Source organism: Chenopodium quinoa, unplaced genomic scaffold (assembly GCF_001683475.1).
Source record: "Chenopodium quinoa cultivar QQ74 unplaced genomic scaffold, ASM168347v1, whole genome shotgun sequence".
Classification (NCBI taxonomy): domain Eukaryota; kingdom Viridiplantae; phylum Streptophyta; class Magnoliopsida; order Caryophyllales; family Amaranthaceae; genus Chenopodium; species Chenopodium quinoa.
The window spans coordinates 3,874,811-3,945,305 of record NW_018745024.1 but is presented as its reverse complement, the minus strand read 5'-3'; the positions used below and the strand labels follow the sequence as shown (position 1 = coordinate 3,945,305).

The 70,495-nt window shown below is 34.7% G+C and overlaps 5 protein-coding genes and 1 long non-coding RNA gene across 9 annotated transcripts; 4 read left to right on the top strand and 2 right to left on the bottom strand.

Annotated features, from left to right (window-relative positions):
- The first annotated feature begins 12,748 nt into the window (after nucleotides 1-12,748).
- Nucleotides 12,749-19,729, top strand: LOC110708330. Of its 2 annotated transcripts, none has more exons than XM_021886436.1 (8): nucleotides 12,749-12,856; nucleotides 13,668-15,347; nucleotides 15,519-15,669; nucleotides 15,755-15,902; nucleotides 15,986-16,234; nucleotides 16,562-16,822; nucleotides 17,881-18,584; nucleotides 18,791-19,729. In XM_021886436.1, exons 2-6 carry the CDS (start codon nucleotides 13,679-13,681, stop codon nucleotides 16,811-16,813), a joined length of 2,469 nt encoding a protein of 822 aa, XP_021742128.1. In that variant the 5' UTR covers nucleotides 12,749-12,856; nucleotides 13,668-13,678; the 3' UTR covers nucleotides 16,814-16,822; nucleotides 17,881-18,584; nucleotides 18,791-19,729. The 2 variants fall into 2 exon arrangements, with proteins under 2 accessions (XP_021742128.1, XP_021742129.1); XM_021886437.1 differs by having other exon boundaries at nucleotides 12,753-12,856; nucleotides 13,629-15,347.
- Nucleotides 19,730-20,979: 1,250 nt separating this feature from the next.
- LOC110708837 (protein MAIN-LIKE 1-like) lies at nucleotides 20,980-23,349 on the top strand. Its single transcript, XM_021887060.1, has 2 exons — nucleotides 20,980-21,066; nucleotides 22,228-23,349. Exons 1-2 carry the CDS (start codon nucleotides 20,980-20,982, stop codon nucleotides 23,347-23,349), a joined length of 1,209 nt encoding a protein of 402 aa, XP_021742752.1.
- A 17,167-nt stretch (nucleotides 23,350-40,516) lies between these two features.
- Nucleotides 40,517-43,461, bottom strand: LOC110708329. The gene is made up of 2 exons (XR_002508706.1): nucleotides 43,162-43,461; nucleotides 40,517-41,833 (listed from the first exon to the last, which is right to left on the bottom strand). It is a non-coding gene; the product is annotated as an uncharacterized LOC110708329 (long non-coding RNA).
- Nucleotides 43,462-47,123: 3,662 nt separating this feature from the next.
- On the top strand, nucleotides 47,124-56,811 carry LOC110708328 (putative lysine-specific demethylase JMJ16). 3 transcript variants are annotated; one of them, XM_021886435.1, is made up of 13 exons: nucleotides 47,124-47,558; nucleotides 48,416-48,496; nucleotides 49,348-49,652; nucleotides 49,762-49,833; nucleotides 50,036-50,113; nucleotides 50,227-50,733; nucleotides 50,855-51,076; nucleotides 51,527-51,688; nucleotides 52,469-52,837; nucleotides 53,781-55,095; nucleotides 55,179-55,282; nucleotides 55,572-55,772; nucleotides 56,193-56,811. In XM_021886435.1, the coding sequence occupies exons 3-13, from the start codon at nucleotides 49,353-49,355 to the stop codon at nucleotides 56,466-56,468; spliced, it is 3,606 nt and encodes a 1,201-aa protein (XP_021742127.1). In that variant the 5' UTR covers nucleotides 47,124-47,558; nucleotides 48,416-48,496; nucleotides 49,348-49,352; the 3' UTR covers nucleotides 56,469-56,811. The 3 variants fall into 3 exon arrangements, with proteins under 3 accessions (XP_021742127.1, XP_021742126.1, XP_021742125.1); XM_021886434.1 differs by having other exon boundaries at nucleotides 48,398-48,496; XM_021886433.1 differs by lacking the exon at nucleotides 47,124-47,558 and having other exon boundaries at nucleotides 47,578-48,496.
- Nucleotides 56,812-61,005: 4,194 nt separating this feature from the next.
- Nucleotides 61,006-65,389, bottom strand: LOC110708327 (probable arabinose 5-phosphate isomerase). Its single transcript, XM_021886432.1, has 3 exons — nucleotides 64,350-65,389; nucleotides 62,776-62,999; nucleotides 61,006-61,544 (listed from the first exon to the last, which is right to left on the bottom strand). The coding sequence occupies exons 1-3, from the start codon at nucleotides 64,989-64,991 to the stop codon at nucleotides 61,388-61,390; spliced, it is 1,023 nt and encodes a 340-aa protein (XP_021742124.1). The 5' UTR covers nucleotides 64,992-65,389; the 3' UTR covers nucleotides 61,006-61,387.
- A 2,533-nt stretch (nucleotides 65,390-67,922) lies between these two features.
- On the top strand, nucleotides 67,923-69,020 carry LOC110708836. The gene has a single exon (XM_021887059.1). It carries the CDS (start codon nucleotides 67,923-67,925, stop codon nucleotides 69,018-69,020), a length of 1,098 nt encoding a protein of 365 aa, XP_021742751.1.
- The last annotated feature ends 1,475 nt before the right edge of the window (nucleotides 69,021-70,495 follow it).

The window sequence follows — 70,495 nt, the reverse complement described above, 5'->3', positions numbered from 1 at the left end:
CATTACTTATCAAATGAACTATTTCTTTCTCATAACATGTAAATGTTGGGTAGTTGTATGTGTGTAAGCCCTAAAATTGTATAGGAGATCATTTTGTTAAGGTTTATGACGCTTTTTACTCAAAATGGCCCGAATATGGCCTATATGACCTTACTTTGCCCATTTCCTACATTTCTTATTAAATGAACTTTATTTATCTCATAACATGTCAATATTATCTAGTTATAGGTGTATAAGGAAAGAAATCACATCAAAAGAGCATATTAACACAAAATGGCCCTAATATGGCCCATATGACTTCTATTCAGCCCATTTTCTACTTTTCTTGTAAAATAGCCTTTTTGTTTCTCATAACATGTCATCGTTGGATAATATTAGGTGTCTAAGGCTATAAATCACATCAATATAGCATTTCAAGAAGTTTAACAACGCATTTTACTCAACATGGCCCAAATAGGGCTTATATGACTTCTATGTAGCCCATTTTCTACATTACTTATCAAATGAACTATTTCTTTCTCATAACATGTCAATGTTGGGTAGTTGTATGTGTTTAAGACCTAAAATTTTATAGGAGAGCATTTTATTAAGGTTTATGACGCTTTTTACTCAAAATGGCCCGAATATGGCCTATATGACCTTACTTTGCTCATTTCCTACATTTCTTATTAAATGAACTTTATTTATCTCATAACATGTCAATATTATCTAGTTATATGTGTATAAGGAAAAAAATCACATCAAAAGAGCATATTAACACAAAATGGCCCTAACATGGCCCATATGACTTCTATTCAGCCCATTGTCTACCTTTCTTGTGAAATAGCTTTTTTATTTCTCATAACATGCCATTGTTGGGTAATATTAGGTGTCTAAGGCGTGAAATCACATTAATATAGCATTTCAAGAAGTTTTAGGACTTACCTTATCAAGATGTTGAGTGTCCGTACAATGAGTCACAATGTCAAGCATGAATCTCATCACATACAAAGCACAATCAAGTCCATTCTCTTGTTGTGCGCACTAGCATATGACAAACAAATCACATCAGTGAAACATGCAAAGGAAATGAGCAAATATTTACTACCATAGATTTTCAAGATAATCACAATATCATGTAAATTACCAACGGTGTCTTCCATGTTGGACCCTTTGGAGCACGACAATGTAGCTTCTTCATAACACTGTAGTATAAAAAAGTACATTCAAATTTGATTAGTCGTATGATTACTAAATTATTTATTATTAGCAATAATCATCACTAGGTTGCTATATATATTTACTTTTGCAATATAGACTTCACGAGCCACTTCTCCGATGATCGAGCTGAATCAAGGTGATAAATTGTGTTAGTGGAATTACAAATCACCATGAGGCTCCAATGCTCCCTACATAAGTTCACAATAGACAAGGTAATTAATATTTAGGACTCAACATATAATGAGGCCAAATCGATTGAATTTGACATGGTTAGACATACTCTCTATAACATGGGGCGAATATGAACTTGTCTCCCGCACGCGCTGATTCCCTTGTACTCTGTTCAACATAGTACAACACGTCATGGGGGTTGCCTATGATTTTAGTAGTGGATAACTGCTCGGGGCATAACCACCCAACTTTACAAGGAGAATCAGTGTCAGTTAAGTGCTCCTGTAGTGCTCTGCGTGCATGAACATTGAATAATTTATCAGATGTAGGATAATCACCACCAATTTGAATAACTTGAAAAAAGTATAGATTATGTGGGCATTGAAGTACCTCATGACTGTTTGAATGAGGGAAATGTTAAACTTTGCACCACGTAGAAATTCCTTCACATCTTCTTTGCTGATCTATGCAATTGCATCCTCATCATAGTGGAACATTGCCTTAGGAAGTGCAACTTCCATGGGATCGACCAAATGACAAGCACGGTTGTGAAGAAAGGTCATGTCAGTAGAGAGAGATTGAAGAACAATGTCTTCAACAAGTGGAGTAGGTGGCATGGGTGAACCTTTCGAAGAGTGCAACTTCGACGCTTGTTCACTCTTGGACCGTTGTTCACTTAGCTTCTTCTTAGGTTGATCAATTCTTTTAGGCTTCTCCACCCTCTTTCTCTTTGAAGTTTTGCTTCCATTGGAAATCTGAAATAGTTGAGAAATGAATAAAATAGGCAAGTGAGTAGCCATTTCGGCTCAAAATGGCTTTATTTTGATGAATTAGACCCAAAAACTTAGAACTTGGCGATTTTTATGTAATTTCAAATTACAAACACTTATAAATATGTGATTATGAGTTGTTTTGAGATGCAAGGAGTTTATAAGTTGAGAAATGAAGAAAATAGTCAAGTAAGTAGCCATTTCGGCTCAAAATGGCTTTATTATGATGAATTGGACCCAAAAACTTAGAACTTGGAGATTTTTATGTAATTTCAAATGACAAACACTTATAAATATGTGATTATGAGTTGTTTTGAGATGAAAGGATTTTATAAGTTGAGAAATGAAGAAAATAGTCAAGTGAGTAGCCATTTCGGCTCAAAATGGCTTTATTATGATGAATTGGACCCAAAAACTTAGAACTTGGAGATTTTTATGTAATTTCAAATGAAAAACACTTATAAATATGTGATTATGAGTTGTTTTGAGATGCAAGGAGTTTATAAGTTGAGAAATGAAGAAAATAGTCAACTGAGTAGCCATTTCGGCTCAAAATGGCTTTATTTTGATGAATTGGACCCAAAAACTTAGAACTTGGCGATTTTTATGTAATTTCAAATGACAAACACTTATAAATATGTGATTATGAGTTGTTTTGAGATGCAAGGAGTTTATAAGTTGAGAAATGAAGAAAATAGTCAACTGAGTAGCCATTTCGGCTCAAAATGGCTTTATTTTGATGAATTGGACTCAAAAACTTAGAACTTGGCGATTTTTATGTAATTTCAAATTAAAAACACTTATAAATATGTGATTATGAGTTGTTTTGAGATGCAAGGAGTTTATAAGTTGAGAAATGAAGAAAATAGTCAAGTGAGTAGCCATTTCGGCTCAAAATGGCTTTATTTTGATGAAATGCGCCAAAAAAATTATAAATTTGCTTCTTTTATGCAATTTCAACTCACAATCACTAATAAATATGTAATTATGATATGGTTTGAGAATGTATAAGTTTATAAGTTGAGAAATGAATAAAATAGGCAAGTGAGTAGCCATTTCGGCTCAAAATGGCTTTATTTTGATGAATTGGACCCAAAAACTTAGAACTTGGCGATTTTTATGTAATTTCAAATGACAAACACTTATAAATATGTGATTATGAGTTTTTTTGAGATGCAAGGAGTTTATAAGTTGAGAAATGAAGAAAATAGGCAAGTAAGTAGCCATTTCGGCTCGAATTGGCTTTATTTTGATGAATTGGACCCAAAAACTTAGAACTTGGAGATTTTTATGTAATTTCAAATGAAAAACACTTATAAATATGTGATTATGAGTTGTTTTGAGATTCAAGGAGTTTATAAGTTGAGAAATGAAGAAAATAGTCAAGTGAGTAGCCATTTCGGCTCAAAATGGCTTTATTATGATGAATTGGACCCAAAAACTTAGAACTTGGAGATTTTTATGTAATTTCAAATGACAAACACTTATAAATATTTTATTATGAGTTGTTTTGAGATGCAAGGAGTTTATAAGTTGAGAAATGAAGAAAATAGTCAACTGAGTAGCCATTTCGGCTCAAAATGGCTTTATTTTGATGAATGGACTCAAAAACTTAGAACTTGGCGATTTTTATGTAATTTCAAATGAAAAACACTTATAAATATGTGATTATGAGTTGTTTTGAGATGCAAGGAGTTTATAAGTTGAGAAATGAAGAAAATAGTCAAGTGAGTAGCCATTTCGACTCAAAATGGCTTTATTTTGATGAATTGGACCCAAAAACTTAGAAATTGGCGATTTTTATGTAATTTCAAATGACAAACACTTATAAATATGTGATTATGAGTTGTTTTGAGATGCAAGGAGTTTATAAGTTGAGAAATGAAGAAAATAGGCAAGTAAGTAGCCATTTCGGCTCAAATTGGCTTTATTTTGAAGAATTGGACCCAAAAACTTAGAACTTGGCGATTTTTATGTAATTTCAAATGACAAACATTTATAAATATGTGATTATGAGTTGTTTTGAGATGCAAGGAGTTTATAAGTTGAGAAATGAAGAAAATAGGCAAGTAAGTAGCCATTTCGGCTCGAATTGGCTTTATTTTGATGAAATTCGCCAAAAAAATTAGAACTTTGCTTCTTTTATGCAATTTCAACTCACAATCACTAATATATATGTAATTATGATATGCTTTGAGAATGTATAAGCTTATTAGGTCAGAAATGAATAAAATTGGCAAGTGAGGAGCCATTTCGGCTCAAAATGGCTTTATTTTGATAAAATGATGAAAATTGCTTAAATTTTTTTTAAAAAAAAATATGCAACGACAGCCGCACCGGGACACCCGAGGGAGCCGCCCCCGCTGCCGGAACAGCGAAGGCAGCCCGTGCTAAAGAGTTTAGAACCTTGAAGCTAAGGGTAATAATTAAACATGTGATGGATAATTATTCAACCAAGAATTACAAAGAGTTGTAATCAATAAAGAGTTTACTCACCTTGAAAATGTAATAGTTGATGGTAGGGCCAAAGTCCGGTCAATTATTGCACAAATAAAGGATCTTGGAATCATTCTATTCAATAGGGATCAATTAAATTGAATGAATGTTTTAAAGTTACCAGTTTTATAATCGCTTATGGTACTTTAAATTTTTATTAAACATAATTGAATTTTGTGTTTACTTATAAGTAACATGTCGTTCTAATTTTATTATTATATATAATCTCCTCGATTAAAAATAAAGTTGAGAAACGTTCTCAAAAAGTTAAAAGATAATCCAGAAATCTATATTCCAATTTTGCTAAGATCGCTTTAAAAGACAAGTTTTAGAAACCCATGTCACATGTCTAAGGTTGGTTTTATTTAAAATGTTTGAATAAAATGTCAACACATCTTCATTTTGAAAAGTATTTCAAGGGATATAATGAGATGAGAGGTACAAATCCTCCAAAAGACACATATAGAAGTCCAATTTAATCTCTTATCTTCAATATGATTGAATATAAGAAAGTGATTGGAAATATCTATGATCAAAAGTTGATCAAATGACGTTATTCTTCATCCATTTTATATAAGAGTTAAATAGTTGATTAAACTCTAATATGAATGATGATTGAATAGACTTAGCAAAATAATGAAAAGTGCTTAAAGCAGTTAAGAAAAGCATCATTTTGAACCTAAGAAATTTTTTCTAAATGGCTCAAATGGGAAAGGTTTAGGAATATATGAGGATTGCATTAAGAAGTTATAGGCCAAGAAATGCAAATAAGTTGCTACTTCTCAAACCTAGAACTACTTACATGCTAAAAGTTGTTATGAACAACAAATGTTTCAAATTAAATGGAGCAATTTCAATTGATTAGAAACTACCTCATATATATAGTTGGAAGGTAAAAGAATGGAAATTTTCCAATTTAAGAAGTATATTATAGAAATTGATTTAGCACATTGCTACTTCTTGGACATATGATGTCTTGTTTAGTTCTCTCTCATTGACAATGAGGTTGAACTAAATGAAAAAGTATGGCTAAAGGATAAATAAATCTACAAGTTTAAAAGCAAATGTTGCTACTTCACAAGTAGAATCTACGAGTCTGGAAGCAAAACTTGCAACTTTACAAGTAGAACCTATATTTCACCTTACCTTGTTATTGGCTAGAATTAAATAAATGTTATTCATTTTCGCCATTATCAAAACACCATTCAATGTTAGTAATGACTAAGCATCAAAGATTAAAAAACGTGGAATAAATGTTATTCTATGCTTCATTGAGTCATAATGTGTTTTGAATTGCTAAAAGGTTCAAAGTTCTATATGATAGAAATAATTAAACCATTTCTATATATAAATTGTCTCTAAAATGTCAAATAATTCAAACGAAAATGAACATTGCATGCGAAAGATCCAAAGGGATGGACTTTCAATATCATAAGATTGTGAATCTATTGATATATGTAATTATCATTCTAATTTAAAAGTATTGACAAAGTCATCATTTAGAGTAATGATGAAAGTTCATTTGTGATGAAAGCTCGAGGTCTAATACATATCGATGTAAGAAAACCAAAGGTTCATAGGCTAGAGACGAACAATGAAACTTCATTTGTGATGCGATCACTACTTGTGCTTAGTTGAAGCATAAGAGTGAAAGTTTTGAAAAGTTCAAAGCGTCCAGTATGAAGTTCATAATCAACTTGACAAGATAATAAATACTCTACAATATGATTGTAATGATGAAAGTTTGATTCAAGGCATTTACTTGGCAACACATTCAAAATATTGCAATATAATCGTAATAATGAGAATTAAGCCAAGATCTTGATGAACATCCAAGTGTTGTGAAATCGTTTTATGACAAACTCCGAAAGAAAACCTTATGAAGTTTTTATGAAGGGAGCTATCAATCTATATGAGATATATTTTGATAATGGATGAAAATTACCTATCATCCAACCATTGTTCAAGGGATACACTTTTAAGATAAGCTACAAAACTAAACAAACTATATATGTCGAATCAAATGTAGCAAAGACTCCATATATGACATGGATAAGAAGAGTTCTTATAAAGTCTTTCTACAAAGCAAGGAATAAAAGTTGTATTAAATCGTTTAATGCACGATCAATTCCTATACAGAGCACGGGGTACTACTACACAAATCATACTTAGCATAAAGTGTTTGTTGCTCAAGCAGGTGCCCTTATGGAATTTGTTCCAAAAGGTCAAGTGGGATTAGTATAAATGTCGAAAGAGTTCAAGAAAAGCAACAAATAAACGTGGACATAAATGATTTTAATAAATGGACTAGCATGTAAGATTGATTGGATAGCGCAGTTTCATGGGCTATAGGAGCGTAGTGAAGCTCGGTCAATCACATGGATATGCATGAATGATGCATGATCGAACTATAGACCTACTTTGAAGTTCAAGTATAGAGCTTCCGGATATATTAGTGGATTCCTTTGACATGAGTGGAACATTGATTTCATTCAATGATTGATTTAGCTGTGGTAAACTCAAACGTCTAGCCGTAACTGGAGATTATAAAGGGTGTTTCCTGGTTACTTCATGAGTTGAGTGGGAGCCTTGGTTGCCACAAGATTGGATTGAGTCTACCTATTTAAATAGGAATGTGTCTTGGCCCCTTGAAGAGGGAGAATTCAGAAAATGCATGGCCGTGCTCAAATGGATTACATAGTGACCATTTGTTTTGTAATTCTAACTCAGATTTCAAGAAAAGATTTGTAGATTAATATGATCACGACATGAGATGCAATCATATTATCAAATCGACACACATTGACTTAAGGAATTTGAATATTGCGCACTTGTCTCAAACAAGTGGGAGATTGAAGGAATTGTGTCTTCGATAAGTGCAATTACTAGATATATCAAGGATCACTATTATGGAGATAATAAGTTCGTTCTTTTGGGTCGTCATTGTTTGTTTCTAGATATGACAAATGATCTTTGGGCTAGTTAAATAGTCCAAAGCCCAATAGAATGGATCATATGAGGTCACACAACAAGGGTATTGGGTTAAACAAGTAAGAGGCCCATTAATGGGCCTCCTGAGATTATGACATACCATGTAGAGTGTTGGGCTAGAGTAGTGTAGTGTTTAGGATAAGGTGTTTGGGCTTGACATGGACTCTTATTTAGAGATGTGATCTATAAATAAGATCCATGCCTAGGGTTGAAGATAACAATCAACATTCAGTGGATTGTGAAACAAGCAACCAAGTCCCAAAACCTTAAACACTTTCCTCACCTCACGGCCCTCCCCTCTCCCTTCACGTCCGTGCGTCCGGCGCCCCCTCGTGGTGGCTCGTGGTGCTCTTCGTGGTGGTTCGTGGTTAGCTCGTGTCTCTCTTCTCCGTTGAAGGTTGATTGAAGCGTTCAATCACGACTAACTAGCATTAGTGGAGGTTTAACTTGTGCCTGTGGACCAAGTAGAGGAATCACCCTTGGGGTTCTTTATCTCCCATTGTCCTTTCTCGATCGCACGTGGAATCACGCTTCAAAGGTACAATTATATGTCCTTTATGTGTTATGCAATGATACTTGGTTTAGGTGCTTTATGAATATGATTCATGTTTATTCCGCAATTAGTACCTATAATCTCCTACAGGGTAAGCAATGAATGAAAACCCATTTGGTTAAATTGGAATAACAACGATTAAAATTTCACATTCTAGCATTAGAATTAGAAAACAGATATTCAAAAGGATAAAATTTAGCAGCAAAAAGGAAAGAGAATTGGAAAAATTGAAGATTGACAATGCAAGAAAAAGCCTTGAGAATGAAAGGATGATGTTTCTAGCTGTTCGCGCGTCAGTGAAGGGGGGTGAGGCTGCTCCGACAAGGGTAGTCATGGGTGGGCTGACTCCGTTCTGGTGGGGATCGGGAAGAGAGAAAGGGAACAGGTTGGGAGGGGTCTGCGTTTTTTTTTCAATTGTTTTTTTTTTATTATTATTATACAAAATGTTAAAATTCAATCAATAAAATAGTGACACATAGCAAATCACCTGCTTTAACACGTTAGCAAATTAATGTGAGATTATTTTCAAATTATTCAAAGGTGGGATTATTTTGAGCAGAAGTGACAAAGGTGAGATTATTCTTTTCAATTTTTCCTTTTTTCTAAAGGATGTTTTTTTATAATAAAAATAGAAAAAAATGAGAGGGGTATTTTGGGAAATAGGATTATTATAGCTGAAAAGTTGTTTACCAAACATGTTATTTTTTTATTGTTTGACCAAAAGAAAAGACCAAAAGCCAATAAAAAATTACCAAACATAGCCCAATTTGACAGCAGCGTTTAGCGTTTAGACCAAGTAGGGATGACAATGGGACGGGTTGGATGCGAAGGATGGTACCTCCATACTCATCCCCGCCTAAAAATCTTATACCCATCCTGGCCCACCACCCATGATGGGTACAATACCTACATCCATACCCGCCCCACCCGGTACAAGCTAATATCCATCCCCGCCCACCATCCATTTGCATATCCATACCCACCTCAAACCCGCCCCACACCCACCCTAAATCCGCTATCATAATGTCATATTATATCACAATAATATGAAGGATTATCATTTTTAACAAATCTTTATTTTCATCCACTTGGTAGAATTCATACGACACTATTGTTATTAATTTACTTTATTTTTAGGAAAATTTTTAAATTACAACCCACGCACAAATCACATTTTTTTTAAATAACCACCCTTAAATTTTTATTATTATTTTACCACCCCTTAAAATTAAAATAGTACTTAGATCCCCACCTTTTTCAAATTTTCGATGGCTTTTCCGTAAGTGGGTCCCACCTAACTTATTTCCCTTTTTTTCCTTCTTATTTTCTCTCGATTTCACCTGTCACTGTTATATTAAACTCAACTAAACTCTTCCCTCTTTCAATTTCTTCATTAAATTTCTGAAAAAATCATCTATCTTCTCCCTATGTCTTCATAAATTCTCCATAAAATGTTCAATTGTGAAGAATCCTAATTCATGAAATTCCCCAATTTGTGCGAAGAACACGTACTAATTCATGAAAACCCCCAATTTTTACCCAATTAATTTGTGCGAAGAACCCTAATTCATGACACCCCCAATTTCCCTCAAATAATTTGTGCGAGAAACCCTAATTCATGAAATCCTCCAATTCCCCCAATTAATTTGTGCGAAGAACCCTAATTCATGAATTCCCCAAATTTTCTAAGGTCACAAGAACAGTTTTTTTTAGACAACCTTTATCACTATTTTCAACTGTTACATATTTTGGGAGGACATTAAACATGCTTTGGATTGATGGCATAGTCAGATTTGAGAAGGGTTTTAGAGCTAGAATGAAGCACATACTCTCAGTCAGAACAATTCATGGGTTGTGTTGATGATTTTGATATAGTAAGTGTATAGAGAGAAAGTAGTGAGAGAAAGAAGATGGAGATTGAATCGAAATGTAAAGATTTCATCTTTTTTGTGAGTTTCGATTTGTGGGTTGATTGTGATTAAATTTGTGAGATGGGGAGGATGAAATTTGAGAGAAAATGAGTTTGAGAAAATGTTTTATAGAAAAAATCAGGGGAAAAACAGTAATGAAGGCTCAATATAGTCATTAATAGTCGTTATGTGCGTCCTATGACGGAAAAGCCACCAAAAATTTAAAAAGGTGGGAATGTGAGTACTTTTTTAATTTAAGGATGGTAAAATTAAATAAAAAAATTAATGGGTGGTTATTATTAAATAGGTGTGATTTGTGGGTGGTTATTTTAAAATTTTCCTTAGTTTTATTATATTATTATATATCATCTAAATTCTAGACTTACCTAAGCTTGTTTCATCTTTACAAAAATTAGTATAAACGTATATTTGGCGGAGGATGGGGCAGGGCGGATCGGGTTTCCTCTAAAATCCATTCCTAGGACCAAGTCAAAACACTATAGAACAAATAATCGTGTTTGGTAATGTAGCTATTCATGTAGCGGTTAGCGGTAGAGGTAGCGTTTAGGTGGCTTTTGTCAAAGGTTAACAATATTAGCATTTGAAAGGCAACATATAGCTTTTGACAAATTTTGTTTACTTTATAAATATTACTCCCTCCGTTCTATAATACTTGGGACGTTAGGGTGGACACGTGATTTAAGAAAAATACAAGTGGGTCCATTTAATTTTTTTTTTATTGTATAAAAGACTCTCTTTTGTATTTTTATATTGTAAGAAAAAACAAAGCGAGGTGGGAGTGGGGTAGGTGAGGAAAGAGAAAATGTGAAAAATATATTTTTTTAATTAGAAGTCTCATTCCTTTTTAGCAACGTGTCAAGTATTGTGGGACGGATGAATGTGGAAATTGTGTCAAGTTTTATGGGACGGAGGGAGTATGTATATATTTTAACATTTTAACCGGTAGTTTTACCAAACACTTATACTATAAAACCGCTACATTGACAGCTAACTAACCTCAACCCACTACTAATTGACCGCTACTCGCCACTCTAACAGTTACCCGCTACTCGGTTGCTAAAAGCTACATACCCGCTACCACTAGTTTTGCCAAACAGGACCTAGAACTAAGGAAAATATATTATACGAAGTATATACTCCCTCCGTTTTTAAAAACTTGGTGCATTTTTCATTTGCGACCGTTTTTAAATACTTGCTCCACTTTTCATTTGCGGTAGTTTTAAATACTTGCTCTATTTCCTTATTTGGAAAACCTTTTAAAATATTTAATTAATTTCTCTCACCCAGTGGACTAAACATAAATTAAATTTTATTAATTTCATATTCTCTCTCCTATTCTCTCCACTACTTTTGCTTTTTACAATTTTTTATTCTTCCACCAACCTCATCACCTCCATATTTTATAAAAAAAGAATTCTTTGCAGGTGGATGCATAGAGCATCGTGCATACGTTTTTTTTTTAAAAAAAAAATAGGCGGAATGAACATTAAGTTGTTTTGTAATGAACATATAATTGTTTTGTAAAGAATATATAGCTATTTTATAAAGAATATCCAGTTTTATTGTGTAAATGTACATTTGGTATAAAGGATCATGTAAGTATATGAAAAAAAAAACATTTCAGTGTATTATAATGTACATTGTATTATATTGTAATGAACACATATGTTACAATAATGTTGCTTAGAGGTTTGATGTACATTGTATTATTTGGATCATGCAAGTATATGAAAAAAAAACTTTAATTTTATTACATTTTAATATACATTGTATTATTTGGATCTACAACTTATTCTGAATTTGTCTATTTGCTTGCTTTGTTCTTCCAAAATGTATTAATTGGTCGATCTTCTTCAAGAACTTCATTTTATTTTCATTGCAACAATAAAACCACATAAATTGCAAATTAATTCCCAATAAAACCAAAAATTACAAATTTCAACCAAATTTATAAAAAACAAACACTAAAACTCAAAATAAACAAGTATGAATGTCGAATCTGGTCTTACCTTTCGTTTTTATATGTCATCTTGAACAATTTTGGACTCTAAATTTCAAATTTCTTGAAATTTTGCTCGAGGTTTAAGAAATTTAAATGGGTTTGAAGTTTTGTTTGGAGAGAGAAAGTGAATTTTTGGTAAAAAAAAAAAAATGATTTGTAATTAATGTATGGTAGATAAATAATTACAGTACTATTTATCTATTTCCTTATATACAATATTTCTTTAAAAAAAAAATATACAAAATTCTTGCACAAAAATCTCGTGTACATTATAAATGAACACTATGTTCTTTTATATATGTCCATGTACATTATAAGTGAATTTTATATGCTCATATACATTAGAACATACTTGCATGTACATTCTGATTTTTTGTAGTTTTAGAGAGGATTGTGCATCCGCTTGCACAAACTACACTTTGTTTTTTTTTTATTACCTTCTAAAAAAAAAAAACCAAGATTAGAATTGAGCTTAATATGTTTCCAAAAAAAAAAAAAAAAAAAAAAAAGGAATTGAGCTAATGAGCTTATTATTATTATTATTATTATTATTATTATTATTATTATTATTATTATTATTTTTTACAAAAGTTTAATATTTTTTCCTTTTTTTTATTGTAGTAATAAATAAATAAAAAATGGATAAACGCAGATCACCACCTCCTCTCTGTCTCTCATTACACAACTTTCTCTATTGAGGCCAAAACTAAAATTTCTATCCTCCATTGAAGCAGCTTCTGTGGTAAGTTGTTTCATTTTGTAATCAATTTCACAATCTATGGTTTATCGTTGTTTTAATTGTCAGTATAGCTAATTTAGGGTTCGGATTATTAAACTATTGGTTCTAATTACTGTTATAAAAGATCATAACGGCTGATTTTGTTGCTAGGGAAGAAAATTATGAGCTTAATTTGTTAATTGAATCAAATGTGCTTTTTCTCCCTAAAATTATTTGTGATTTTTGGAGCTTAATTTGATAATTGAATCAATTTTGGCTGCTAATGTTTGCAGAACCCTTTACTGTTAAGATTGAGCTATGAAATTTGACTTTTTTTTTATCCCGGGGACCAAGGCGGCCACTGCTTGCCCTGCTCCAGGGACGGGCCAACAAATGATCTTGTTTGTCAAGGAATAATAGTCGTTTATACTATTTTAGGATACCTCGAAAGAGTTGTCATTAAATAGTAATGGTTTATGATCCTATTATCTTAGGAACTATGGAGTATTGTTTATCTTTGAATATTATACTTATTGGCGCATTTGCTAATGCCTTGATGGTTAAGCATGATTTGGAGTATGGTATTGAAAATTTATTTATGCAAGTAATAAAGTTTTGATTTTAAATTCAAACCCCATTTGAAACTTCGTGGATCCTCCATTAATCGAAGGTCATGTTTGGCACGTCTTGACTTTGTTTAGCTTAAATAAGATGATTCTGCCCTTGTTCTTTTTCTGTTTTTTTAACTTTCATGTGTTTCTTGGTGGTCTGACATTAGACCTCTTCTGAATTGTAGGCCGTACTGTTAAACCCATTTTGATATCTGTTTTTACAGTTGTATATAAAATGGCAAAACAAACTTCTACTCTGTTTCTTGAAGACTGGCTTAGGAGCAGTACCAGCAACAGCAATGGCAGCAAAAACACCTCCGGAAACTCTGCTAATTCGTCAGCACAAGTGATCATCCAGGCGTGGGCTGAGCTCAGGGATTGTCTCCAGAAGGGCATGTTTCATCCTCGTCACCTTCATTCTCTTAAATCCCTTGTTAATTCACAAGCCTCATTATATGTGGCCGACCCACAAGCAAAAGTCCTCATTTCTATCCTTTCTTCTTCTAACATTTCTCTTCCTAATGATTCACTGCCCCTTATTCTGAGACTTTTGTATGTATGGGTGAGAAGATCATCCAAGCCATCGTTATCACTGATGGATTCAGCTGTGAAAGTCATTACTAATATATTATCTGACCAGTTTAATGCTGAGAAAAGTGTTTCTTTATTTGCTGAAGGCATTCTTCTTGCTGGTGCTTTCTGTTCAGTCCCATCTGTGACTGAAAACACCAAAACCATTTGCTTGAAGCTTGTTTGTAGTATGCTGGAGGAACAATACCAGTTGATTGGTTCAGTCGGTGAGCTCATTCCTGATGTACTTGCTGGGATTGGGTATGCTTTATCCTCTTCTGGAGAAGTTCACTTTGCTAGACTGTTAAATTTTCTGTTAGGAAATTGGGTTTATATAGAGAAACCCCATGATATATCTCATGCATTGGTTGTTTTGCATTTGATAGAATGGGTTGTGTACAGATTCATTAGTTCTAGTGCTTTGGAGAAAATTAGGATCTTTAGCAGTGAAGTAATGGAAAACCCCAACAAAGACTATGCTGTGTTTGCTGTCCTCATGGCCACAGCCGGTGCTTTAAGAGCATCTAATAGACCTGTGAAGCAGGGAGAGTGGTTGAATATTGTTACCAGATTAAGGATTTCAGCAGAAGCTAAAATTGAAGCTATAGCATCAAACTTGATTGCAGATATAGGATCCCCGAGCAATATTATTGTTGAAGATGCTGGTTTCGGATTTCTCCTCCGTTGCCTGTCATTGGCTGCATCTCGAAGTGGTGGTTTGAACTCATCAAGAGGACCACTGCTACTTTCACTTGGTTTAGCCTTGCTGATTGAAGTCCTTCCCTTGAGAAGATTTTATAATAAGATCCTTGAATATCCGATTAGCAATCTTGAGGGTTTAAATCCAATCTATGTGAAGAATCATCAAGACAGCATTCTCTTCAAGGAAGCAGGGGCAGCAACTGGTGTTTTCTGCAATCTTTATGCATCTGCAAATGAAAAAGATAAGTGTAGGGTCGAGGATCTAGTTTGGAGTTTCTGTCATGACATTTATTTGGGGCATCGGCAGGTGGCCTTGCTGTTGCAAGGCAGGTCAGACCAATTGCTTAATGATTTGGAGAAAATAGCTGAATCAGCTTTCTTGATGGTTGTAGTCTTTGCATTAGCTGTTACGAAAAACAAATTGACTTCCAAATTCTCAAGGGAGATACAGATGGAGTGTTCTGTCAAAATTCTGGTCTCATTCTCCTGTATGGAGTATTTCCGGCGCATCCGGCTTCCTGAATATATGGAGGCAATCAGAAGTGCAGCCACAAGTGTGCAAGAGAACAAGATTGCCTGTGTCTCTTTTGTCGAATCCTTGCCTTCTTACGCTGACCTGACAAACCCTCAAGGTATGAATCATTATGATATCCCATTAGAACGAATCATTATGATATCCCATTAGAACACTTCTCAAATTAGTTTAATTTATAGATCTGATCTGTAATGCTCTCCGCTGTCAACTATTTTCTTGTAGATTTTAGAAAGAAAAAAAAAATTGTTTTAAAATCTTGTTTTTGTAGGATTTTGTCATCTGCAGAATGGGAATTATGTATGGTCCAAAGATGAAGTACAGACGGCAAGGATCTTGTTTTACCTGCGGGTTATTCCAACTTGCATAAGCCATTTGCCTAGTGATGTGTTCCAAGAAGTGGTTGCTGCCACAATGTTTTTGTATCCTAACCTCGTATTCTACATATAGATAGCCTTTGACTGATGAATAATATTACTATTGATTCCTTATTACAAATGCTTATAGATATTTGGGGCATCCTAATAACAAAGTAGCACGGGCCTCACATATAGTGTTTTCATCTTTTGTTACTTCTGAAAATGAATCCTCTCAGATGGAGAGGTCCTTGTTGAAGGAGCAACTTGTTTTCTATTACATGAAGAGATCCCTTGAGGTACTAAATAGTGCTTTCAAAAGCTATAACAAATATCTGACTTTTGAGTTTGGTTGTTTTAAATTATTATTTATGACATATAGGCTTATCCGGGTATTACACCATTTGATGGTCTGGCTTCTGGTGTTTCTGCATTGGTTCGACATCTTCCTGCTGGGAGCCCTTCCATATATTATTGCGTACACAGTCTTGTTGAAAAGGCCAATGTGTTATGCGGAGAAGTTAAGAATATGAAAGATTCTGAATGGTGGAAGAACTGGCAAGGAGACTCAGAGCCCTGCAAGAAAATCATAGAGCTTCTTATGCAGCTGATATCCTTGGTGGACATACAGGCATGTGAAAATCATTGGTTCTTTCATTATTACTCTGGATGAGATTTAACTAGGAGTCAAGGATATGTAATGCATAATTGTGATACGAGGTAACTGCCTTGTTATTTGTTAGATCAAGAAAGAAATAAAATAAAGGACATGGTGTGAAGAAACCTTAAAAGTTGAAACTTGGATGAGATGGACTCATTGCAATATCGATTATAATTTTATACCCACAAGCCTTTTTTGGTTATAACGTTTATAACGATGGCATAGTGATAACCACTTTTCGTTGCTCATGCTAATCTCTTTGATCAATTTCAAGATTTCTTTGGTTTGTTTGTGTAGGTACTACCAGAATTGATGAAGCAGTTGGCACGGCTAATTATACAATTACCAAAAGATGGCCAGAATATGGTACTCAATGAATTGTATGCCCATGTTGCAGAATCTGATGATGTAACCAGAAAGCCTACATTAGTTTCATGGTTACAATCGCTATCTTACCTCTGTTCTCAACCCACTACTACAAACGAAGCATGCACAGAGGTTCCAAGTACAAATTCATTAATCTTGCAGAATGTTACTGCACGATTATGATCGATTAAGGTACCAAAATTTCTTAAAGCTATATGCATTGTATTCTGTTTGTTCATGTCAACTTAGTTGTATATCCCCTTGAAATACCTAGGAATGAAACTAGGAGCATAGGGATTATTCAGCACACTAAATCCGTTGCCATTGCAATGCACCCTTATTATTAACTTATTAAGCATTATTACTCTGGCGACAAAGCTTAACATGTAGCGTATTTCAGCTCTAAAATTGTTTTGTATGAATAGTTATAAATGATTATTACAGATAAGTATGTAATCAATTGCCTTAGAATCTGATTTAGAAGTCAGATATCCAGGTTTTGGATTAGTGAATGTAATGTGTTCGATGAATTGACTCACTGAACCTGATAAACAGTGAGAAGCAACAGAGGAAGTACTATGTATGTACTAGTAACAGATTAGGGATTTTTGGTGGTTTGATTACAACAAATTTCCGGCTGCCTTATGTCCGGTTGAGAGCAAAAACAATATCAATGACCATTTGAATGGTGTAATATTAAAAGCATAATTAGTTTATTGTCTAATATGCCAGTTATTAACATTGCCACATTGGACATTTGCTGTTTAGTAGTGACAGACTGACTGTAAATATATTATGTATCATGCCCTAGTTAAAAACGAAAGCATACAGAACTATGGAATCCCAAATTTGAGATGGAAATCAGAGACTCATTTGTCCCTTATTATATTTTGTAGGTTTGTCTCTTTTCTCTGGGTTTAGCATGTTCTCCCTAAATTTGATACGACACAGATTAGGATTATACTTTGGGGCTCCCAAGAGCATTTATTTTTGAAAATCATGCATTTGTAACATCAGAAAAATAATATGTCTGCATTCGCATAATGGCATATAACTTAGGCAGCAGCAGACTAGATAAAAGTCTTCGGGCTGAGCATGCATACTATAGGGTAATGTGAAAGTCTACAAAGCATATTAGAATAGTTGAAAACTATGAAGTATTTATGTCTAAACCGTGGAACTGAGCTATTGCTTCAAGCTCTCTTTTATTTTGCTCAACTCTTTGATGAAGGGTGATTGTTGGTTTGTAGGAATACAATACAGATATGAACTGGAATGTCATGAAGTTGCTGAGTTTTGTCCACGGTGAGCCCCCAAATGTCTCCTCCATACCCATCTCATTTAATAAAACCCGTCTTCTAGCTTCCAATCAAAATTATGGATTAGTGATCCCAGTAATAAAGGGACCATTCGGCTAGCCAATGGCAACCCAGGACAGATTCGACAGCCAGCATTAAATGGAATCAGCTCAAAATCACGGCCCTTGACATCAATATCTGATCCCACAAATCTCTCTGGCTCATATAAAGTGGGAGTTTCCCACAAGGTTGGATCTCTGCCGATGGCCCATACATTTATCAGTACTTGTGCGTCTTTGGGGACATTAAAGTCAAAGTGTTGTACATATGTATCTGCTTTTTTACGCAGCAGAAGTGGCACTGGTGGGTGCAGTCTCAAGGTTTCCTTGATGATTGCTTGCAAGTACAGAAGGCGAGGAATGTCAGTTTTTTCTACTAAATTTCCCTTTCCAATGATTTCTTGGTGCCCCATTTGTGGTTTCTATAGCTTTTCTGGGTTGTGCAACAATTCTGCTATTGCAGAAAATGGGGTTGACATTTTATGTCAATTCCTGCAGAAAATAAGTCCTGCAGAGAAGAGACGTCAATTATTTTTGAAGTTAAGCTACAAAAATATCTCAATATAGTTTATTGAGAGAGATACAGCAGATGACCAGGTATCATTGAAAGTTCAATTTTCTCATTTTTCTTATGATTAATTCCCTGCAGTGCGTCTAAAATATAGTTGCCTAATGCCTTCTATTGATCCTGAAGCCTTTCCCCTTGCAACCTTTGGTTTATCATAATCTTGAAGAAATCCATCAGCTTTCCTAAAGTGAACACTTGTATGCCGTCTCATGCCCTGTATGTCGATCTTTTGCAGGAAAGGAAGATAGTCTGCAAAGTTGGTTTTCCCAACTTCTTTCAACAGGCTTCGTATTGTCTCACAAAATTCATGAGCAATTTCAGAACTAGGATCACTCATATCAACTGTGAAAAAAGTATTCAATAGCAAGTCGAGGGTAGTCACTGCCTAAAAAAAAGTTGAGGGTAGTGGTGAATGCTGCTTGGCCGATGTTTACTGCTATACGATCATCTCTACTCTTCTCCACTTGGAATATACAGTAATAACTTTGATCTTATGTCTTCGAAGTCTTTGGCTAGTATCCTGTCTGCTAGAAGAGAAAACTTGGGAGTTGTATATTTTGCGTAGGGTTTTCCAAACACATGATGTTGGGCCTGCTGGCAACCAAGCTACAGAATTTTCATGGTGGTTGAGTGCACGAATAACATCAATGTGGCGGCTGAAAAAGAAATATCATTCCTTTGAAGGGCCTCTTTTGCCACAACAGCTGAAGAAATGATCACTGTAGGCACTTGGCTGAGCCATATTTGCTGGCAAGTTTTGTCAAGGAGGCATGTGGCTTGGAGCCAAGGCTAAAGAGGTTCCGAAGATCGGTGAAGGCGACGGCCCTGGTGGTAGTTTTGATTCATTGCCTTAGCAAAAGATCAGAGAAGGTGAACTGCAACCCATGCTAAAACAAGACACAACACAGAATTCAGGCTATCCATATTCCATAGCACCTCTAAAGTACAATATTGTTTTTACAGTATAGTTTATTATTTGACTTGGTACAATGGTGTGGTACCTGTGTTATTTTTTATCTGCCCCCCTCAGTTAACTTCGAAAATGACTAAAACCACAACCTGTTATAAAATTCCATTACTGTCAAAAGTACATGCTAACTCCGTTACTATGGACATGAATCTTGGGAGAAATTAATTTGTATTTAGGAATGGAGAGGGTAAATGGTTTGTGGAACTTCTTTTGCGCATTCTCCTCTAACCATTAGGACTTAGGGCTTGTTCTCTTCAACTTAAATTTCAGTTCACTTCAGCTTAGCTCAGCTTTAATCAATTTAGTTCAGTTCAGTTCAATTCAGTTCCTAATTTCCTTCTTTCATAAACAATTCATTTTAGTTCAGTTTAGGTCCAATTAGTTCAGTTCAACGTAGTTCAATAAATCAGAATAGACCCTTAATTTGTGGTTTCTGATATAATCGTTGACATATCTTCTTCTTCTTTTTTTTTTTTTTTTTTTTTTTTTTTTTTTTTTTTTTGAGGAATACCGTTGACATATCTAATTGAATTAATGAATAATGATGGCCATTGAGTCATTTGGTTCAAGTGCGAGTTGGCTAGGTTGTTGGGTAGGATCCATTCAGATTAAATTTTTGGTTCAAGTATAAGCCAGATTGGACCCATTAAAGTTAGATCTGCCTGTATTGAAAATTTTAGAGTTATATATACTTTTGTATGGAACACATTAGTATCATATATTTAGGGAAAAATTGTCATATATAATACGAAGTACAACTTTTGAATGGTTGAATACTTGAATTTAAATAATACAATCTTATGATGAAAAAAATACAACTGACAAAACTAAAAATAAATTAACATTTTTTTATTAATTAAATGTAGATGGCATAACTTTTGCTATAATTATAAAAATGTCATGCGGACTGGATAATTTTGTTGATTTAATTACGATCTTGTCATTTGATAAACGAATTTTATTGATAAAATAGGGCTCTCCCCTTTGATTATTCTTAACATTACAACCTTTTGGGGGTCTCAATTTTAAACCGGTCAAAACCGGATGTAACCTAGTGAACATGTTAATTATGACACATGTTGCTCTATGATTGGCTTTAAAAAATTAATTAATTTTTTTTTCTTTTTTCCCTCCTCTCATCCAACATCACCACTCCTCTACCTCCGATAGCCCCTCTCCCCATCCAAACCACTGAAAATACTCCCCTCCCTAGACTGGGGTTGTTAAACGTCGCTCCCATTTTACAAGGTAACACTCACATTTTGACTTGAAGTTCCAATTTTACCCCTAACATTTAAATACGGTTTTTTTCACTATACGACTCACATTCTCACTCTCTTACCTCATTCACTATCTCTCTAACTCTCAAACTCTCTAAAAAACTTGAAACTCTAAATCTGAAATTTTTTTTGTTAATAAAAAAAAAACAACAATCATAAAAAACACAAAAAAGGATGGGTGATTCGAGGCGAATAAGGCTTACATTCGGAGGGAGGAGTTTGGGCGGCGGTGGAGGCGGAGGCGGCTTCGACGGCGACCAGGTAAATTTTTTTTTTTAAAACGGAACCTCCAGCTTCCGCCCAAATTTTCCGGAAATTCCAAGGAGCTTCCGCCTGAAAAATCCGAAACCTCCTTGGAACTTCCGGAAATTCTGGGTGGATCTAACTTCCGCCTAAAATTTCCGGAAGTTCCTAGGAGGATCCGGAAATTCCAGGCGGATCCTCCCAGGTAGATCCAGAATTTTTGGGCGGAAGTTCCGGTTTTTAATTTTTTTTTTCCGTGAATAATATGCTTTTTTAATTTTTTATTGTTAATTTAATTTTTTTTATTATGTTATTTTTGTAGTTATTTTGAAGTGTTATCTTTTTTTTAGCATATTTTGTAGTGTTATTATTTTTTAAAATATGATTAGTATTATTATTATTATTGTGATATTAGGGTTTTTATTATTATTGTTATTATGGTTATTGTTGTTGTTAAATTTATTTTTTGTTGTTGTTGTTGTTATAATAATATTATTATTATCGTTATTAGTAGTACTATTATTATTATTTTTAATTATGATTAGTATTATTGTTGTTGATATTAGTGTTATTATTATTGTTATTATGGTTATTGTTGTTAATTTCGTAGTGTTATCTTTTTTTTTTTTTTGAAGCATATTTTGTAGTGTTATTAGTAGTACTATTATTATTTTTTAAAATATGATTAGTATTATTATTATTATTATTATTGTTGATATAAGGGTTTTTATTGTTATTGTTATTATGGTTATTGTTGTTGTTAAATTTATTTTTTGTTGTTGTTGTTGTTGTTGTTGTTATAATAATATTATTATTATTGTTATTAGTAGTACTATTATTATTTTTAATTATGATTAGTATTATTGTTGTTGATATTAGTGTTATTATTATTGTTATTATGGTTATTGTTGTTGTTGTTAATTTTATTTGTTGTTGTTGTTGTTGTTATTATGGTTATTGTTGTTGTTGTTAACTTTATTTTTTGTTGTTGTTATTATTATTATTGTTATTATGGTTATTGTTGTTGTTAATTTTAATTTTTTTGTTGTTGTTATTATGATTATGATTGTTGGTGTTGTTGTTTTGATTATTGTTGTTGTTGTTATTATTATTATTATTATTATTATTATTATTATTATTATTATTACTAAAATCGGATTTTGTACTTATTTTATGTAGATCGAGGGTTCTGGTGCTCGACATGCAATATCACGACGTCTGAATGCGTCTGTTAGGAGACAGTCATCTCGTTCAGCACCGCTTCAACCCGAGCAGCAATACGGGTCTACTAGTGGTTGGTCGGGAGACCCACAATCTGGTAGTAGTCGACCCTTGTACTCTGCAAATGGAGCACCCATATCTGACAAGGAAGACGAATGCTCGGCTAGTCATGCTAATGGTCGTGATGAAGAACCGGACCCTCGGGATTACCATACGGTATATAGGGGTCAATTTGGGAGATTTGTTGGTAGTGGATCGAGTCAGCCTACTACTAGCTCTGCAGAGGCATGGTTAGTGCAGGAACCGATGCCGGATGGTCCTGAAGATGGGACTGTTATCCCTAGTTTTGGTGGTCACGTGGCACGATATATCTGGATCGAGCAGGAGCATAGTGTTTTGCGCTGTTTGAGTAGGACAAAGTTATGTTCTGACTTGTTTACTTGGCGAGGTCGTCAATCAGTGGAGGACCTCGGGGCGATTGATGCTAGTTGGTTGTCTCACTTGCCCGGCCTGATGTTTAAAAGACTTGATTGGCCGCTGATTTCTGCTTTTGTTGAGAGATGGCAGCCAGATACGAACACCTTTCATATGCCATTTGGGGATATTACGATCTTGTTGCACGACGTATACAACATACTTGGGTTGCGTGTCGAAGGCAATATGATCACCACTACTCCTAGCACGGACGTGTTACGGGACGCGTGCTCGATCACCATGGATATGACTCTAGATGATTTGTCTGAGATTTGCGGCACAAAGACGATTTGGCAGGGTAGTGGGGTGTTGACTGATAAGATTTTTGAGTCGACATTGGCGGTTGACCGGGAGTTCTTGGGGTTAGTGCTTGGAGGTAAACTGTTTGTAGACAAGAGTGGTAACCGTACACATCCTTCCTTCCTCCACGAGCTATGTTATATGGATGTCCCTATTAACGAGTATGCTTGGGGAACAGCTGCACTGGCTTACTTGTATCGGCAACTGGGCACGACATCACGGAAAGGTGCTGATTCGATTGCTGGTTGTCTCACGCTTCTGCAAGCGTGGATTTACGAGTACTTTCTGTGCTTTCGACCACAGTAGGGTACCTTGACCCGGGACCTTCAAATGCCTCGTGCGTCTGCTTGGGATGTTAGACCGGGATGTCCTAGCAAGAACCTGGAGCGCCTGTTATCTTTTCGTACTAGAATTGATGCGCTTACTGACCGTGAGGTGAACTGTTTACCGTACGGAGCTGATCTTGCATTACGAGTGTCCCCTACTTTATTCATTGGCTGCATCCAGTACCATAACATCATTGAGTCGTACATTCCTGATAGAGTGGTGCGACAGCTTGGTTTCGTGTAAGGCATTCCCCGCGAGATCATCAGGCCAGAGAAGGTCAAGAGGCCGACTAAATTGAAGATGTATCGGGTAGACTTCCCGACCGAGATGACAGATGTGATGTGGAAGAGGTTTGTCCCTGGGGTATCTCATAGTGTAGTTTTAGGTGCCCTCACCAGGCTTAGTGTTGCAGCTCCTTCGGTTGCGCTTGGTTACATGCAGTGGTTGTACAGGTTTTCTCACCTGCGGGTATCTCCAGGTGCAGGAGTTACAAGCAACCTACCTGAGCGGACTAACACTGATTATGTAAGTATTTATGCTTATTATAATATTAACAATGACTTCTATGAATTTTTGTGTATATAATATGTTATTGTTTGATTTGTAGTGGATGTGTCGGTCCATGGAGATTCACCAAAGAGCACTGGCTGAGTATCCTGAAATGTCGAGTGAGACTCGGACAATGACTGAGCAGCTTGTATTTGATTGGAAGTAAAAAATGGGACTTTAGATTATTTTGATTAGAAGTCGTGTTAGTGGTTTTAATTATTTGTTGAACTTATTTTTTATTTTATTTTTTTTTAAATGTAATGTATAAACTGGACACTTATTTATTTTTATATTTTATGTTTTGTTGCATATCATGTTAGATTAAAAGCAAGTACATTTAAAATTAATTTCATAATTCTAATTTTCTTACAAATGTTCAAAGTTAGTGAATGTACATTACAAACTACCTAACTAATGCATCCCACATGTCCCTTCTAAATTCATATTGTTGATCTCATCCATTAACACTATCCTCGTGGTGTTCAGTCCACCAACCGGTGATCGGCGGGAGAGGTGAATCAGGTACAAGGTCAAGACAGATGAAATGTGATCCACCAACTGTAGCAATCACAAACTCTCGACTCGGTGTCCGAACCCCGTTGCGTGCCCTCAGCGGTAAGACTGTGATGTATGGGTAGTAGACAGTTGGTACTAGGCCTACCCTGAGACAAATCAACATTGCGTTGAATCACGTAGCAATTGGAAATAAATATTGAATTGTAACCATCCAATGCCGCTCCCCGACAGCCCCACCATCCCATCGAATACGCTCTACGTTCATCCAAAGTCGTCCAAGCCTGTAAATCCGTTCGTACAAATCAGGATGACCGGCGATCTCGTTCGCTATTGTTTCCCGAGCGTCAAACCACAGCGCCTGATCGCCAAAGAAGAAGTCGGCGACACAACGAAAGCCACAGTTCCCATCACCAATGACATCCTTCCAAGACGAAATGTACGGCAACATTGGGCCTGGAAGCAAGTTCAAATACCTGCATTGACTAATGTCACTCGATTCTACAACACAAAATTTAAAGATAAATTATTAGTAAAGCTACAAGTATTAAGTTTACATATATTAATATTACATATATTATTCAAAATCAATAGAATTTTAATATTACCTGGTTGTGGGTCACCACCACGTTGAGTGTGTTGACGGTTCACATGCTCGAAATAACTTCGATCACGCCTGGTTGTCATTGTTCCTCGGTTGACCACGAGTGTTGAGGTTGACAAGTGGTTCTTTAAGGTGTGTATGGTCCGGATGTAGCTCCTCTTCAATGATTCGCGTTACATTTCGACGTACGGCCGGGTCACTTTCCATGACTTCATCAATTTGGGATCGAAAATGTGCAGCCTCCTCAGTCGAATCATTAACCACTTCAGGAATGTTAACACCTTCACCAATAACCAGTGTCTTCCAGAAAGAATGAACTTGGCTGCTATACAATCCTGTCTGTGCAACTATCGAATCATGTATCTAGCAAGCACATGGAAGACCATGGGTCACACGCATAGCACATCCATAATGTTCATAGACCTAGTAACTCAAATCCCGCATCCTTTTCGGCTCGTTATGCAGCTCTTTCAAGCAATGTTGAGACACTTTTCCATTTATACGTGACAGTGGCAATTGTCTATACATCTCACCAATTTTAGACCTTGATGCCTCCAACTCATTACGAATTAGTATGATTCGATTACCGATATGACAATGGACTCGGGCCCATACGGTATTCAAAGAACCTGCCAATGATTCAAATTATTAAATACATTTTAATTTTTTTTTATTATATTTGCAATTACATAACAACGAGAACAACTAATAAAATAAAACAAATAACCTGTGGATGATTCAAACCAAGTTTTCATTGCTGAATGTTGGCTCTCAACTCTACAGTTGGTGGTGTTACCAAAGTGAAGAACCTGGTTTGTCCAATATTTCACAAATTTCTCCTTATGACAAAGCCATGTTCTCTGAACATACTGAATCACTGCCGGATATTTTCCCCACCTCACTTGCATGGTAGCTAGAGCATGATCATACTCCGCCTGTGTTGTTGCATTCACGATTTTGAACCATTTGCCATTTCTAAAACTGACACCAACCTTCTTGTTTCCGAACATCTTCATCACCTTAGCCTCCACATCTCTGTTGATGTGCCATATACAGAGTAAATGTGACGTCCCTGGAAAGACTTCTCTCAAAGTCGCACATAGCCCAAGATCACGGTCTGAAATAAATATAGATGGCTCTTTATCAAACCCAATCAACTCCCTTAATCTCTGCAACACCCACCGATAGCTATTCGTGCACTCGTCGCGCATGAAAACATATCCAACTAGAAAATTCTGGTTTGTCGGTGTCACACCTACTACCTCAAAGAAAGACATGTTATATCGATTGGTCTTGTAAGTAGAATCCATACCTATGACATGTGGGTATGTGCGGAGTATGTTGACCATGATCGGGTGCACCATAAATACATGTTGCAAAACGTTGTGATCATCGTTCGTGACCCAGTAAATGTATTTACTCTCTCTCGCCAGATGAAGAAATTTCTGAACAACTCCTCTTCCTTCGAACATCTCCATCCTGAAGTCATTCCGGCAATTGTAAATGTGTCGGATGTTTGGATGATCATCAGGAAATTGCTCGGCAATAGTGGACATGATGTTACAGGGCGCAACCTTGGACTTTGTCATGTCCCGCACAACCTGTTTTGCACCCGGACTCAATCCGCTCACTTTACGGTGACCCTCTTGGTACAGAATCATTGGGTGGTTATGTGTCCCGGTGTGATCATTTTTCGCAATGATCTTCCAACTGTCGGTGCTGAATTCATAATATATCTTGATGTAGAATGGACAACCAATAGCTTTGGTTTTGGTGTCCTTCCGTATCGCGTTCTCCAAATCTCTCGGCTTGCTCCTTCGTGACCGATCACATCGCAAATACCGATACGGTCGACCATCTCTGGTTTTGTTATAAGACGATTTCACCAAAATAAATCCCAAATTTATGGAAACACCATCAGCTTATGTAACTGCATCGTCAAATGTTGGAAAAAACGTATCCGTGACAAAATTCCCACTATAATTCACACCGTCACCGCCTTCCTCGGATTCCATATCCTATACAAATTAAACATAACATGGTTTATGTCATAATAATAATAATAATAATAATAATAATAATAATAATAATAATAACAATAACAATAATAATAATAATAATAATAACAATACTAATAATAATAATAATAAAAATAATAATACTAATAATAATAATAATAATAATAATAATAATAATAATAATAATAATAATAATAATAACAACAACAACAACAACAACAACAAATACAAAACAATAACAATATTAATAATAATTATAAAAATAATAATATTAATATTAATAATAATATTAAAATAATAATAAAAAATTATAAAAACAAATACAAAACAATAATACCATAACATTAATTACTAAATAATAATAATAATAATAATAATAATGTTACAAAAAATAATCATATTACTAATAATCATATTAATACAAAACAATAATAATTACATTAGTTATCAAATACTTAATCACAACAACAATCACAAGACCACGAAAAAAAACAAAAAAAAAAATTAATTAACATTCAAAAAATAAAATAACGTAATTAACATTTTTTTTAAAAAAATAAAATAATAAGGGACAACCGCCTAAAATATCCGGATGTCCTAGGTAGATCCGCCTAAAATTTTCTTATCTACCATGGAACATCCGGATTTTTCAGGCGGATCCCTACTTCCGCTTGAAATTTCCGGATGTTCCATGGTACATCCGGAAATTTTAGGCGGATCTACCTAGGACATCCGGATATTTTAGGCGGATGTCCTATTTCTAGAAAAAAAAATATAGAAAACTTACAGAATGTTCCGACGCATTCTCCGGCGTACGAATGTTCCACTCGCCGTCCATGACCCAAGACCCGTCAGAAAATTTTATGATTAATTTTTTTTTTAAATAAAAGAAATTAAGGTGGTCGTGGGGACCGATTAAGTGGACTCGGGATATGGGATAGCAAGGTCGTAATGTGAGGGGAGCGTTTCATGTAATGTGTCCAAATGGGGAACAAAGTCCTTTTTATAACACAAATTGCATAAAGGGCATATTTGTCCATTCAAGTCAAAATGGGAGCGTTACCCTGTAAAATGGGAGCGACGAATAGCAGTTCAGCCCTAGACACTTCCTCAAATCTATTTCCTATGTCAAAACCCCCTTCCCTTTTCCCCACCCAAAAAATCGCCCTTTCCCCTTCCTTAGCTCGAAAATAGTCCCCTCCCTTTCTTGAATGCCTTCCCACTTACCCTTCACTAGCCCCAAGCCCCTCACCAGCCTAAAACCCTCACCCCACAACTCCACAAGGCTCAAAAACACTAACCCACCCTCTAGCCTCCATTATAGATACCCCTTTGAACCAGGCAAGGTTGAGGTAGGAGAAAGTAGAGTTGGGGTGGGGATGGGGGAGCAAGTAGGGTCAGGGAGATGGATCTACCACTAGTTGCTGCTGGGGAGAGGGGTTGGCTGGCAAGGGATGGGTTAAATGGGAAGGGAGAGGTAGAAGGATATTTTAAAATATGCAAAATTGGCCCAATAGCACCAACTATAAGTTTGGTGCAGAGAACAACACAACCTTAATCAATCGCACTCTACATCACAAACTATTAGTTTGGTGCATAAAAAAAAATCATAAATGACATCGAAAAGAGTTTTTTTTTTTTATTTTAAAAATACCAATTTTCACCTTTTTTTAATTTTCCCTAAATTATTTAGTTACTTTTATGATACCTACCACGTGCATAAATCGAAAACTTTGTTATTTGGCAAAATAAAGTTTTCTAGTATTATAAATCGAAATCTCACGATACAAATGATACAAATTCATCGAAACAACACATCAATTTCAACTAATCAGTATAATACCCTAATTTCATACAATGATTTGGCTTAATTTTCGTATGAGATTTATTTTTTTATTTTATTTTTTTTTACCAAATTATCACTTGAGGTTGGGTTTTTTTAACAATTTGTTGTCGGAGCTTTTTTTTTTACCAATATGCGCTAAGGGTCTTTTTTTTGTCAATTTTGGTCGTCATAACGACACAGTAATTTCAGTCATTTTGATTTATGAATTTATGAATTTTGTTTTTTTTTTCTCTTATTTTTTTTAAATTAATGTATGAATTTTGTATTACTTCATATACTCTTAATTCTCCTAATTTTCTAAAATCACATGTCAACTAAAATACAAGTTTATTATTTACATCATTACTGGTTCATTATCGCATTTTATAGTAATAATAAATTAAGGTACTAATATTAGTGTTACACAACTCCTAAACTAGTTGTAAGTGTTATTGTACATACCATGTGTATCAAGTTGAGAAGACCTAGAAATAACTCAATCTGCACCATTATAAAAATTATGTACATTTTTTTTTTAAAAAAAAGGAAAAATTGTCATTAATAATACAACCTTTGGACGATTGTTTTTAAACAAGAAAACCTTTTAATTATACTTGAATAATATCAACAAGTTAAAAAAAACTTATAATCTGTTAAACCGGTAGCTCATAACATGTGTCGCCATATAATTTGTCTACATTAATAAATTTTGTTTTTTTTTTAAAAAAAAATTGAACTTTGATTTTTAAAATTACTATTAAAAACTTATTTTTCTCACCTCCCCTCTCATGGCACCCGTACCACCACCTCCCCCATAATCAGTCAAAGCTGCACCTCCCCTCCCCTCACTTGCCTAACACCATCAACCTCACCACCAAGAAACCCCTACATTAGCCCATAGTCAGCCGCCCCTATCAACCACCATATGAAAACCATCCCTACGCAACCAAGAAGCAATAACGAACCCACCTCACCATCTTTGTGGTTAGGTTTTGGGTGAATGAGGAGGGATTTCAAGCAGGGATGGCGGTGGGTCGGGTTAAATGGGAGACCCGCCCCATCTCCGCCCAAGTGGGGCGGGGATGGAAGGAGGTTTGGCGGGTGATGGGGCGGGGATGGGTATAAAATGTGTACCCGCCATGGGTGATGGGGCGGGTATGGATTTTAGAGTAGACCCGCCCCATATCCGCCCCGCCCCGTACCCACCTTATACCCTCACCATATTATTTTTAGAAGAGTTGAGAATTTATGAAACTTGATACCCCCTAAGACCCAATAAGCTTGAATAGTAAAAGTCCTAAATTTCTTAACCTAATTTGATATAATCGTCATTAATGTGATACAATAGAGCATCATGGCAAAGAGTTTGGGGCGATTTTGGGGCGGGTATAAGGTGGGTATGAATATCCAAGTGGGTGATGGGGCGGGGATGGATCCTATCTTGTATCCAGTGGGGCGGGTATGGATGTTGATATTGTACCCGCCACGGGTGTGGGGCGGGGATGGTTATAAGATTTTTAGGCGGGTATGGGTATGTACCATCATCCGCATCTGACCCGCCCGATTGCCATCCCTAATTTCAAGTGGTCTAGGTGGGATAAAGTGGTGGTAGGGTAATGGTGGTGTTGCGGTGTGGGGGGGTGGTGGTGCGGTGGACATGGTTGAGTAGTGGAGGGAGAACACTAGTGGCCATGGTAGGGGAAGGAGAATTTTTTTCCTCTTATTTTTTCTTCATTTAATAAAATATGATTGAAATAATTTTTAAGCCATTCGCACGACAACATGTAGCATTGTAACTTGTTTATCGGGTTATATCCGGTTATGACCTGTTTAAAATTACAACCCCTCAAAGGTTGTATTATTCAGGTATAATCAAAAGGTTGTCTTTGTAGGGAATTATAGGTATTAGGCAGCGGAAATAAACATGAATCATATTCATACAGTACCTAATCCCAAGATCTAATGCATAACACATAAAGAACATATAATCGTACCTTTGAAGCGTGATTCCATGTGCGATCAAGCAAGAACATTAGGAGATAAAGAACCTCAAGCGTGATTCCTCTACTTAGTCCACGGGCACAGATTAAGACCTCCACTAATGCTAGTTAGTTGAAATTGAACCCTTCAATTGACCTTCTATGGAGAAGTACGAGCAACAAACCACCATGAACCACCACGAACCACCACACGCGCCACCAAGGTGGCCGGCCGTACGGACGAGGGGAGGAGAGAGAAAGCCGTGAGTTAGAGAGAGGAATTAGGGTCTTTAGGATTGGTTGCCTTGATGTCAAAATACACTGTGTGTGAATTATGACTTCTTGCTTGCAACCCTAGGCATGGATCTTATTTATAGATCTCATCTCTAAATAAGAGCCCATATCAAAAGCCCAAAACCTAATTCTAATCTAACTATGCTAGCCCAATCCATTTCATGATCAATTAATTGCTCATGAGGCCCATTAATGGGCCTCTAACTTGCTTAACCCATTACCCTTGTGTGTGACCTCATAGGATCCATTCTAGCGGGCTTTGTACCATTTGACTAGCCCAAAGATCATCTCTCATAGTCTAGCAACAGATGATGACGCCCCAAGAGAACGAACTTATTATCTCCATAATAGTGATCCTTGATATATCTAGTAATTGCATTTATCGAAGACACAACTCCTTCAATCTCTCACTTGTCTGAGACAAGTGCGCAACTGCGCAATATTCAAATTCCTTAAGTCAATGTGTGTCGATTTGATAATATGATTGCATCTCATGTCGTATTCATATTAGTCTACAAATCTTTTCTTGAAAACCGAGTGAGATTCATAGAACAAATGATTACTATGTAATGCATTTGAGCACGGCCATGCATTTTCTGAATTCTCCCTCTTCAAGGGGCCAAGACACATTCCTATTTAAATAGGTAGACTCAATCCAATCTTGTGGCAACCAAGGCTCCCACTCAACTCATGAAGTAACCAGGAAACACCCTTTATAATCTCTAGTTACGGCTAGACGTTTGAGTTTACCACAGCTAAATCAATCATTGAATGAAATCAATGTTCCACTCATGTCAAAGGAATCCACTAATATATCCGGAAGCTCTATACTTGAACTTCAAAGTAGGTCTATAGTTCGATCATGCATCATTCATGCATATCCATGTGATTGACCGAGCTTCACTACGCTTCTATAGCCCATGAAACTGCGCCATCCAATCAATCTTACATGCATGCTAGTTCATTATTAGGAATCATTTATGTCCACTTTAATGATTTTGAACTAGGAACTTAAATAATATATGAATTTAGTTCACCTGTGGGGTTTCATTCACCAGGTTATCAACCTGATAAGCCCATCAATTCATAATTATTTTGGACATTTTTTTTAATCTTGAAACCACGATTAAATAAGATTGAAACTTTGTTTCAATTGATAAACATAATTCTGCAAATGAATGTATTACACATGTAACTTGTTTTTCCCCAAAAACAAATACAACTTCTAATTACATCATTTGCCTCAATCCAATTTCATTAGCATGTTTCTCATGCTTTGGAAATGGAAGGGGTTTAGTAAGTAGAGTTCATGAGACATTCTCATAAACATGAATTTTGCAATTTCTAAATTTTATAATCATTTTCATCTCCATACACTAAGAATTTTCCTTCGTCCTTTCACAAGGAACTTAGAAATTTCTAATTTGTATTCCAACGTAACATTGGATTTCAATTGAAATCTATCATCACTTGTTCTTAAAACATGTGAATCAAATAGACGAGTATAGTCCATGACATGCATGATGCATCCTTTGCAAACTGCATAAGGATCATCACTCAAGACCTTAATTTCATCAACCTTTCTTAAATTATTGAATCATAAGCAATGTGCCATGTTACATGGGATTGAAACTCCTTTCAATATAACGTTGAACTTTATAAGGATATTATCAATATAAGTTTCTTAACCAAGCTCAAACATCCATCAAAACCTATCTCTATAGATTTTGAATCCCAAATGTACTCATCATTCTTCTTCAAGATTTTCATACAAAATGCATTAGCCATCACTTAACCCTTCAAGAAATGAACAATTGCTCTCTATACTAGACCAAGAAGACTTCATAGCTCTCACTAAACATCTTGTACACACAAGACCTTTTCTTCATTTTAAGAGAACATCAAACGATTTGATTTACTCACAAAATTAAGAACACTAACTCCATGATGCTATGCATCCCTAAGATTATTGGATCTTCAAACTTTTGATTGTATCATATACAAATCTTCTTTCATGGACAATTTCAATAAAGTGTTTTGAAGTCCATCTACCAAATCTTATAAGGTAGTAATCACTAAAATATCTTTAATAGATCTTTGCAACATGACTAATATAAAGTTTTCATCGTAGTCATAGTCATACTATGAATTAGTTGAATCCTTTAATAAGTCTTTGCTTTAGTTAGAAAACATTTTTCTTTCTTATCTGTTTTGCTTATAATGGGTCTCACCCAATTAAGCAAATTATTCAAGTGTCATACACTTGCTTACAGATTTAGAATCTATTTCAGATTTCCTGGTTTTTAAACCTCTTGGAGTCATAACTTGTCAAATCATATTTATTACTTGCATGATCATCATGTTCCAAAATGAATATTTTAGAACTCTTAATCAATATGAAATCATATTTCTTTGACTAAGTTTTACATATGCTAGTCATCATTGTGGGTTTTGATGCAACAATTGAAACTTATACAACAACTTTGTTTAGTTTCAATGAGAAACGACAATTGAGGATGTGCACTTGGAATTTACTACCTTCGACACATGGTTATTATTCCCATTACACTTAATGAGACCATGCGTTGTCACTTGTAACATGAGGTAAATCATGCTCATATTGTTGCTTTGATTCAATTACTTCTCAAATTTCTTCAAGATTTTCGAATTCACTTTTCTTGAACTCTTTCAAGACTCTCGAACTTTTCAAGATTCTTATACTTCCACTTGCCTTTTGAGGAGGAATATTTAGCATAGGGTGAACCAACCATGGTTTGAGCCATGTTTGTTTGTTGCTTTTTTTGAACTCTTTCGAGATTTATACTACTCCCACTTGACCTTTTGGAACAATTTCCATAAAGGCACCTACTTGAGCAACAAACATTTTGTGCTAAGTATGATTTGTGTAGTAGCACCCCGTGCTCTGTATAGGAATTGATCGTTCATTAAACGATTTAATACATCTCTTATTCCTTGCTTTGTAGAAAGACTTAATAATAACTTTTCTTATCCATATTATATATGGAGTCTTTGCTACACTTGATTTGACATATATAGTTTGTTTAGTTTTGTAGCTTATCTTAAAAGTATATCCCTTGAATAATGGTTGGAAGATAGGTAATTTTCATCCATTATCAAAATATATCTTATATAGATTGATAGCTCCCTTCATAAACACTTCACAAGGTTTTCTTTCGGAGTTTGTTGTAAAACGATTTCACAACTCTTGGATGTTCATCAAGGTCTTGGATTAAATTCTCATTATTACGATCATATCGCAATACTTTGAATGTGTTGCCAAGTATATGTCTTGACTTAAATTTTCACAATTACAATCATATTGTAATGTAATCATTATCTTGTCAAGTTGATACTGAACTTCATACTGAACATTTTGAACTTTTCAAAATTTTCACTTCTATGCTTCAACTAAGCATAAATAGTGATCATATCACAAATGAAGTTTTATTGTGCGTCTCTAGTCTTTGAACCTTTGGTTTTCTTACATCAATATGTATTCGACCTTGAGTTCACATCATCATTTCTCTAAATGGTGATTTTGTCAAAATTTCAAATTAGAATGATAATTACATATATCAATTGATTTATAATCTAATGATAATGAAATTACATCCCTTTGGATCTTTCGCATGCAATGTTCATTTTTGTTCGAATTATTTGACATTTTAGAGATAATTCATTTATAGAAATGGTTCAATTATTTCTATCATATAGAACTTTGAACCTATTTAGCAACTCAAAACACATTATGACTCAATGAAGCATAGAATAACATTTATTCCACGTTTTTTAATCTTCGATGCTTAGTCAATACTAACATTAAATGGTGTTTTGATGATGACAAGAATGAATAACATTTATTTAATTCTAGCCAATAACAAGGTAAGGCAAAATATAGGTTCTACTTGTAAAGTTGCAACTTTTGCTTCCAGACTTGTAGATTCTACTTGTGAAGTAGCAACATTTGCTTCTAAACTTGTAGATTTATTTCTCTTTTAGCCATAACTTCTTCCTTTAGTTCAACCACATTGTGCAATGAGTGATCTAAACAAGACATCATATGTCCAAGAAGTAGCAATATGCTAAATCAATTTCTATAATACACTTCTTAAATTTGGAACATTTCCATTCTTTTACCTTCCAACTATATGAGGTAGTTTCTAATCAATTGGAATTGGTCCATTTAATTTGAAACATTTGCTGTTCATAACAACTTTTAGCATGTAAGTAGTTCTAGGTTTGAGAAGTAGCAACTTGTTTGCATTTCTTGGCCTATAACTTCTTAATGCAATCCTCATATATTCCTAAACATTTCCCATTTGAGCCACTTAGAAAACTTCTCTTAGGTTCAAAATGATGCTTTGCTTAACTACTTTAAGCACATTTCATGATTTTGCTAAGTCTATTCAATCATCATTCATATTAGAGTTTAATCAACTATTTAACTCTTATATAAAGTAGATGAAGAATAGCGTCATTTGATCAACTTTTGATCATAGAGTTTTCCAATCACTTTCTTATATTCAATCATATTGAAGATAAGAGATTTTATTGGACTTCTATACTTGTTTTTTAGAGAGTTTCTACCTCCCATCTCATTGTATCCCTTGAAACACTTTTCAAAATGAAGATGTGTTGGCATTTTACTCAAACATTTTGAATAAAACCAACCTTAGACATGTGACATGGATTTCTAAAACTTGCCTTTTAGAACCATCTTAGCAAAGTTGGAGTATAGGTTTATGGATTATCTTTTAACCTTTTGAGAACGTTTCTCAACTTTATTTTCAATCGATGAGATTATATATAATAATAAAATTAGAACGACATGTTACTTAAAAGTAAACGCAAAATTCAATTATGTTTAATAAAAATTTAAAGTACCATAAGCGATTATAAAACTGGTAACTTTAAAACATTCATTCAATTTAATTGATCCCTATTGAATAGAATGATTCCAAGATCCTTTATTTGTGCAATAATTGACCGGACTTTGGCCCTACCATCAACTATTACATTTTCAAGGTGAGTAAACTCTTTACTGATTACAACTCTTTGTAATTCTTGGTTGAATAATTATCCATCACATGTTTAATTATTACCCTTAGCTTCAAGGTTCTAAACTCTTTAGGTAACCTTGTTGAGTATAACCAATCAAAAGTGTAAAATTTGTTTTACCTCCACTCCCCTAAGATATAATATGACACCCTGCTTTGGCATGACCCATCATAAATATCGAAGGTTTCATCGGGTTTTTGATTGAAAAAGCTACCTCAATATTTCTAGGACCTAGATTCATTATGTTGTGATTATTTAGTGAACTCTAGCGCATCATCAAACAACATAAATAAAATCTAACATGCATAATCTACTAATGCGTAAATAAAACATGGCATACTATGGCCCCTTAATCCTAAGAAAACTAATAAAACAAAAGCTCCCACTTGAACCTTCATGGATCTCATCCATCTTGCTCCTTTGGGCCTTCACTCCATGGATTCTTGGATTAACTGCAACCTGTAATACTATTCTATTCTATCTACTACTTAAAAAAAAAAAAAAAAAATTACAAAAATACTTAACGGTACGCAGATCGTATTTAGATTACAAAAATACGAAACGATGCGCAGATCGTATTTAGAATCTATGGGCCATACTAGTCTATATAGCAATATATAACATCATATATTATAAAATGCTATATAATAAATCACTCATCATGCTTTCCTAAACTACAACATCGAATGTTCTCAATTAAGGAAACATGGCACCAAAATATCTCATATTTTAACTAATTACTGTAATTAGATAATATCATATATTATTCATAACCAATTATAAAATATCATATATTCTAAATTAGTCATGAGATAGAATCAAATCTTATTTTAATCTTAAAAGATAAATCATATTTATCCTCAAAGATTATCCTAACAAAGTTAGAAAATTCTATCCTAATTACTAGCCAATCACAAAATTTTAAATCAATTATATCCAATATTAATTATGGGATAATCACATTATTTAAATCAATTATTATCCTTTTGGAATATGCTCAGAACATCCTAACTAATCTTATCCAAAATTAACCACTTTAATTATGGATAATTACCAATTTAACAACTTTAAATATGGATAATATCAAATATAACAACTTTTGAATATTTGATTTTATCCTAAAATAAAAGATTTTATCCAAATGAAACCAATTTTTATCTTTTAAAATTAAAAGATCATATTTTCAAAATATTTTATCTCATCCAAAATAAATCATATTTTTCTTAAAATATTTTTAAAATAAAATAATAATAATTTAAATTTTTTGTTTTTTGAAAATCGTGTACCACCACACCGGCCACTGTGGTTGGCCAGCCGAAGCTAGCCACGGTGGCTGGCTGCCAATAGCAGCCACTGCCGCAAGGGCAACAACACTGGTAGCCGTGGCAGCAGTCGTGCAACGCTTGCACGCTGCTGCCCACAGCCACCTTGGACCGCCGCCCTCCTTCCCTCCCTATTGGACTGCCACCAGGTCGGCAGCCGCCGTGGCTGCCGGCCTCAAATCCTTTTTTTTGTGTTTTTAATTTAATTAAAATAAAATTTATTAAAATTAAATCAAATCAGTCCAAAAATTAAAATTAAATCAACATTTAATCTTAAAATTAGGGTTCATCATAAAATTAATTCCAATTTAATTTTAACTTTTAAAATTAAATTGATCATGAGACATAAAACATTTTTATGCATAAATCAATCCGATTAAAATTATGAATCATAAAATAAACCGAATTAAATCAAAACCAAGCACAAAAATCATATTTTAGGGCTAGGATTTTCGAAAAATTTGAAATTTAGGTTTAGGGGGTTCGAAATTTTCGAACATATTAGGGCTAAAAACGGTCATCTTCATGGCTATTTGAGCATAATTAAATCACATTTAATTGATTTCAAAAGTTTAATCACATTAAAAATAATAATTAAACCATAATTAAATTAATCTCCCTCTTAATTGAATTAAAATTGTGGACTATCAAAGAATTATAGTCAATATGCGTAAATGCAATAGGCTAACTGATACCACTGTAGGGAATTATAGGTACTACGCAGCGGAAATAAACATGAATCATATTCATACAGTACCTAATCCCAAGATCTAATGCATAACACATAAAGAACATATAATTGTACCTTTGAAGCGTGATTCCACGTGCGATCGAGCAAGAACATTGGGAGATAAAGAACCTCAAGCGTGATTCCTCTACTTGGTCCACGGGCACAGATTAAGACCTCCACTAATGCTAGTTAGTTGCAATTGAACCCTTCAATTGACCTTCTATGGAGAAGTACGAGCAACGAACCACCACGAACCACCGCACGCGCCACCAAGGTGGCCGGCCGTACGGATGAGGGGAGGAGAGAGAAAGTCGTGAGTTAGAGAGAGGAATTAGGGTCTTTGGGATTGGTTGCCTTGATGTCAAATACACTGTGTGAATTATGACGTCTTGCTTGCAACCCTAGGCATGGATCTTATTTATAGATCTCATCTCTAAATAAGAGCCCATGTCAAAAGCCCAAAACCTAATTCTAATCTAACTATGCTAGCCCCATCCATTTCATGATCAGTTAATTGCTCATGAGGCCCATTAATGGGCCCCTAACTTGCTTAACCCAATACCCTTGTGTGTGACCTCATAGGATCCATTCTAGCGGGCTTTGGACCATTTGACTAGCCCAAAGATCATCTCTCATAGTCTAGCAACAGATGATGACGCCCCAAGAGAACGAACTTATTATCTCCATAATAGTGATCCTTGATATATCTAGTAATTGCACTTATCGAAGATACAACTCCTTCAGTCTTGTTTAAAAACAATCGCCCAAATGTTGTATTATTGATGACAATTTTTCCAAAAAAAAAAAAAAAAAAATCCTCAATGCCACATTAGTGAAATTACTGAGTTAACTATTTAAAATACAATTAATACGGGAGAGGAATAGAGACAAGAAAACTAAATGTCAAATTTCTTACCAAGTTTGTGTAATTTTTGTAATCAATTTTGCCCTTTCTCTTAGCTTTTTTTTCCTTTTCTTACCGTCAATCCTATCCTTCTTATTTTTTTTCTTTTGCAAGCCACGTTGAATCTCTTTGTTTAAATATAAGTAAACCCTTGCACTCTATTCTATGCGCAGACACACACACATAAAGAGGAGAGAGGAAGAGGAGAAAGAGAGCATTTGTTCGCTTTAAAACTCAAAAAATTAGAGAAAAAGAGCATTTTTTCACATCGAATTCCAAAAATCTAGAGACCATTTGTTCACTTCAAATCCAGAATATCCTTCTCAAGGTATGCTATATATTTTTTTTTCTTATGCATTTTGCTTTTAACCAAGTTATCTATTGATGTTAGACCATTGAAATTGTTAGGTTGAATTAAAATCAAGACTCGATTTTAATTAAAAGTAGGATAACATTATTCATTAAATTAATTCACATATAAAATTACGAATGACAAATCGGGTCAATGGGTTGGGTTTGGGTAAGATTTTGGGTCTATTTCAAGTTGGGCTTAAAATATATCAAAAATAGTGTAAAATTTATTATTATTACGAAATATGATACATGGGTTAAATCGAATTAAATTCGGATTGTTTGGGTTCAATTCTGGCCAGGTTTGGGTTTCTCTCAGATTTTTTAGTTCGGGTTTGGATCGGGCTATTAGGTCGGGTAAGCGGGTCAAGTTAGGGGTTGCTAGCCCAAGAATGAAGTCTTTGAATATCTGAGAGTTATTAGCAATCTTTTATGAATTATAAATTTTGAAATTGGAATACGAGGATGTGCTGTCTTTCTAGCCTTTTTTGAAATTCCCCAACCAAAAGTCATTAAGGAGATACTGCAACAATCAGTCCACTAATTAATTTTCTAAATTATTTGCAAATTGGATTTATTAATGGAAAATTTTCCAAAAATAACAAGACCTTTCAAAGCTCTTCAAAAATTAAAACGACGTTTTCCTTTGACAATATCTTCCAAAAAATAAAAATCGGCGACTTGTTTTATAGGTTACATTTGACACGTGTCTTATTTTAATTTGTTACGAATTTTTTTAATTTTAGCTTTTTTTTAACAATAATGAACTTATATATATATATATATATATATATATATATATATATATATATATATATATATATATATATACGGGGAGGTTCCGCTAAAAACAGAGCTTATGGTAAAAACTAAAAACAAGCAATCTTAGCCATTCATTAGTAGCACAAAAGATCAGACGGTTCTAAAGTCCTAAGATCATTCCAACCTTACATATAATCAATTCAACCGTTTTAAAGGTTTTTTTTTTTTTTTTTTTTTTTTTTTTTTTTTTTTTTTACAAAGGCAACATTTTAAAAGTCACTACATGCTAAAATAAGGTAACTTTATCTAAATTGACGATATTTACATAGAGTCACTATATATAAAAATAACGTAACTATATACAAAAATAGGGTAGCTATATCAATTTTTACAATATTTACATTAAGGTCACTATATACAAAAATAGGGTAACTATTTCAATTTTGACCAAATTTACATAGAGGTCACTATATACAAAAATAGGGTAACTATAACAATTTTTACAACATTTACATTAAGGTCACTATATACAAAAATAAAGTAACTATATCGACTGAGTTTTTGACACCATTTACATAAATGTCACTATATACAAAAATAAAGGTCACTATATATAAAAATAAGGTGACTGAAACAAAATTTACAACATTTCCATAATTCTAAGGTCATTATATCGAAAATAGGCAACTATATATTAACTTCGGGTAATTATGTACATCACCATCTATGATTGCAGATTCTTGCCTATGAATCACAATGTTCTTATCCTTATTTGCCTTCACTTTCTTCACTTTAAGACCTTCATTTTTATCCAACTTTCTCTTCTTAGCTGACAAAACAATAGCATGTGAAGAAGAAGACTCATTCCCCTTCTTTCCTTCCATCACAGTTGACAAAGGTATAGCATTATCAATAGTAGAAGGTTTCTTTTTCTTAGTGATAGCTTTCTTTTTCAATCCTTTTTCAATACAAGCATCTTTATCTCTGTTAGTATCATCATCAATCATTTTGCTTCAACCATCAATATGCTCTTCATCTTCATCATCGAGATGGATACATGCTAAGCAAATCAGCTAAATAAGAATAAGCATACCAAAAACACACAAGCATATAATTATATATACAATTATCTTCATTTTCATCTAGCAAACAACTAATAACTAAAAAATAATAATCATTGTCATGATTTGACCTTTTTCAGTTACATAGGGAACTAATAATATAGTAACTTTTATATTAATATAGGGACCTACATCCTATAGTATTAGGAGACTATCATAATAGAAGCAACTAGTATATTAACAGGTGTTACTAGTTAGTATTGCTCAAAAATTAACATCATATAATTCAAAAAATTGAATATTAAGGTTAATAATCCAAAAATCAAACATTCATCATACCTCCTGTATCTTTCAATTTAACTCCTCCTGTTAAGCTACGAAGGCCTCTTCTTTTTTTAAAAGTCACACCACCTCTAGTTCTCACCATAGGAATATAATCTAATCCAAATCGAATGAAAATCCTTGTTGCACCCTGTAACAAGACATACGAAAAGATAAACAAAAGAAACCAAAGTAGTTGCCTCTTTTTATAGCATAGTGACCTTTTTTTTTAAACAAAACTTCAAAAAAAAAACATAGTCCAACACCCCTCCAAAACCGGACACATGAAACATAATCACCATCTGGTACAACTAAGCTAGCAACGTACAAGCTAGGAAACAACCAAAGCCAAAACAAACAAAGGCAAACAACAAGACAACAAAACACCACAACAACAAACAAAGCAACACAAATAAGCAAAGACAGGTTGTAAGAGAGGAACACAACAACATCAAGGAACATCAATGCAGGACCAGAGAACAGCCAAGCATAACAGCAGCCCACAACAATAGCAAGCTGAAAAACAAGTAGCCAGCAGGAGGCAGAAGAAACAAAGCTTCACAGAACAACACAAACAGCCTTGCAGCAGAGAGCAGCAAACAGAAGCAAGTCAGCTCCTAGGCAAACACAGCAAGCAGCACAAAGTAGCACAATATAACACAACAAACCCGTGTCAAACCCAAACAAACCAGCATGCAGAAGAAAACAGAGATCACATAGGGCTATACATACACAGACACACACACACACAAATCGCATTTTAGCTATTCGCACCCCAAAACAACCATTAATTTGAAATCAAAATCCGCAAAAATTAGCTAAAATCAGACCCTAAATTCGAACACTAAATCTCTGAAATTCGAAATCTAAAATTGAACTATATATCCGCAAAAAATAAGCAAAAATCGAACCCTACATTTGCAATAATCGAACTAAAAAAAAAAAAATCAAACTCCATGCAAAATTCTTAAAATCAAATCAAAAAAAATCGAACTCAGGAGCAGCAAACAGAAGCAAGTCAGCTCCTAGGCAAATACAACAAGCAGCACAAAGTAGCACAACAACACATCTAACCCCTGTCAAACCCAAACAAACCAGCACGCAGCATGAATAGAGATCACATAGGGCTATACATACACAAACACACACACATAAATCGCATTTTAGCTATTCGCATCCCAAACCGCCATTAATTCGAAATCAAAATCTGAAAAATTTAGCTAAAATCAAACCCTAAATTCGAACACTAAATCTCTGAAATTCGAAATCTAAAATCGAACTATAGATCCGCAAAAATAAGCAAATTGCAAAAATCGAACTCAAAAAAATCAAACTCCATGCGAAACTCTTAAAATCAAATCAGAAAAATCGAACTCATGCAAAATTCATGAAAATCGAATAGAAAAAACGCAAATATCAAATCACAAAAATCGCTGAAAATTCGTGAAAAAACAAACAAATTGTCGAATATAATCATACCTGAATTGTGATATCTAGAGTTTTTTTCGCCAAAATTTGCTCTTAACACAGTAGAGAGAGTAACAGGGAAGCTGGTTGAAGAGAGATAAAGTACGAAAGAGGAGAGAATAAAGAGGAGAGAGAAAATAACGTGAAAATTAAGGAGGAGAGAGAAATTCACTAATGTCTGAAACAAGAGGAAAGAAATTCAGTAATGTCTGAAAAATAAGAGGAAAGAAATCTCAGCTATACAATTTGATGAACGGCTCAGATTAAAAGTTTTCAGTTTTTATTTTAACACTTGTTTTTACATGATCCTATTCCTATATATATATATATATATATATATATATATATATATATATATAAACTAAAACAACAAACACTACCCTTTTCCCGTGGCCATCCCTCTACCTCCACCTCCACCACGAACTCTCCGAGAACCATCCAAACCCAACCAGCTACACCCAACACCACCCTCAAAACTGCCCTCCTTCCCACCCCCATACTCGAAACAAACCCATATATTCCCACCCATCACCTTTGAAATCGCCGTGAAACCACCACCCTCCATCCTAACCGCCGTGAAACCACAGCTCCACCTTGGAATCCAATTGAAACTCTAATCTATAGGAAAAGAGAGAGCTCACGTGAAGGAGAGGGGAGTGCTAGTATTTGGGATGTGGTAGGGTAGGGGGACGCAATCAGGGATGAGGTAGGAAGTGGGGGTGGAATCGGGGACGGGGATGGGCACGGGGGCCGAGAACGGGGACGAGAATGGATTGACGCTAATAAAGGAGACGGAGAGAAGCCTGACGCTGGCGGGAAGGGGTGGGACGATGGCAGTGGAGTATGATGGCATATCATTGTTGGAAAATTTTCATTTATTAATTGACCTTGTATGTCATCCCTCTTACTTTAGTTTATGCTATATATAACACCCATAGTCTAGACCCCCAAAGTCATATATTTTCACTTTATTTAACACATTGCCCCAACTAAACATCTCATTTCGGTTTTGTCTATTTTTTTTTAACTCACCTTAAATAAAATAAATTGTGTTATCTTATTATTTTTATTTTTTTTAGTTAACTATCTTATTTTATTTATTTATTTGTAATATTCATCAAATTTTGTCATCTTAATATTTATTCACTTTTCTACAATTGTGTGAAAAGAGAGATACTACTTTTATTTGAGGACGAGGGGTGGGGGAGAAAGGATTTTGTTGACACCTCATCATCTCGTATTAGAAAACATATTGACTTTAATTAGTTGTCCCTTTTTTCGACTTTCTTTATATCAAAAAGGATAGAAACTTTGTCTCTAAACATCTTGATATATTAGTGTCATTGGTACTGAGCAAATTGATATGGATTGATGCATTCAAACCATAACTTCAAATGTTCTTAGCCAAACACGATTAAGGGGTTTTTAAGCAGATTGAAAGAGTTAGGATTCTCTGCCATTTCTCATAGACTAAGAATGGATCGGAAGTAAATATTTTAAATTATGTTCACTAATGATTTAAAATTAGGTGTCACGAATTTAATTTGATACAAATGTTTTAAATTTGGTTTCACTCACATAAAATAAGCTTGTGTATTCTACGTATTAGAGTCACATTCACCATAACTTAATAAAGATACAAATTTGGAATTTCGATTATTATTTTAGTAATCACGCAAAAATGAGATTACAATATAACATATACAAAATAATGTTAATTAAGGAAACAATCAACCTTGAATATATATAGAAAATGTACGCTTAAAAATTTCTTATATGATCACCGAAAATTATGGAAACAAACATTTGTGGTCGTTACGGTGGGGTCTAAAATGGTGTAAGCGAGTGGATAGTTTCCAGGAATTAAAACAAACCAACTTTCTAACAAATTTTTAAAACAAATGAATAAAAACTAGGAAACAAACATTTATGATGTTCAGAATGGGGCGTCCAATATTCGAATAAAAATTAAAATCCAAAGTTTTCAAACTGAATTAGTAATTCAAACAAGTTTAATTTAATTGATTTTTTTTAAAAAAATAATAAATAAATAAAAAAAAACTGGAATTTTTAGATCGGATTAGATTGATGAATGGTACGATTTTGGATCAAATTAAACTGAATAAATAGAAATTTTCTACAAGTCTAATATCATTTTTTAAATTACTTGAATAACAACATATAAAACAAATAAGGTACCACAACTCATTTACTCAATAATCCCATGACATATTTTGAGATTATGGGCCAATTTATTATTATTATTTTTTAATTTTTTTAATAGCAATTTTCTGTATTATTTTATCTATATGTGTTTTAATTTAAAGAGGTCATTTGGCCCAAAAATGGTAATTTATGTTAATTTAGATTTCAGATTGAGTTGGATCCAAAATACTAAATTCTAATTCGGACTGCATTTTGAAAAAGTTAGATCAGATTGGACTCAACATCAAATTGGACTCAAATAATACTATTCAAAATCAAATTTTTATTTAACTAAATGTAGAATAGACACCCTTACTGTGTCAAAAAAAAAAAGAATAGACACCCTTACAGGTGATCTATACATATAAAGTTCGGTTAGAGATTGGAATTTGGGTTATGTGGAGTTAGGTCTAATTATTTATTTAATTTTTTTTAAGGAAGGTCTAGTTAACTTATTACATTCTCATGTAAATAGGCAAAATGAAATTTTCAAATAAAAGTATTAATTTAATATGTAAAATCATTAGTAATAAATATTAAATTAAAATTATACTCTGTGCTTAATTAAAGCAATGCAAATCAAAATTACAAATGAAATAAGAAACAAAAATACTTAAAAGAAACAAAGATTGAGAATTGCCACCGGCGAAGTTCAATGGAAACCCCTTCAAAATTAACAATGGAGAATATAATATAGGAGAGAGAAAAGAGGGATAGGATACTACGTTTTTCTTTTGCATTGTTAGAATCTGAAGTATATGATTAATTAGTTACATCCAATTGTGCACCCTTCATTTAATTGGGCTAATCCGAATTCGGGGATCAGTTCTGAATAGTTAGGTTCTAATCTCATCCCAATTGTTGTTGTGGAGGATTGAACACGTGATCCTCCTTATGAAATGTAATCTCAATCACCACTGCATCAACTACCAATTGGTAATATTAATAATTATATTGACTCTATAAAGACCTTGTTTATTAAAGATGTTGTCTAATAAAACCAATTCTCTTGACCCCTATTCTTTTATTTAGTTATTAGATTACCCTGTTCAATAACTAGGTTGAGACATTGAGTAGTTGTATTACCCCCAATCATAATCCCCTAAATTGTACATTTATATGAGAAAATCTAATTTTATCATTAGAATAAACAAAATTCGTTTATCAAGGTACCTAAATACAAATTTGTATTTCTTTTTTCTTTTTTTAGTTGACACGTTTTGACTTTTAACACAACTCACAAACTTTACTTTGACTAGCAATTGATAAAACAAAGTCCTATGGGATCTTGTTTGAATCGTATAAATTCATAAACTGCAATAACTAGTCAAAGCAAAGTTCGTGAATTGTGTCAAAAGTCTAAGCATTTCAACTACAAAAATCTAAATAGTACTCGTACCAAAAGTAAAAACGCATCAATCTAAACATTATTAATATCAAATGTATGTGTACTAACATGATAAAAGAAACATGTCAACTTAAAAACGGTTGAAACATTATTTTGGGTAAAAATAGGTAAAACCTAGAGGTGATTAAAAAAATCAGGCCAGGCCGGGCTGGACCTTAACATGATACCTCGTACCCAAATCCGTAAAAAAGTAGTGGGCTTGTCGGGCTAAAACGGGTTTTTTCAAGTTTATTTCTGTCCAAATTTGAGCTTTTAACTAATAATATAATTTCTGATCGGATCAGGTCACACTAGCGGATCCGATGTTGATCACCTCTAGTAAAACAACATGTTTGTAATTTTTATTTATCCAATTTTTACCAAAAAAAAAAAATAAAAATAATTTTGCCACTTTATAATAAACAAAATTATCAATTATCATGGAATATTAATCTAATCTCCATAACAAAGTGCATAAAGTATTATGGGGTTATTTAAGTAATTTGATCCACCGTTGCTTGTTTTACTCCTTTCACGTGGAATTATGAGGCTTATGCAAGTACCAACAACCCAACTCCACACCTTCACACCTTTCTCTCTTTCTCTCTCTTCTCCCTCTCTTTCTCTCTCTAAAATTCCAACTCTAATTTCTCACGATATTTCCATTTTTATACTTTTAAATAATCTTTTTTTATCTTTCAAAACCAAAATTATTTTTCTTGTGGTATATTTACTTGTAATTGGTTTCTTTTCTTGTTTTTTTTATTAGTGCCCCAAATTTCATTCCAAATTTATCCAGAGGACCAATTTTAATAAGGTTAGCAAGATTTGTTATTGATCTGATTTATTATTACTGCCCATTAAACATAACATATTAAACAAAACATTTGTGATTCGCCCGTAATCAAATTAAAATCACGGGTAAAAACACGCGAGGTTCCGATCCGGTAGGACATTTGTGACTTATCGCGTTTTGCTTACCATATAACATTGGTTTTGTTGCTTTCTGGAGAAAAAGAAAAAAAAAAGAAAGAGGAAGAGCATGAATAAGAACATACCCAAATAAATTAGGCTAACACGTTTTATCCCTCATATAATTAATAACAAGTACTAGTACACAAATTTTTATTTTCCTTTTTTTGGATCAGAACTTTGAAAGTGGGTGGCAGAATCCCCAATTTTTTTTTTATTGGGTTTTCTAGGGTTTGTAACAACAACAAACACTTTTAATACTAATAGGGATTTTTGCCTAATTCTTCAACATATTGAAGGCCACATCACAGCACCAATAATTTTTTTGTTTCCAGAATTACCCTTATCCTAACCGTGTCTGAATTGGGTTTTTCTCTCTCCTGTTTTTACCTTTTTCAAAAATAAATAAAATTAAAAAAAATAAATCAGCCCAATTTGATCCAAATTCATTATTTCCTGGTTTGATGCTTTCTGCAATTTAATGGGTTTTTTTTTTCTAATTTGAGATTTTCTGGGTTTTTCTGGGTAGAATATTATTGATAGAGGTGTTAGGGTTAGATCTGACAATTTCTTGTCAATCCTGTTTTCTGATAAATAATAATAATATTTTTTTTGTTATATTTGTTTATCTTTTTATCTGGGAATTTACTGGGACTGAAGTTTTTGTTTCTGGGTTTACCAAAGTGTGTTTGTAATTATCAGAATCAGGGTTGTGGTCAATGCAGTGTTTCAGCAGCTTGGCTTGGTCAACCTGATATTCAGATACTTTTAGATCAAGATTATGTAAGTCCCCATTAAATTAATTAATCATCTGATATGTATATGTTCATCAGAAATTCTGCCTTTGTTCTGTAAGTACATGCAGTCATTGATAATGTGAATATTCCATAATTAGGGATGTTTAGAATCATAATTTTGACATGGTGGTTTTCTGCAAGAAAGGATTATTTTCTGATGGGTAATTCCTGTCAAGAAAAACAAAAAATTCAGTTTGCCTTTACTGGATTCCGATGTTATGGATATTCAGATGTGTTCTGAATTTCTGATTTCAGGATATGATGTACATACAGTATTATATATAATTTGGATTCCATATAATTTGCAGTTTGGTAATCCAGATTCAGAAATATAGATCTGCTGCAAAACTGAACTGATGATCAATTGTTATCCATCAACAATGTTCTAGGATTTGTCGAATCGTTATGAGTCTGCAGGTCCAAAATTTGTTAATGAAAACCTCGAGTATCATGATCTATGCCGAGCTAGGTCATGTATTAAGTTATCAAAGTAGGATTTTCGGCTGTATTTATCTTCGTTGGATTATTTTTGCTTTTCTAGTACTGGAACAAATTTTTCATGTGTTGGCCTCATATCCTGTAGTGATCTCTGACATTTGATATAATCTTTGCTTTTATAGCTTTAATGGTCTCGTCTTGCCTTAGTCTTTACCTCTACTTAGTTCAGAAATCTGTACATATGTATCCCCTTTTTGCTGAGTTTGCTAATGTACATTGCATGCTGTATTGCTGTTTGATACTTTATTTCTTGGGTTTCTTGTTGCAACCTGTCTTTAGAAGATATTCATTGGAACCATTTATTGACTCCAAGCATTTTCATGTGATGAATATTTGCAGCTTTTATGGGGACTGAACTTCTTAGAGCTTGTTTGAAGGAAGAGGATCTTGATTTTTTGGCAGTTCCACCTGGTTTTGAGTCTTTCACGTCTTTCAAGTCGAAGACGTTGGAAAATGCTGACAGTGAACCCTGCTGCTCAGTTTCTTCAAATCTTTCGCGACAAGAACCTGTAGATGTAAAATCCGAAGCTGGATACCCTGGTGGGGGAAAGATTACAAGGTCCCTGAGGCGTAGACCGTCCATGAATTATGGTCGATACAATCAGTGTTCTGATGAAGAGTCTGATTGTGAAAAGCTTGATCAGGTGATTCCCTTAATGTCTTTGTGTAGCGTATTGTCAGCACTTGATTCTGAGTTTCTGAATGTCGCTGTGGTTTATTTTTCTGACATCTATTTGTCACTTGTCTGTGCAGAACTTCCCTACAAAGCCTGGCCTCCCAAAAGGAGTCATCCGTGGCTGCACCGACTGTCAAAATTGTCAAAAGGTTTGTTTTGGCTATGGCCCTTTGTCTTCGTTACCACATTTCTACTCAACACCGCGGTTTTAAAGTGTATAGTTGATTACTGTGAAAAATGTACGAGTGTTTCTGATGTTTTTCAGCATGTGTTTGCAGAAAGGTTCTAACCGTTGCCCTTTGTTGGTTCAAACATATAAGTAATTCTTTTATGACTTCAATTCTGTTACAGGTTATTGCAAGATGGCACCCTGAAGGTTCATGTAGGGCTGACCTAGAAGAGGTGCCTGTGTTCTACCCAAATGAAGAGGTCTCTATGTTGTGATAACTTTATTTTTCCTCACCATGTCATATATATCCAGATATCCTGGCACATATTTTTATCCCAGTTGTTTGAAGGTTGGATGCTTTGATCTTCTGCAGGAATTTAAAGATACAATAAGGTATATCGAAAAGATACGCCCAATAGCTGAAATTTATGGAATTTGTCGCATTGTTCCTCCTCCATTGTGGAAACCTCCCTTTCCTCTTAAGAAAAAGGATATATGGGAAAAGGCCAAGTTTGTGACTCGTGTACAGAGAGTTGACAAACTGCAGAATCGTGATGCATCTAGAAAACAATCCAAGGTTCATAATAATGCCAGGAAGAAAAGGAGAAGATGTTCAAGAATGGATGTAGAGTTTGGGCCTGGGAATGGAAAAACCTTGGAGCTTGGGGAAACTGAATTTGGCTTCGAGCCTGGCCCAGAATTCACTCTTGATGAATTCCAGAAATATGCTGATGATTTTAAGTTCCAGTATTTCAGAAATGAAAACTGTACAGAATCAGGTACGGATAGGGACAGATCTACTCATAATTGGGAGCCATCAGTTGCTAATATAGAGGGTGAATATTGGCGACTGGTTGAGAAGCCTACCGATGAAATTGAGGTGGGATGATATTTTTGGCAAACTTTCTCATCAATAATATTTTATTGTTTGGGGTGGGTTGGGGCTTGTTAAACTCTTGTTGATTTACTAACTGTAAGTTGGTACTGGGATATCTTTTCAGGTTCTTTATGGGGCTGATCTGGAGACCGGAGTTTTTGGTAGTGGCTTCCCGAAATTCTATGATCAAGGCTGTTCAGCTGATGAGGATTATGTGAAATCTGGATGGAACTTGAACAATTTACCTAGACTTGCAGGTTCCGTTTTATCTTATGAAAATGCAGATATATCAGGTGTTCAAGTGCCGTGGTTGTATGTCGGAATGTGCTTTTCCTCATTTTGTTGGGTGAGTGCATAGTGATGGCTTTAATTCTTTCACAATCCTAAGATATGCTTCTATTTAGTGCAGAAATTTGTTTTCACTGAATGCATGTTGTCAGGAATTGTTAAACATGAGAAACTTGTTACAAAAGATTAAATAGAGGGGAGGGGAGAGGAGGGGAGGGAGGGAGAAATACTCTTGTTGGGGTATATAGCTGTTCAGTTGGCTTATTTGACATATTGATGCTATGCTGGAGTGGGAAAAGAAATTTTCCCGTGGATTGAAATTAAAAGAATCTATGGGGTTACAGTAATTTATTTAATTCAAAGATAGCATGTCATGTCTTTGTGTTTTTTTTATTGACTTTTTTTTCCATGTGTAACATAATATAGTAGGCTTGTACTGCATGGTTTTTCCTAATTGCCTTTTTTAGACATTTGTAACTGATTTGTTTTTATCCTTTTATATGAGTAGCATGTCGAAGATCATCATCTGTATTCTCTGAATTACATGCATTATGGGGCTCCAAAAATATGGTATGGTGTTCCTGGGAGGGAAGCCGTTAAGCTGGAGGAAGCAATGAAGAAACGGTTGCCTGATCTGTTTGATGAGCAGCCTGACCTCCTCCATAAGTTGGTGAGCTTCTATCTAATCTGAATTTCTTTTTTTTTTGTTGGCTGTTGTTGACTTGTTGGAGGTGCAGAGGTTATGTTCTTTTTTTGGGTGGGAGGGGGGGGGGGTGGTGAAGGTGTGAAGGGGGAATAAGAGAATTGAATGATGAAATAGATAAGAGGAAATAGAATGAGATTATGTTTCTTAGGACTAATAGCATGTACAGATTAGAGGGCATCCTCTCTTCTTGAAAAAAGAGAAGAAAGCTGGTCAAAGATTTGTAATACACTCTAATATCTGGCATTTGAGGGATCAATTTTCTGGAATATGTTTGAGGGGTTATTCCAAAGTGAAGCCAAGTAACTCTGTCCCAAAGTAATTTATTGGAAACACTGCGAGAGATTCTCAACTCTGCTTTATTCATGTGAATCGTAAAAGCATTGCAGCTCCATTATAAATTAACCTTCTTCATTCTCCTAACCAATTCTATTCGATTGACATAAATTTTCATGGAAAGACCAGAATTTCCCTTGTGACATTGCATGTTATATCCAAAATTGGCAAAATACATCAAGCATAATGAATACAGTCATCGGTTCTAATTAGTTTGTGTACTGCTATTAGAGGAAATTAATGTTGCATAACATTCATATATATCTCTTTAAGCAAAATAGTATATGTACATATATTTTTAATTTTTTTATTTTTTTTGATATATTTTTATTATTGCTATTATTTATCTGCGCCCTTGATATGTTTTGAGTGTATTTTAAGAATGTCATAATGTTTGTCCAATCTGTGCAGGTTACCCAACTTTCTCCATCCATCTTAAAATCAGCAGGGGTGCCTGTCTATCGGTGTGTGCAGAATGCTGGAGAATTTGTCTTGACTTTTCCTCGGGCATATCATGCTGGGTTTAATTCCGGGTTCAACTGTGCTGAGGCAGTGAATGTAGCTCCTATTGATTGGCTTCCTCATGGACAAAATGCTGTGGAGCTCTATCGTGAGCAGCGACGAAAAACAACTATCTCTCATGATAAATTGTTGCTTGGAGCAGCCAGGGAAGCAGTAAAAGCTAACTGGGAGCTCAATTTGCTCCGAAAGAACACAATAGATAATTTGAGATGGAAGGATGTCTGTGGCAGGGATGGTATCTTGGCAAAAGCTCTCAGGGTATGTTATATTTGTATCACTTCCTCTTGAAAGCAATGAATGGTAGAGCCAGCAGGGCTCCTCCCACCCCCCCCCCCCACCCCACCCCAACACACACACACACACACAGCATTACTGCTGAGGCCTCTTTCCCCTACAATGCTGCAATGAAGTCTGTTTAGGATGGCAGAAGACAGATACAGGCCAAAATTTAAACAGTTCAGTAGCATATCTAGCTGCGATTCTATAGTTTATTTAGATTTTATAAATTGAGTCTATTATATGCAAAGATGGCCCCTTTAGTTATGGTTGGGTGATGATACATGATTTTAAAAAAAAGGTTATATCAGCACCTCTTAACTGGTGTTACAAGTTTATGACTAAGGAAATTAAAATGTGGGCCACTATTCCACTAGGCCTTTTGATTTTTTTTTTTTCAAAGTCCGAGATGGCCTATATGTCAAAACTTGAATAAGTGGTTACATAGTCCGGATCCGATGAAAATTAGGTAAAGTTCATCATCATAAGTTGAGTGGTATTTTATAAAAGTCTTAACGGATTTTTTATTTCAGCTATTTCTGTGACTACTGTTAGGTTTTTATATTGTTATTTCCCTCTATGAAAGCCTCGCTTGAATTTGCATCTAGTGTGAGGGATAGCATTGAATAGTTAATAGTGTTGTATATTTACTTGTTAATATATTCTTCTTGCATTCTGCCTGCCTTCATCTTTGTTGCTGTTGAATGAAGAGAAGTATGTTGAACGATGATCCACTTTGTTTATAATTGTCAGTCTGTAAGATCTCAAATAAGTTTTATACGTTTTCCAAATTCAACTGTGTAGCTTATATCCTGTGGTTGCTTTTTAAAAAATAAAATTGAACATAAAACTTTTTTTGCTGTGGTTTTTGGCTAAAATCTAAATGACAACTGGAAATGATTGGGTTAACCATCTCTTCCTGCAGGCACGTGTTGATACAGAGAATGTAAGGAGGGAATTTCTGTGCAAATTTGCCAAGGCTCTGAAGATGGAGAATAGTTTTGATGCCACTACTGAGAGGGAGTGCAGTATATGTTTCTTTGATTTGCACCTGTCTGCTGCTGGATGTCGTTGTTCCCCAGATAGATTTGCATGTTTAAATCATGCAAAACAATTGTGCTCATGTGGTTGGGATGGAAAATTTTTCCTCTTCCGTTATGATGTTTCAGAATTGAATCTCCTGGCTGATGCTCTGGAAGGCAAACTTAGTGCCATTTACAGATGGGCCAGACTTGATCTTGGACTTGCCTTGAGTTCTTGCATCTCCAAAGATAATGGACAAATTGTGGGGCTTAATGGTGCAAATTCAGAGCATCCAGGTGAAAGTACTATATGCAAGGCAAACTCACAACCTATAACGTTTAAAAATAAAGAAGACATTGCAAGAATTCCAGCTGATTTGGCTCTGAGTGATGTAAAGATGTCTTTGGTGGAAAAGGGGAAGTTCCCTGATGCTGTACTGGCCTTAGAAGCAACAAAGGTCCCTCCCATCAAATTGTCCCGCCAAATTAAGCGAAAGAGTGACAAACAACAGATCAGCAAAGATGAAGTGGAACATCCAAATAAGAGGTGCGCTGTACTGGAACTTCAGACGAAGCCATCTTCACATGGGCAAGAGGATCTGATATGCCTTAGTGATGATGAGGATGAGCAATCCAATAAAGCATATTCTGATGCAAATAAGGAAACAATTAGTCAGGATAGTCCAAATGTTCCTGAGATAGAGGGATCAGATCATAAGCTGAATCTTTGTGATCTAGCTAATGCAGCCTTGGCTGCTGAAGCCAATTTAAATTTGATCTCCGATGGGCATAAAGATGATTGTATGTCTTGTTCAACATCCCCTAATGATGATGCTAATGTAAAATGTGAAACAGTTGCTCTATCCGATGAACATAATCTTTCCTGTCATCAAGGTTCTATAGGTTCCAGTATTGAGAAAAGGGATCCAGATGCCTCCACTCCTGACAGCTTACTTCAAAATACAGCATGCGCTCCCAATGTGGGCTATGGCATTAAGTTTAGGGATGAATGTGTTGTGCAGAGAGTTCTTGACGACGCAAGGATTCTTCCAGGGAGCCCATCTTGTAGTCAGAGTAGCGTTGACAAATATCCTCGCCAGAAAGGTCCACGCATTGCAAAAGTTGTGCGGAGAATTAACTGCAATGTTGAGTTGCTGGAAGTCGGGGTTGTGATTCCTGGAAATCTATGGAGCACCAGCAGAGCCATTTTTCCGAAAGGTTTGTTTCATGTGCTATCTACATATTATCCTACTTATTTCTGGTATCTTTTACCTAATAATGGAAATAATTTTCTTCTGCAGGGTTTAAAAGCCGTGTCAGATATATAAATGTCTCAGATCCCACAAATATGTGCAGCTACAACTCTGAAATTCTAGATGGAGGAGCGAAAGGACCGCTATTTATGGTAATATGCAATTTTCAGTTATTCAAATCAAGTTTTGCATGTTAAAAAGTGCTACGAAGTATATGTTTCTAAAAAACAAAAAAAGTATTTGTTTCTAATGTTTCAAAAAAAAAAAATGTTTCCAACTCATGCTAAGAAATTGAAGGTTTTGTTCTGTTTTATATTTTAAATTGTGGCCACCTTTCAGCTTTGGTATGACCAGCTTGATACTTGTTTAGTTGTTTATGCTTCAAAAGTTCTGACAATTGTTTTGTATCTAACTCTATTGTTGCTGTATTAATATTTTCAGGTTTCCTTAGAGCATATGCTGAGTGAATTATTTGTCCACACTTCACCTTATAAATGCTGGGAAATGGTTCGTGAAAGAGTCAATCAGGAGATCACTAAGCAGCATAAACTGGGAAAAGTGAAGCTTCTTCCCCCTCTGCAGCCACCTGGCAGCTTGGATGGACTTGAAATGTTTGGTTTTACCTCTCCGGCTATTGTTCAGGTATAATCTTCTTCAATTGTCTTACTACAAGCTAAATTGAGAAGTTAAATAATGATTTTTAATCTTTGACCATAATTATCGGAATACAACTGAATTTTTCATTCTGCGTTTTGGTTGATTGGCAGACTGTCTTAAGTTTGTAGAGATATTAGCAATAAACATTTTCTTTTTTCACTTTTGTCTCTATAAGTTATGCAATTGTGCTGTCACTTTGTTTGGTCTTATGCCTTTGTGGTGAGCATGGGGTTGAGGACATATTATCACATTTATCAGACATTCATATTGCAATTTGTGGTTGCTGGTCTAATTACGGAGTATTTGTGAGTCATGAGCTTTTGACTACTGTATACTTGTGTCAAAAAAAAAAAGAAAAAGAAAAAAGTAGTAGTACTCATGTCAAATGCAATTGTTGTTCAACAGGTTATTGAAGCATCAGACAAAAACCGTGTGTGTGCAGAGTATTGGAACTCTCGGCCTCTTGCACAGATTTCACAGTGTTTTCTATCTAGAGGAAACAACCTAAATCCTAGTAATAACTTGGAAGGAGCAATGGTAGGAGGGTCTGAAACAATACTCAGGGGACTATTTAAGAAGGCAAACCCTGAAGAATTACATTCACTAATGGCAATTTTGGGCAATAACCAGAGTCACGTGACTCGTGTTCTAAACGAGGAGATTGAGAACCGATCAAGGTAGTATAGCATCCAGTCTCAAGGGGATATTACATAATGGCAGATGAACCTTGAGACTGGAGGTCGTCTGTTAGATTGATTTGTAAATTCTTCGTAGCGTTTTTACATCATTTTACTTAGTTTTTTTAAAAGAAAATAGCAGTGACAGAAGAAGCTGGAAACTTATCCTTTGGATACCCCATTTTTCTTTCCAGTCTTCTTAAAGGGTGGGTTTGGTGGATAATTTTTTTTTTGGTTAACTCATTAGGATCCCATTTTTAGTGCATAAAATAATTTAAATGGAGATTTAATTGCAAATTACATTAATTGGAATTTCTTGCTGCATCCTATGCAGCGTTTTGAACTAATTATAAGGTGCCAACATGAGTATGAGCAAACCCTTTTATCTTGTATTCTATATGCTACTAATTTTAATTAGACTTGTGACAAGTTAATTAGTCAAGAGTATATGATTTGTTGTGAAATTAAATTGAATGATCAAGTATTTCATCAACCGAATATGATTTCAATTCATTATGTGTTGATTTGATTGATACGTTTTGCCTCTATATCCACTTGCCTGTATACAAGCTTTGATAATTTCAAAGGACTGATAGATAAATTCATGTAAATAACAGGAATAAATAGGACTGGCTTTGGTTTGATTTATAACAAATCATCCAATGATATGTCATGCACGTTTCAAAAATGTAATATTCATAAATGTTTTAGTTATGTGATTCGTTAATTGATAAATAAACGTAAATAAAAATAGAAAAATACTATTTAATAATTTCAACTATTGGCGATTTATTTCTAATAGTCATAACTATTGGCAATTATTATCTAATAATCCCAATTATGCTTTGTGTATGCATCCTATTAAAAGTGTTTTTTTTTTTTTTGTGGGGAGGGGGGGATTTTAATAACCTTGTGGCAACATGTGATTTGCCAAAATAAAAAAAAAATTTAAAACTCAAAAAAAAAAACCAAAATTCTCAGCCACCTTACTTCACCGCCAAACCCTAGCCCTAAACACGTTGAAAAACGTTTGCCCACCCCCTTAAGTAAGGATGACAATCCAGTCCGGATCCGACCCTACTCTGCCCTGATCCAAGGTAAAAAAATTCGCTCTGAATCCAAGAAAAAAGTAATTCGAGTTCGACTCCGTTAAAATAATCCGACTCCGAGTCGGATCCTACAAAAAATCCGAGAAAAAAATCCGACTTCGACAAATGTTCAACTTTGACGGATTATCCGACTCCAATAGATAATGTATTTTTGTATGGGTCATGGTGGCATTGGATGTGGGTTGTAAAGGCCCAAATAGCCCAATTTCTCAAAGTATATTGAATAACCAAAAAAACTCGGAATCGGATCGGATCGGAGTCAGAGGTCGGATAATGAAGTCAGAGTCTCAGAGTCGGATGTCGGAGTCAAATTTAGCCTCCAACTTCCTGTCGGGTCAGAGTCGGATTTAGCATAATCCGCTCTGAGTCTGACCCGTTGCCATCCCTACCCTTTAGCCACCGAAATCGGCTGACCGTCCTTCTACCACCCAATTTGACCTACCCTCGACCCTCAAACCTATCCACCACCGACACACATCCAAGAAACACTACATCATCAGCAATCAACTCGATCATCGACAGGCCCCTCAATCTTCTCTCTCACTGTCAGTAATCGTGATTTGCTCTGTTCTTGCGGGTTGCTGTTGATGCTTGTGCGCCGTCATAGAGCTTACAACGAGATTGGGTCAAAATTGTGGATGCTCTGCAAATTGTGGTTGTGATTGGTGGTAATTGGTGATGGCCAAAATTATTGGGCTGCAATTTTGGTGCAGCTGTGACAGTGGAGTTTGGTGGTAATGGACGAGCAGCAGCTGTTTGGTAATCGGGCGTGACGTAAACTGCTGTTGGGCGGTGATTGTGATGTTTTCGGCGTTGAAGATGCGGAGTGGCTAAGAGGTGGAGGCATGTAGTGGTTGGAGTTGTTGTGGAGCGCTTGTGGTGTTGTTAGGATTGGGGAAGGTGGTTCAAGGAAAGGGGAGGGCTGGGTGTCCGGGCTTTGGGTCAGGATGGTACCGCTGGCAGCGGGTAGGTCCTCTAGCCACCAACAAGGGTAACAGGTGGTGGTGGGGTTGCTAACGGCAAGGGGTGAGAGATTTTCCTTTTTTTTTTTTTAATTTCAGTTTTCTTTTATGTTTTAATTTTATTTTTTAAATTTTGGACCAATTACGTGTTAACACGCGTCATAGTAACCTACTATAATAGGTTGTTGACTTGGTATGACCGATTGGGATTATTGGAACCTTGGAGGCAAACACATAGCATAGTTGAGATTATTAGATAATAAATATTAGTTGAGATTATTAAAAGTAAATCGCTAATAGTTGATACTATTAGATAATAAACATTAGTTGGGATTATTAAAAGTAAATCGCTAACAGTTGAGATTATTAATGTAATACCCTGAAAATTCCATTCTTTGAAAATACACAATCTATTCTAAATAAAACTCTTTTTAGGAAATATCCAAAATATTACCGCCACCGTAATAACGACTAAGGCTATTTTTCAAAGTTACACGGCGGAAGACTAAAATAAAAACCAATTTTAAAAATAAACTTGAGTTCACAACCTCAAAACAAAAATAAAATTTAAATAGTTCACAAGTTGGAACCAATCCAAACATGACCCTTTTTAAAATCCAACTCAAAAATCAATAAACATAATAATGTTAGACCATAAACAATAATCCAATACACCAATAACTCAAAATACACAACTATGAAAGCATAGCAAGTAATTCTCTACACCAATTCCCTTCATACTCTTCATGCTTCAAGTACCTGTCACTTCTTCTTTATTTCAACCCTCTACTCATCATATAAATGGGTCATAGTAGGGGAAACCAAAGGAAAGCCAAACAAAAACACAAAAAGTAAGAATCACCAAAAGCTGAGTACATATTAGGGGTGTTCAAAAATATCCGGTCCAAAATATCCGATCCGAAATTTTGGATATCCGATCCGGTTTTTAAGGTTTCGGATATTTCGAATCGGATATCCGAAAAAAATTTCGGATTTTCGGATCGGATACGGATCGTATTTTGTCCGAAAATTTTAACTACCCGATCCGAAAACCAAACTATCCGATCCAAAAATTCGGATATCCGAAAATTTCAGATCGGATTCGGATCGCAATTTCTCCGATCCGGAAATTTCGAATATCCAAATTTTCGGATCGAATCGGATCGGATATCCGAAATTGAACAGCCCTAGTACATATGCACCACACTAACATGAATATCCTATCATCAATAAAAAATAATTAAAACATGCTCCCCATACAATCATAAATCAACTTACCTTTGACTCAAAACTACCAATGTTAATTATTAAAGAATATCTTTGGATTACGCATTAAACGAGTTTCCTTCCTTAACAATCTCAAAGAAGATGCTCCCCAACAGATGATCGTGGAAGCAGCTCTCCACCAGAACTCAAGCGATACCACTCCCAGGAGGAAATTTAGAGATGAAGCTCTCAACAAGTTGTTCGAAAACAGCATCCCCAAAGACAAGCTCCTCGACAACAACGAAGATCCAGCTCCAGAATCAACAAAGATTCAAGAAGTCAGCTGCGTCAACGGCGCACTAGAGACTCAAGATAGTTTAGGATTTTCTAATTTTGTTTGTAACTCTTGTAAGTCGACTAGGTCGTCGACAACTTAAGTGGGGGAGGATGTCAGAATCTGACTCCTTTTGATGTACTAGATTCCCTTTAGGTGCTTTTTTAGAGTTTACTTTCTGTTTTCTAAGCCTGAGGTCCCATTATTGTATTGCTGTCAGTTCAGTGTTCACTAGGACGTTTAATTTTTAATAAAATATAGTATAAAATGGTTTAACGGTTTGATGGTCTAAACCGCATCAAAGTGCGGTTTGGACTAAATTTTTTTTGGAAACTGCAGCAAACCGCACAAAATCGCACCACACTGCATTTTTCAAACCGCAAACTGCACAACATTGCAAAACACGGTTTGTTCATTTTTGGAAAACGCACCGCATTTTTCAAACCACAAACCGCACAAAACTGTAAAATTGGACATGACCAATGTACTATTTGGGTTCAAATTCCCTCAACTTTAGGTAGTGTTGGAAATAAAATGCAAGTCAAACTTTCTTTCCCTCATGTGTTTCACTCACCTTCCCTTCCAACATATAATTCTTGGTCCTACATTGGCTACATATCTAGAATTTACATTAGCTATCGCCTATGTTACTTGGACTCTTTATCTTACAACTATCCATGTCAGATTCTTGACACTGAGACATAGGTAAATCACTTATTCAACACTTCATTTTGGACCAGAATTATGAAATCATTGCAAAAATTAGCCAAAGTATACACTTGCGCATGTATTTTCATTTGACATGGGTATCGAGTTTGAGTAACATAGGGTGTCATTAATTATTGCCAGAGCGCAAATGGTAAATTCTAGTGAACCCCTGGATTGAATATGGTATTATCTAGCTGAAACTAACCAGTGCAAGACATGGAGTAAGCTTTGTAAACGTATTAATAACTAGAAATCATAACAAGGTGTCACAACCAGCAATAAGGCACTTTACAGATGCGAAAAACTCATGTAAACGAATCCTACTACACAAGAAGCTTCGGCGTCAAGGAACAAAGCCATACATGAATACAACGAAGAATGCAATACTGTGATACATAGTCTGAACTACCTAATGACATACAATAAGTGGTCCACAAGATAATAAAGATGATTAAGACCAATTACCAGCCAACTATATCTATCACATGATTGAATTTGACAAAAGAAGAAAGAGAGCAGCTCTAGTGGACCCTATAGAAAGAATACCGATGAATAGCCATGCTAATCAAACACAACATAATGTGATTAATTCTTTAACGAAAAGTCATAAACCTGCAGAGACTAAACCGTGCAGGGTAACTATCCCGATCAAAATGTCTTGATCATTAATAACAGGCAAGAATTGCACAGGAGAGGGTGGAGACTCCATCTTTTGCATTGCCTCTACTGCCATAGCATCTGGTCCAATGATCCTAGGGTGCCTGTGCATTATTAGAGAGAGGAAACCCGATGAGCAGGCTGAATATATATTATGCTGGAAAAGGAAAAAAATGCAGGATGCATTTTGCTTGCAGAAAACAAAAACTAAAAAGTATTCCTTGTGGCCCATTTAGGTAGCCAGTTATATAACAGTAATGAGAATTAATCTTAGTGTTTGGCAATCAAAGTCACATTCTAATGTCCATATCAATAAAAAAGCTCATCCCCTAACTTATGTTTTCCTCCATAAATGTCATTACCAACATGCCACCCAAAATAGTAATGGATGGTGATACAAAATTGTGATGAAAAAGAGTTAATTTAGGATGAACAATCATTACCATGGGAATGGAAATTGAATTTTGCTAAAAACTTATATACATTTCCATTACCATCATTTATTACCCTTAACCAAATGGACTGTTGAAATATTGCACAAGAATGCAAATATTCATGTAAGAAAGAGAACGTCATTATCCTTGAAAGAGCTGAAATACGGCATCTAAAAGAAATCTAGTTCAAAAGGTAGTAAACTGGATTGTAATAGACCAATCTAATAACTGGCCACTTGTATATGTTTTGAACTAGAGCAAGCAGTCAATACTTTTTTTTTTTGCAGTCAAGGGCCTGACAGGACTCTTCGGTTTGGAAAAGATAAGTACAAGCAAAATGTATAATTAGTTGGCACAGGTGGAAAGCCTACAGAGACACGTTGAGTTGATGGCATGATGTAATGCTGTAAAATTCCATAGATCTCCACTATTCAGGTCATAATAAGCTCTGTCACTTCTAATCTCAATAGCCAAACCCATATCAAACTTGTATGTGAAAGCTTTGAGGAAAAGACAGTATGTTTGGCTTACAGAAAATAATTCTTATATACTTCTGAATAATAGTACAGAAATTGTAGCAAATTGGCTGGGCATCAAGGACTAGGTTGTTCTAAAACTCTGCCTAAGAGACTTTTTTAAAAAGACTATTCATCCTGATAGAACATGCTAACTTTCTAAGTGTGACTTGCTAAGGCATAAATGGAACTGTCAATATGAATTCAACAAGGGCAGCAGTAAAGAGAACATGCTGACATAACAATTCCATGTTGCTACCTGCTAGAGGCTTTCACGAGACTCTTGCTTCCTCAACCCAACAAAAAAATACTTGGTCTAGTTTTAAAAAAAACAAGTTTGCGAAGTTTTAAAGTTGCAAAGTTAAGTATATAGAGAGAATAGTTACCTATTACACATCTCTCCAACTGTAAGCTTAAAGATTCCTTCTCCACTGGCTTTAAGTGTACGCCTCAAGTCTCCATCGGTAAAGGTACCAATTAGATGGTAATCATCATCAATAACGAGAAGGCATCCACATCCTCCACTGGTAAGTCCAACTAGCTGATCCATAATAAGATCTCCTTCCTTGCAAACAGGAAGATCCTCTTGCTTCTTCATGACATCCTTTACCTGCAAAAGCCACACAAATCAACTCAGAAGGTAGTCCGACCTCCAAGCCCCTCCCACAATTTTCATTTGTCTTTTCGTATTAAAATTAGAGCTGCATTATAATATTAGTTGAGTTTTTGATTAATTGCATCATCTGATTGAAATTAAAAATTCCTGAGGAAATATTTCACTACGAGATAAATGCTTGCACAATACACTAAAAAACACCACTTTCTGTTGAACCTGACAATATCAAAACTCGTTCAAAAGCAAATTAATGAGGCTTCAAAAGTTGTATGACATAAGATAGTGTAGTTTTCTCATGTCACTATGTCAGTTAGGTATAAAAAGGCCAACATAAACATTAGTTTTACGATCAATTGTCATGAACATGTAATACATATACTCCCTCCTACACTCCTACTGCCATAATACAAAATCTTCAACCATGCACGCTGAAAGTTTAGTCTGAAAAATTAGAAGCAAGAGAAAAGCTGAATGTTATTACATTTTTAATCTAAATTCAACACCCTTACCCACCGTATTTAAAACGCACATTGTATTAGTCAAAGAATCACCACAGATCACAACATAATTCCAAGACCAAAACGCAGCCTCTACTTTTACTGCAGCATTTGAATAAATCATAGTTCTTCTTCATACTCCCGAAAGGTAATATTTTTAGATCATAAAAAAGCAGCATCAAACAGCCAAAACCTAATCATAATTTTATATACTAACCCAAATGAGGATTTAAAGGTTAATCCGACATTCAATATGCCACCTACAAGCTCACAACTTTTTTAAACCTTACATCCATGATTTTTATACAACAAACTCATGTTTTCAAACATCTTAACTCGCCTTAATTTCATCTGAACTCAATAAACATATACCAATACCTTAGAATATAAATCAACAATGACTGTCAAGTGTCAACCAGCCAAACAGTTAGAAGCAAATTAATCACACACTTTTAAAACCACACTGTTGGATCCACCCAGAATTTACAGTGACATTGATAGTGTAATTTGAACTAGCGATAACTACAGCCCCATAGATATCCATACACATCATTTATAAATTAACCTTTCACAACGAATTCGAAAATAACAAATACAACCCAACAACAAACGGAATACACTCTCAACATAAGATCAAATCTCACTCTATAACTAATCTACATAAACTCCATCATCACAAAAATCATATCATTGACAATACAAATTTATCTAATCAATTCAACAACATAAAACATCCACTATAACAAATAGAATTGAGGTACAATCAAAACAAAATAACATTATACTAGTATATCATATGATCATATAATCATGCAATATAAATCAAGATAAAAACGCAAATCAATACCTTAAAAATGAGACTCTTCCCAATTTTTCCAGCAGGATGATTAGCAGCATAAGCCTCCTTACTCAAATTCCTAGCACTCATCAAGGCGATCGCCACGGTATCCCCGAAAACCATCTGAATAGCCGTGGAAGTAACCGGAGCGAGATCGAAAGGGCACAATTCTCTTTCTAGAGGCAAATGCACATTAAGATCACAAAAACCCATCAAATTATTACTCAAATTTGAAGTAATTCCAATCAAATAAGCCCCTTTTGCCTTAGCACAAGGGGCTAATCTAATCAATTCCTCACTATTCCCTGATTTGCTGAACATTACAACGACGTCGTTTCTTGTTAGAATTCCAATGTCCCCATGAAGGGCATCAACTGGGGAGAGAAACCCAGATCGAATTCCAAGAGAAACCAATGTTTGAGAGATTTTCTGGGCAACAAACCCAGATTTTCCAACCCCAGTAAAGATGATTGTGCCCTTTGAATTGAGCAAAATTTGGGTGAATTTTAGGGTTTGTGGGAGATCTAAGTGTTGGAAGAAGTAATTTAGGTAACTTTGTTGGGATTTGAACAAATTTAAGAGGGTTGATTCGTTTAATTTTGATTGTTCTTCAATTTTAATGGGATCAAAATGTACAGGAAGAGAACCCATTTTTGATGATTTTTTTTTTTCTTTTTTTTTTTCTGGGAAAAATTGGAAGAGAATTTAAAGAATGTTGATTAATTTGGATTTTCCCGCTTTTAAGAAATGATTATTATTTATATATTTGGAGTTTTGGAGTGATTTATGTTGAAAAAGACTTGAATTTTGCCAGCTAAATTTGGGTGTGATGTCGGTGAAGTTGATTGAGATTCATAATTTCATGGTACTTTTCATAAAATAATTAGTCCTTAGATTTGATTGCAAAATTGGGTGGGGTCAAGAAATTTAGTTAATCACTAAATTTATGGGATTGTTTGGGAGGTTAGTAATAAGGGGTTGAAAGTTGAGTGTAGATAAGGGAGTTTGGAATTTAAGGGATGCCAATCAATGCTCATTTGGGGTATAATCAATAATGTTAATTGCCTTGTCGAGAATTTTTTCCTGTTTATTAACGTGATGAGTTTCATTTGTATATCACAGATACTTTATAACGTATTTTATATTCAACAATAGTTTTTACTAAGGCGACCAATAAATAAAGTTTACACAAAAAATTGGTTTATCCTTTCTAGTATCATTGGTCATTGGGAGGTTCTATATGTTGTAAAACCTATTTATACTTATAAATTGGTTGTGAGAACTTGTACTTATCATTTATAACATGTCGATAGGGATAAACTAAACAAAGCTTACCTTCAATCATTGTGAAAGATAATTTTAAGGAAAATTTGTCACAACCTTTTAAAGTGTCCACTTTATTTAAAATAACCTATAAATTTATTTATTTTTTTTTTTTTTTTGCAATTTCAGACCACATTATTAATTTTTTTTATCAAAGACAACTAAATGTTACTTTCCGGCATTGACTCTATTTTACCCGATGTTGACCACGAGTGTGCGAGTCATGTGACCTCATATATTGTTTCATACACCCCTTTTTCCTCCAATTAACTCCTATTAAAATCCCTGCTTCTCTTTCATCCCTCTTTTAGTACGAGTGAATTGGAGGGAAAATTGGTGTATTAAGCAATATACGAGTTCATTTGCGTTGCACACTAGTGGTCAACATAGGGAAAAATAGAGAACGCCGGAAAGTAGCATTTGGTTGTCTTTGATAAAAAAAATTATAATGTGGTCTGAAATTGCAAAAAAAAAAATTTAAAGGTTGTTTTAAATAAAGTGGACACTTTAAAAGGTTATTTTTGACAAAATTTCCTAATTTTAATTAAATTTTATGATTTACCATTACCAAACCAAACCTTATCGACTATGGATAATTTCGCTATTTACTTTCATGATTGTTCTTGTTTATGTTCTATATATGCGATAGAACAAAGTCATTTTAATTCACTTATTCATAATTAATTTCTTTTATAACGAATCCATACAACAAAGCATGTGAACAACATCCAAACTTATTACTTGAAAAATCATTTAAAAAAAATATATATAATAAAAAATTTGTTAGAAGATAAGTCTAATAAGTGAATGCCAATTATTGATTTGATTACACAATGCTCATATAGGTCCAAACACTTGTGAACTCATATGGCTCTATGTGAGTAATTATTGTATTATTAGTGTAACTCATGGCTATAAATACAATGCCATAGAAGTAAGAATACGAGGATAACACTACAACAATTTCACCCATCTTCTTTCACTCTTTTACTCCTTTTATTAATCAAAACTTTTCTATCGGTAAATTCTTTAACACGTTATCAGCACCAGTTTTCAGTCAGGTATATTTATACCTACTTCTAAAAATTTATAACAAATAATACTATCTACTTCTAAATGTTTCGAGGAGTATGCTCTATAGTTGCCCATATTTGGGATCCTCTATAACAGAAACTCAAACATTTACTATATATACCTCAAAAACAACGGTGAAAGTTCTCTTACCTGTGAATTTACTACTATCATCTTTTGTTTATTCATGTTGATGTTTCTTTGTTTGATCCATGTTGATATTACATACTCATTTTACGTAAATTTTTATCTTAGTTATTATAATTGCTAAGTAGTAGCTTTGCATGCATATTATTATTAACTAGATTAACAAAAAGATGCAGCCTTTTATACTTATTATTTTTCTTACTTTTACATACTTTTTGTGTTTCTTTCCGTTTTCGAACCCATGATCTTTTATAGATATTAGGGCTCTCGGACCACTATGGCTTGCATTCCCAGTGTGATAACCTTTTACAATTATAAATATATATATATGGACCATAATTTTATGCCAGTACGTTAGACTATTATATGATATTTTTACAGTTGTACAGAACAGTAACGGATAAACCTACCTCTATAAAAGACGGATTTTCCCCCAATTTCACCACAAATCCCTTATCCCTTCCCACTTTTTATCCAAAAATCACCTAAAAAAAAAAATATTTCACCCCCTTCTTCTCCGATATGTTCCCCGACGACGGCAACCAAAACACCCAAAACACCCACAACTTCACTTTTGAGGAAGATTTAATGAAGATAAAACAATATTTCCTTCTAATTACGGCGCTTGTAATTTTATTAGTAGCAATATTAATTTTTGTCATTATGTATAAGTAAAACTCACTTATTTTGTCGTTTTAGTATATTAAAAGCTTGTTTTTGTTTTATTATGTATGTTTGTTGTTATTAATCATCATTGTATAATATTACCGTTATCATTATAATTATTGTTACTACTGTCATTGTTGTCGTTTTGCTGTTTTTTTTTGCAACTAACATGATTAATTTTTGTCTAATCATATAATTACCCACAATAATAAACCAAGGGGGAGAAAAGACTATATTATTTATGGTTTATTATTATTAAATTTAATTATCACGTGTCTTATTAACTTAATTATAAATATGGAAGAACTAAACATGTGAGTTGTACATATAATTTGTTATTATAAACTAATTATCACGAAATTTGTTGTAGCTAAAATGGGAGACCTTATGAAAAGACAGTTCAGCATCTTAGATTTATCTGGAAAGAAATTTCTAGAATGGAAAGTGGACGCAATGATGAATTTGAAAGCTCAAGGCTTGGAGCACACTGTTAAAGAAAATAAAAGTCCCTCTGGTCAAACAACTGATACTACCACTTCTGCAATGACTGTTGCAAAACCTGTTACTGAACAAGATAAGGCAAAAGCCTTAGTGTTGTTAAGGCATCATTTACATGAAGGCCTTAAAACTGAGTACATGATGGTTGAAGATCCCAAAGAATTATGGGATTGCCTTAATGAAAGATTTGGACACCACAAAAGGGTGCTCCTTTCTAAGGCATTATTTGACTGGACAAATTTACGGTTCCAGGATTTCAAATCTGTAATTGATTATAATTCAACCATACATGAGATAGTGTCTATATTGAGATACTGTGATCATCCAGTTTCGGATGAACAGATGATTGAAAAAACACTCACTACCTTTCATGCAAGTAACATACTGTTGCAAGAACAGTATCGTGAAAGAGGTTTTAAAAAGTTCAATGAATTAATGAGTGTATTGCTTGTTGCGGAACAAAATAGTGAACTTTTGTTGAAAAATCATAACCTGAGACCAACTGGGTCTTTGGCCACTCATCATGAGGCAAATGCAACAAATTCCTATCCACCCGAGTCAAATGCTACAAGAAGAGGTGGACGTGGAAATTACAATGGCCGTGGAAAAGGCCGTGGAAATTATCGCGGACGAGGCCGAGGACGTGGTAGAAACAATTTTCAAAGAAACAGTAATTTTAAAAATTTTGAAAAACAGAAGGGACAGTCATCTGGAAGCCACAAACAAACTCTTTCAAAAGGAAAAGACACATGTTACAGATGTGGCATGACAGGACATTGGGGACGTACTTGCCGCACGGCCAAACATTTGGTAGACCTTTACCAGGCTTCTGTAAAAGGCAAAGAGAAAAATGCAGAAGCAAATTATGTTAATGAAGAAAATGCTCCATGTCCTACCCTTGATGTGTCCGATTTCTTCATGGACAATGCTGAAACTGGGAATGATTTCATTCTTGGAGAAGACAACAATGCTTAGGTTCCCCATCTACTAATGTAACATATGCTATGTTTTAATGTATTTTCTTAGTTCCCTGTATTTTAAATTTCTAGTCATGTACTTTAAATCTTTATCATCAATAAAAGTTTGTATGATATTATTCTAAACTAATCTTAAATTTATTTTATGAAGATATGGATCTACCTGAAGTTAGTTCCGAATATCAATGCCTTTTGGACAGTGGAACAACACATACTATCTTAAAAGATAGAAAATATTTTTCACAACTAAAGTTGTTTCAAGCAAATGTAAACACCATTTCCGGGTCAGCTAAATTAATTGAAGGATCTGGAAAGGCTTGTATAATGCTTCCAAATGGAACAAAATTAATAATCAATAATGCTTTATATTCGAGTAAATCTTGAAGAAATCTCATAAGCTTTAAAGATGTACGCCAAAATGGCTATCATCTAGAAACAATGACGATAGATCAAAAAGAGTATATATGCCTCACGGCAGAAAAACATGGCAAGAAACATATATATGAGAAATTGCCAGCATACTCTTCGGGGTTATACCGTATAAACATACGACCCGTGGAAATCAATATGATATATAACCAGAAGTTAGATGACAAACATTTGATTATTTTATGGCATGATCGTTTGGGACATCCAGCAACTGGGATGATGCAAAGAATAATAGCACATTCAGTTGGACATTCAATAAGAAATGTCAAAATTCCCCGATCAGATGAATTAACATGCTCTGCATGTTCACTTGGCAAATTAATAATAAGGCCATCTATGAACAAAATCGCTACTGAATCTCCAAAATTCTTGGAAAGAATTCAGGGAGATATATGTGGGCCAATTAATCCAGCATGTGGACCATTTCGATATTTCATGGTTTTAATTGATGCCTCTACACGATGGTCACATGTTAGTCTACTTTCAAGTAGAAATGTTGCCTTAGCAAAATTACTTGCCCAAATCATCAAATTAAGAGCACAATTCCCAGATCATACAATAAAGAAAATAAGACTTGACAATGCTGGGGAATTTACATCCCAAACATTTAATGATTATTGTATGTCAATTGGAATTGATGTTGAACACCCAGTAGCTCATGTTCATACACAAAATGGTCTAGCTGAATCACTAATTAAGAGATTACAATTGATTGCAAGACCATTATTAATGAGGTCAAGATTGCCATCATCTGCTTGGGGACATGCTATAATACATGCAGCAGCGCTAATTAGATTGAGACCTACAGCTTATCATAAATTCTCACCACTACAACTTGTTTGTGGTCGAGAACCAAGTATCTCACATCTAAAAATCTTTGGTTGTGCTGTATATGTTCCCATTGCTCCACCCCAACGAACAAAAATGGGTCCACAAAGAAGGCTGGGAATTTATGTCGGGTTTGAATCCCCCTCTATAATTAAATACCTTGAACCATTGACTGGTGACTTATTTACGGCTAGATTTGCGGACTGTCACTTTAAT

Coding starts and splice junctions, on each gene's coding strand:
- LOC110708330 (XM_021886436.1), top strand. CDS start 13,679: ATGGCAAAACAAACTTCTACTCTGTTTCTTGAAGACTGGCTTAGGAGC. Junction 15,348..15,518: donor TGACCTGACAAACCCTCAAG/GTATGAATCATT, acceptor TTGTTTTTGTAG/GATTTTGTCATCTGCAGAAT. Junction 15,903..15,985: donor ACATGAAGAGATCCCTTGAG/GTACTAAATAGT, acceptor TATGACATATAG/GCTTATCCGGGTATTACACC.
- LOC110708328 (XM_021886435.1), top strand. CDS start 49,353: ATGGGGACTGAACTTCTTAGAGCTTGTTTGAAGGAAGAGGATCTTGAT. Junction 52,838..53,780: donor TCTTGGCAAAAGCTCTCAGG/GTATGTTATATT, acceptor CTCTTCCTGCAG/GCACGTGTTGATACAGAGAA. Junction 55,096..55,178: donor CAGAGCCATTTTTCCGAAAG/GTTTGTTTCATG, acceptor TTTCTTCTGCAG/GGTTTAAAAGCCGTGTCAGA.
- LOC110708837 (XM_021887060.1), top strand. CDS start 20,980: ATGGGTGATTCGAGGCGAATAAGGCTTACATTCGGAGGGAGGAGTTTG. Junction 21,067..22,227: donor GCGGCTTCGACGGCGACCAG/GTAAATTTTTTT, acceptor TATTTTATGTAG/ATCGAGGGTTCTGGTGCTCG.
- LOC110708836 (XM_021887059.1), top strand. CDS start 67,923: ATGGGAGACCTTATGAAAAGACAGTTCAGCATCTTAGATTTATCTGGA.
- LOC110708327 (XM_021886432.1), bottom strand. CDS start 64,991: ATGGGTTCTCTTCCTGTACATTTTGATCCCATTAAAATTGAAGAACAA. Junction 63,000..64,349: donor GGAAGAGTCTCATTTTTAAG/GTATTGATTTGC, acceptor TGGCTTTTGCAG/GTAAAGGATGTCATGAAGAA. Junction 61,545..62,775: donor GTTGGAGAGATGTGTAATAG/GTAACTATTCTC, acceptor AATAATGCACAG/GCACCCTAGGATCATTGGAC.